General features: G+C 43.0%; 4 protein-coding genes across 8 annotated transcripts in view; all 4 read left to right on the top strand.

The window, feature by feature from the left end:
- Positions 1-2,387: 2,387 nt before the first annotated feature.
- Positions 2,388-11,992, top strand: acsl4b (acyl-CoA synthetase long chain family member 4b). Its single transcript, XM_012819575.3, has 15 exons — positions 2,388-2,661; positions 3,464-3,700; positions 5,456-5,633; positions 5,974-6,083; positions 6,334-6,472; positions 6,684-6,834; positions 6,961-7,084; positions 7,340-7,411; positions 7,825-7,964; positions 8,142-8,314; positions 8,967-9,041; positions 10,112-10,300; positions 10,477-10,591; positions 11,019-11,176; positions 11,318-11,992. The coding sequence occupies exons 2-15, from the start codon at positions 3,473-3,475 to the stop codon at positions 11,473-11,475; spliced, it is 2,010 nt and encodes a 669-aa protein (XP_012675029.1). The 5' UTR covers positions 2,388-2,661; positions 3,464-3,472; the 3' UTR covers positions 11,476-11,992.
- Positions 11,993-13,762: 1,770 nt separating this feature from the next.
- On the top strand, positions 13,763-34,707 carry LOC105893228 (cohesin subunit SA-2-like). 2 transcript variants are annotated; one of them, XM_012819609.3, is made up of 34 exons: positions 13,763-14,031; positions 15,220-15,343; positions 15,635-15,713; positions 15,873-16,028; positions 16,224-16,320; positions 16,403-16,479; positions 16,649-16,853; positions 17,019-17,170; positions 17,331-17,404; positions 17,608-17,731; positions 18,025-18,123; positions 18,988-19,067; positions 19,256-19,363; positions 19,655-19,763; positions 20,351-20,468; positions 21,430-21,533; positions 21,663-21,755; positions 21,870-21,959; positions 22,128-22,331; positions 23,493-23,563; positions 23,678-23,765; positions 24,047-24,127; positions 26,757-26,849; positions 26,982-27,153; positions 27,548-27,687; positions 27,845-27,946; positions 28,059-28,207; positions 28,446-28,574; positions 28,813-29,021; positions 29,273-29,522; positions 30,216-30,326; positions 30,606-30,732; positions 31,111-31,188; positions 31,455-34,707. In XM_012819609.3, the coding sequence occupies exons 2-34, from the start codon at positions 15,300-15,302 to the stop codon at positions 31,476-31,478; spliced, it is 3,837 nt and encodes a 1,278-aa protein (XP_012675063.2). In that variant the 5' UTR covers positions 13,763-14,031; positions 15,220-15,299; the 3' UTR covers positions 31,479-34,707. The 2 variants fall into 2 exon arrangements, with proteins under 2 accessions (XP_012675063.2, XP_012675064.2); XM_012819610.3 differs by having other exon boundaries at positions 29,276-29,522.
- A 123-nt stretch (positions 34,708-34,830) lies between these two features.
- cchcr1 (coiled-coil alpha-helical rod protein 1) lies at positions 34,831-43,743 on the top strand. Its single transcript, XM_012819541.3, has 19 exons — positions 34,831-35,842; positions 36,089-36,407; positions 36,513-36,668; positions 36,866-36,983; positions 37,158-37,352; positions 37,542-37,705; positions 38,014-38,128; positions 38,290-38,400; positions 38,842-38,985; positions 39,432-39,542; positions 40,199-40,305; positions 40,403-40,515; positions 40,682-40,754; positions 40,878-41,002; positions 41,270-41,458; positions 41,876-41,977; positions 42,195-42,346; positions 42,982-43,132; positions 43,454-43,743. Exons 1-19 carry the CDS (start codon positions 35,776-35,778, stop codon positions 43,591-43,593), a joined length of 2,652 nt encoding a protein of 883 aa, XP_012674995.2. The 5' UTR covers positions 34,831-35,775; the 3' UTR covers positions 43,594-43,743.
- Positions 43,744-51,221: 7,478 nt separating this feature from the next.
- Positions 51,222-71,039, top strand: part of gria3a (glutamate receptor, ionotropic, AMPA 3a) — a 56,600-nt gene continuing 36,782 nt past the window's right edge. For 2 of the 4 annotated variants that reach the window (XM_012819561.3, XM_031571397.2), the window contains exons 1-3: positions 51,222-51,534; positions 51,837-51,995; positions 62,772-63,011. In XM_012819561.3, coding sequence (XP_012675015.1) covers positions 51,447-51,534; positions 51,837-51,995; positions 62,772-63,011 — 487 coding nt within the window. In that variant the 5' untranslated portion in view covers positions 51,222-51,446. Of the gene's footprint in view, positions 51,535-51,836; positions 51,996-62,592; positions 62,671-62,771; positions 63,012-71,039 lie in introns of those variants that run through there. The other 2 variants (XM_031571395.2, XM_031571396.2) reach the window with 2 other exon arrangements.

Below are 71,039 nucleotides of genomic sequence, written 5' to 3' on the forward strand. Positions count from 1 at the left end.
CAATCTCTAATGTGAAATATACTTTCAATGGTTCATGTGTGTTTTTTGGTCATCATTCCACATACAAGAATCAACAAACCAGCCATTGTTATGAAATTCATATTGAGCAAAAACACATTTGCTTTGGTTATCCTTGAGATGTATCACCCCTCTGTGACGATAACACATTTATTTCACATAGCTTTGTTTGAGAACATAAAATACACAATATAATTGTCACTGAGGGTTTTTAAACAACTAAACTAAGACATTGTTCTATAAAAACCAACCCTCACCATTACTCATCTGTCTCTCAGTAAAGGTTTCTACATGGTGTGACTAGAAGGAGGTATACACTGTTCTTATATGGCTTTACCTTGTTGGACAGTCACATACATGGGCCATCTTAGAATTCGATTCCCTTCCTCTTTCCACTGACAGACTGGAGTTCTCCTCACAGACCTAGTGCTACAGCACTCCTGCAGGCAGTGAGGCCTTTGACAGTGATGGGCTTTGGTTGTTTTCTGCCTCAGAGTCATACAGAAGAAGAACATGCAGAACTGGCCACAGCTGAAACCAATTGAACAACTTTATTACTTCTACTGATTGGTGGCTTATCCCCCTAAGGGTGTAGTCTAGTATTGTCACTGTTACCGTTTATTTTTTATTTAAACCTATACTGTCACTTTAGAGGTTTTGGAAATAGTTGCATTTCCTGAATAACTGCACAAGAGGGAGACATTCTTAATTTCTTGTGCTGTTTTACGGGCAGAGAGGTTGTGTTTCACAGGTCTTTGTGTGTGTGTACATGCATGTCATTTTACTGGATGGTGTGGTTAGTGGATAGCTTGTGGATAGCTGAATGTTTGTGCTAATATGTACACGGGGTGGCATCTGGCTGTGTTAAACTTTTTTAAGGGTTGTTGATCTAGTGCTCTTCCAGCCAGCTGACCACAACACCCACACTCGTGTGGTTTTTATTACATTCACCCGATGTTTGTCATGTTGTTGGACCAGTTCAGCGTTCTTCTTTATGACTCTAGACCGGGGTGTGACAACCTGTATCACAGGTGCTCATCAGCCATGTCTTTGGACTCTAAACTTCACACTGTTTACATGAGATGTGAGTGGATACAAGATGAAGATGCTCTGTATATGGATATGTGGGGGAACCCATTGCAGGTCTGTAAGTCAAAACAAACACAGACACAAACATGTGTGATTCATTCAAACCCACAGACACACACTCAATCTCAGTCCCAAACGTTTCTGTCAGTCCTTTTGCATTAGTGTATTGCTATCATTTGTAAGTTATGTGTGTGTGAAACACTTTTCTCTGGAATGTAATGATGCATATAACATCCCAAAGAGTTTTAGACACGTTGTACTAACATATCTTAACTGTTAAGTCATGTGAGTAGTAACATTTGGAGAAGGCATGAAACAGCAAACGTTATCATGAGATATTTTTCTGCTCTGCGACAAAGGTCAACAACTTCATATACTCTTCAGTTAGACAGAGGAATTGATATGTCTGCTGAAATGCTTTGGTAAAGGACCAACAATATTGTCGATAAACCTCATTACCTTGGAAATATATTTAGTTTTTTTTACCTTTCGTCCAAAAAACATCCAACTGCAAGATAACAACATTAAATCTAAATCAGTCAAGGTGGAGTAATGGCCTTAGCCACAGCTTGTAACTTGTTTAACCGTATCCAGATTGTGACACAACCTCGAAGTGACACCATAAGTTGCCTCTTAACACTGATATGCATGACCTCACTATAAGGAGTGTTCCCACCTGTGCCCGCATTTCATCACAATCTAATTGCTATGTAGCCTCTAGTTTTTTTTATTTTCTTGCACAATTCAGTACTCTTCTCTTGGTCACTGTGAGGTCTATGTCTTTGTGAAATGTCAAATTAATGTTTTCTTTTAGTGAGATAATAAAATGTGTTTAGACAGTAAAGAAATGTTATCTAAATCAAATGAGAAATCACTTTGACAGTGTCATGCTTTGTTTATGAGTGTTTATAAACACCTTGCATCCTTCAGGTGTTGCTGCCCACCTTCCCCATGTACTTTGTGTACATGAGAGAGACAGACGGGGAGGCACGAGAGACAGACTGAGAGCAACTGAATAACATGAGTAAGAGAACGGGTGAGAGACGCAGAACAACCAAAGTAAAACCATAGGAATGTTGTGTATTTAATAGTCTGACTATGAGAGAGAATGCGCGTGAGGAAAATATGCAGTTGTGAATGTTGCAAGACATACGCGTAGATTCCAGTCACTCCCTCCGCATTGTACTGCCAGGTACGTGTGTCAGGGGGTGTGCATGTGCGCAGAGAGAGAGAGAGAGAGAGAGAGGTACATGTGTCAGGGGGTGTGCATGTGCGGGACGTTACTCGAGAACAGATGACTCAAAGGAACTGCATCACTTCCTCTTTCCTGAACTTCCTAACACGATAGGTTCAAATGAGTGGTGGGTGGTAACTAAAGCTCCCTTGGGGATGTGGTAGCTGAGCAAGATTACAGCTGTTTAAACTTAGGAGAGAGAGAGAGAGAGTGATCAGTTCAAAGAAAGGAGAAGACTCTCTCATTGACTTAAACATACTTCTGCCACAGGAGGAGACGAAAGGAGGAGACATTTTCATCTATACACCAACTAGAAAGAGGTAAACGGGCTCAATACTGTTCATTAGTTCATGTGTTCTCCACCCCTCTTTGTCATGCATGTCCTTTTTCTGAACCAGAATTTACAGTCTTTGCCAATGTTTAGATGTTTGCTTCGCCCCACTTAATGTCTGTGATGTCTGTACAGACTTCAGATGATCGGACTGTAAAGTGACATGGAAGGAGTTTCTAAGAAGTTTTACAGAGTTATGCTGCATAGCAACTTGATTTGAATGTATGTGTTGCCATTATGAAAGTTTATGTAGTTAATGTAAGGTCATTTCATTTTGGAAAATCTGAAAAGTGATCCTGAATGAGTCTTTTTCTGGGTCCCTCGCCACATGCTCAGTGATCTGAAAACTTTTTTTTTACTGGCACTGACTTCAGAATTAGATCTGGTTAACTACCGCTTGCGCTTTTTTGGCATCTGCACACCTTCCATAAACAAAAAAAAAGGCCGGTTCTGAAGAACTGTCAGACTGAGTCCACTGAAAGCTATGCAGGTCTGGAGCCCTGGAGCTCTGCCTTCTTCTTTGGAATGACTTATTGTACACCGCAGTGCTTTGGCAGACAGCCCTGCTTTTGGGCTCATCTTGAATGTATCGATAGACAGCCAGGCATAATATACCTTAAAAAAAGACTTTGTCATACAAATGACAACAAAAATAAAAGAATATAAGAATATAAACATTAAAAATGATGCATGATTACAAAACAAGACATGATTGCAAATCAGTCTGTTACCAGTAATGTTTGTTGGATCTGGTGTTCTCTTCACATTTCTGGTTTGTTGTTTTTTGTCAGCGTGAAGCTATGGCCAAAAGCATGAAAGCCAAGTCAATCAGTGGCCATCCAGAGGGGCCGTACCGGGCGGTGGAGGCCTTGGACAGTCTAGCGCATATAGCCTTTGAGGGGAAGGACACACTGGATAAGCTGTTTGACCATACAGTGCAAAGATTTGGCAAGGCTCCGTGTCTGGGCACCCGAGACATCCTGAGTGAGGAGACTGAGACACAAACCAACGGGAAGATCTTCAAGAAGGTAAACGTCATGGTCTGAGTGTCGTTTTGATCTAGTCAGGAAGATCTTCAAGAAGGTAAACGTCATGGTCTGAGTGCCGTTTTGATCTAGTCAGGAAGATCTTCAAGAAGGTAAACGTCATGGTCTGAGTGTCGTTTTGATCTAGTCAGGAAGATCTTCAAGAAGGTAAACGTCATAGTCTGAGTGTCGTTTTGATCTAGTCAGGAAGCCATTTATAACATTGGTCTGACGGCCCTCACACAGACAGTTAATAAAAATAACTTTGGTTCAGATAAAATAGATTATTAGCAATGTGCATCTGTATAATTGAGTTAGAATAGTTTAAAAAATTCACAAGTAAATGATGTATTTCCTGATTCAAATATACATGTCACGCAATTCACAAATGTAAAATTATTTCTAGACTAACGAAGGTGCATTTACAATCCGCTTGTCATTTGTGAACATCCCTGCATTTATTTGTGGATTTTTAACACTTTTCTGACGCGGCTTGATTCACAAAGGCATTTTTTTTCTCCAAAAGGACATTCTCTGCAGCCTATCTGCAATTGTAATTGTCTTTTCAGCTAATCACCCTGACATGGACATTATGCATACAACCAATTACACAAAGTATAGAATTGGGGTGAGGTCTGAAAGTCTGAGACCTTGCAGCTACTGGTTGACTTTGCTTTAACTCAATTATTTCATTATTGCTCAACTCTTAATGAACAGGGAACTAACGAGCAGCACTGATGAACTATGGCATATCAGTGCCTCTCTGCCATGAGTCCTGGGATCGTACTGGATTTGTTATCAGGTTACACAGCATCTTAATAGCCAATGTTGACTTTATACTGTTTCCTATCTTCTTTGACATACCATTTCTGGAGGCAGTGTAGTGAAAATAGTTCAGAAGAGCACAAAGCTGGCAGGTCGGATGATTGGCCATTCCTTCAAATATTTGTAGTTCAAGCATGTTCAATCGAGTATGACAAGGGGTTTAACAACATAAACATGTCATATTCCCACTTGGTGGGCAGCTACCAGACGGATTCCTCTGTGTAATCAGTTGTATGCAGATGTCTGTTATGGTGTAGTAGTCCGCATAACTGGACACTGCGCAGACGTAATGCAGTGTGGCCACATTCAATCATGCCCTCGAATTTATGTTCATGTGATTGGCCGAAATTGTAAGAGGCATCTTGAACTTATGTTAAAGTGATGGGCGAAATTGTAAGAGACATCATGTAAGGCTGCAGAGAATGTCCTTTTCAAAAAATGCATTTGTGAATCAAGCCGCATCAGGAAAGAGAAAAAATTCCACAAATAAATGCAGGGATGTTCACAAATGGGGAGCAGTTTTTAAATGCACGTTCATTAGACAGCAAATAAATGTAACAGCGTTTACATGTGTGAATTATGTGACATTTTTGTGAATTCATTGAATTTATTTGTGAACCTATTCTAGCTCCATACATTTGCTACTATATAGAAAAGATCTCTCTCTCTCTCAGCATTCATCTGATATGGGTGGTCCTGGCAAATACTGTATGCTGAATTTACTCAACCTGATTTTACTCTCACCTGGAGCATTTCTTATGTGTAGAAGGTTTTAATTGTCCGATGCTGTATTTTTTAATTTTTAATTTTAACACCTTTTTAAATCCAAACATACAGGCTATTGACCATGGCATTTATTATATGTACATACATGATGCTGTATACTATGTGAAAAACTCAAGTAAAGTTCTTTGTGTAATGTTTTGCTTGTAGTTGGTCCTGGGCGAGTACCACTGGATGTCTTATGAGGAAGTGAATCAAACCGCGCGCTTTTTTGGCAGCGGCCTTGCGGCGATAGGTCAGCAGCCAAAGAGAACCATCGCAATCTTCTGTGAAACACGGGCTGAGTGGATGATTGCAGCTCAGGCGTGCTTCAAACATAACTTCCCCTGTAAGACCTCTGACATCCTCCCTTTCCTCTGTCTTTTTTGAGAATTGTGTACATGAAATGAAATCGTCGGCGTTACACATACAGTTAGACACATATTTATGTATTTACAGACACATGCACATTTAAGTTTTGCATTCCATTGTGGTGACAACCGTCGAGCCAAATGTTATTTTTGCATTACTTCATCCCTAAGCCTCATTCCTTTAATGTGTGTTTGTGTGTGTGTGTGTGTGTGTGTGTGTGTGTGTGTGTGTGTGTGTGTGTGTTTGTGTGTGTGTGTGTGTGTGTGTGTGTGTGTGTGTGTGACTGTGTGTGTGTGTGTGTGTGTGTGTGTGTGCAGTGGTAACACTTTATGCAACGCTGGGGGAAGACGCAGTTGCCTATGGGCTGAATGAGTGTGGTGCCACACACCTTATCACAAGTGTGGAACTCATGGAGACCAAACTAAAGGTGACAAATCGGATATTTTAAGATATTAATATTTATATTCCACATTAGGGCATCAATATCTGCAGCATACTAGTCATTATATATACAAAATTATAACTAAACATGAAATATATGTTTATTGCAGCAGCTTGGTGTGAATTGATGGAATTGCCAGATTTATCCGCATGAAGCTTTAAAACAAATTGTCTGTCTACTTGGCTGCTTGTCCACTTGGCCTGCAACTTTCTTTTTCTCTTCCTGTCTATGTTAGAGCATCTTGTCCAGTGTCCCGGCTTTGACCCATGTCATCTATGTGGACAGTAAGGATGTGAGTACTGCTGGCTACCCTGAGTCTCTTGTGATCCAAAGCATGCAGTCAGTCACAGACCTGGGAGCCATACCTGAAAACTGTAAGTAATAATAATAAGAAGAAGAATTCATTTAATTTATAGCGCACTCTATATTCATCTGAATGTCAGAGTGCTAAGTAACGCATGTCCCACTGCAAACTCATAGGCAGACATCTAAGCAGATTTAGAGACACATTTGAAATGAAATTGAAAGCAGAACTGTCTTTGGCCTGTTCTTGACCGTCTCCTCTCTGGTTCCTGTGTCCATAAGTGAATATGGCGGTGGAGCCCCCTCTCCCCTCTGACCTGGCAATGGTGATGTACACCAGTGGCTCGACGGGCTCCCCCAAAGGAGTCATGATTGTCCATAGCAACCTCATTGCTGGTATGGCTGGCCAGTGCCAAAGAATTCCTGGTCTAGGGTAAGCAGTATGAGCGTATACAGTGCTAAGGCACATAACCAGTTCCTCTACCAGAATATACTGTTATCATTTTTGCCACATAAAGGCCAGTGTGGTTACTGTGTTTAAATGGCTCACTCTGTACAGTCCGCAGGACACATACATTGGTTATTTGCCACTGGCCCACGTCCTCGAATTGACAGCGGAAATATCCTGCATAACCTATGGCTGCCGGGTTGGGTACTCCTCCCCCCAAACCCTCTCAGACCAGGTACTTAGCAACATTACTGTGCATGGAATCTGCAGTGCCTTACAGACATATTCACACCCAATCCTATATTTTGGTTTGTTAGTAAGCAAAGCTACTGCTAGAAGAGGAAAGGGCCTAATGAGATATTTTGCACATTTGATCACTTTGGATATGTTTAGTCCTCCAGCACATTTCAGTTTAAAATGTCCATTTAAGTAGCATTTGCAAAGTGTCTTCGCAATTAACTGGCGTTAAATTCCTGTGGTTTCCTTATAGTCAACGAAGATCAAAAAAGGAACCAAGGGAGACTGCACAACACTTCAGCCCACACTGATGGCAGCTGTACCGGTATACACACTCCTCCATCTCTCTCTCACTCTCATACAACTTAACCTTCTATTTTCTATTTTCTGTCACGACTCCTGAATTACAACTGAACTAATATTAAAATCTATCACCATATCTTTAAGTCTGTTGGAAAATAATTATGAATGCTCATCTATCCTATTATTTGAAGTTATGCATGCTGTAGTGGTTCATAGCATTGCTGTATTTATCTGATTTCTGGTTGGCTTTCGTCACGAAAGTTTCGTGGTGAGGGGAGGATGTTGCTAAAGAGCTGAAAGTCTGAATTATTAGCACAGGAAGGTGTAGATAAACACGCTTTACGGCCTTCCTGTGTGTGTGTGTGTGTGTGTGTGTTTGTGTGTGTGTGTGTGTGTGTTTGTGTATGCTAAATATGCTTTGACTGTGTGTTGCAGGAGATAATGGACCGGATCTATAAGAATGTGATGAATAAAGTTCAAGACATGAATTACATGCAGCGGACTCTATTCAAAATGGGATACAACTACAAACTCGAGCAGCTCAAATTGGGCAACGATACTCCCATTTGCAACATGTAAGTAACACTGAAGACATAACAGTCCAGGGCTCTCCCCTCAACACAGCTGTGTTTACAAGAAGCCTGGGCTCAGTCTGTCCAACCTCAGACTAATGCATTCACTAAGCTATGCTGAAATGACTCCTCCTGTCCCAACTCAGAGACAGTTTGGAATAACATGTCTGTCCTTGACAGGCTTTTGTTTGCGAAAGTGAAGGCTTTACTGGGGGGGAACCTAAGGAGGATGCTGTCAGGCGGTGCACCCCTGTCCCCAACCACCCAGCACTTCATGAACGTGTGCTTCTCCATTTCTGTGAGCAAGGGCTATGGCCTCACGGAGACCTGTGGAGCTGGCACCATCACTCAAGGTAAGCCTCAGCCCAACCTAACTCCATGAACCCAACCCGGGCTCAATGCCCCACCCAACAAACAGGTCATTGACTAGACATTGTGGAATGTGAAAATATGTCAATTGTGGAACGCTAAATGTTCTGTGCATGCTGTTTGATGCTGTATGATGCTGCTTGGGGGCACGCATTCACATGTATATACATGCACCCGTCAAGCTCCTGTCGTGTCTATATTCATGCACAAACTTGGGATTACACAAAGTGAAATCATTCCGTTACTGTAATGCATTTTTACACCCAACTTTCTGTCATGGATGTACCAGCTTTTAAACCTGAGTAAAAGATATATTTGTTATATGTAAATTTGTATTGCAGCGGTGTAGTGGCAAAGCCCACTATGAAATATATTGTTTTTTAAACAGATTGAGCGTGAATGTTTTTGCACTGCAGTGAAACCACAGGAATGTGTGAAATATGGTAAGAGGTGTTTCCACGTGACAAAGCAGGTCAGGGCTAGACAGCTCGTGTTTTTGCACGCTACCATTCGCATTAGCAAAGGAAAAGACCTTTGAGGTTTTATCTGCTTTTCACTTTGTTTTGCCAGAATTTGGAATTAAATGATCTCCCTCTCTCTCTCTCTATCTCTCACTCTCCCTCTCTCACTCTGTAGCTTTTGACCACAGCACCAAAAGAGTTGGAGCTCCACTTATCTGCTCTGAGATCAAATTACGAGACTGGTTAGAGGGTAAGGCTCTCTCTCATACACACACACACACAAACACACATTTACACTAAAACAGACATGTAACTTTCATGGATATTGCAGAGCCAGAGCCCGGTCCGTTTTGTCAGTGCTGTGTACCAAGCAGTCCCTGCATCTTTCTGTCTGTGTATCTGTTGATGCATTTGAACTATAGCCCTAAACAGTAATGCCATTGTCTGATGAAAAAGTCAATGCTGAAAATTATTTCTTTTTTGTATCAGGGAAAAGCAGACCAAATTAGGTTTTATGTTGGTTATTTGGTATTCAAAGCACGAGATAAAGCTGCAGAGAATGCAGATGTCATTCTGCTTGCTTTGTCTTTAACAGAGGCCCACACGGACTTCATAAGAGATGATTCTTCACACATACTGATGTGACATTCCTAGCTTACCATTATTCATAAAAAAGGACAATACAATAGGTTATTAACACACGTATGACTTCATAGACCAATTATAACTGATATTTTGACAGATTCCTATTTATGAAACTTCAATGAAAGAACTAACATAAAACAATATGTTGGTGTATCTATTTGGTGAGTCCATTTTAACTATTTTAAATTTGCTAATTCACTAGTTCAATATTTTTAAGGTGTGCAGGATGTAAGGTTCTGGCACTTCTTCTCTGATACCTCTATCACAGTCTACAGTATTTTTGTACACCAACACCGTGACCTCATTCCTGGTCAGAAAGTTCTGACCGTTATCAAGCAGCACTATTGTGTTGAATAACCAGGGTGCTTTTTCAATTAGTTTGGGAGCAGTCCAATGTTCTCGTGCACACTCTCAATGAAACCTTTTTCTTTTCATGAAACCTAATTCCTGGTAGCCCTCTTACATGCTGTGTGCAGTCCACATGATTTCAAGGTTGATGCATCAGAGAACATATAAACAAATGTAATGTTTAGGGATAGTAGATGTTTTATGGAAAAATAAAAAGCCATTTTTATATTGAATAATATAAATAGTAAATAATAGGAAATGGTGTGGCATGCCCAAAAGTACCTGTGTGAGGCAGACAGTCATACATAACATGAATCTATTTGTCAGGTGGCTACACCAGTGAGGATAAGCCTAATCCCCGTGGCGAGATCATGATTGGTGGGCCTAATGTGGCTTTGGGCTACTATAAGAATGATAGTCTGAATGACGATTTCTTGGTGGATGCCAATGGCCAGCGGTGGTTCTGCACAGGAGATATTGGAGAGATTCACCCAGACGGTAGTTTACAGATTGTGGGTGAGTGAAAACAAATCTAGTTTGTACCCCAACAGCTGGGAGATATTTCAGGGTACTCCGACATTCACCTATACATTTTTGTAGTAACAGAATTTCTCTCCTCTCTCCTCTCTCTCTCTCTCTCTCTCTCTCTGTTTCTCTCCTTATCTCCCTTGGTAACGAATCTCGGCTGTCAGACCGTAAGAAGGACTTAGTGAAGCTGCCGGCAGGGGAGTATGTCTCTCTGGGAAAGGTGGAATCTGTACTGAAAAACTGCCCCCTTGTTGACAACATCTGTGCCTATGCCAACAGGTACCCCGCTCAATGTAAAACTAGGTCAAGACTCTCACAGAATACCCATGGTCCTACTGTTGTTAATAGCTTATACTTACTTCAGAATTGTGGTATATAACTTTTTAAAAGGTATGCATAACTCAGGTAAATGTACCGACTTGTTTTTTAGATAAAACTGTAGCGGTTCAGTGGTGCAGATTTGTTAATTTAGACACGATAAGGTGTGGTTCAATGAGTCTATGCAGCACACAGTGACTCGTTGCAGGCAAGCTGCTCAAATGTGTGCGGGGGAGGCTGTTTTACTTATTTTTGTGGTCTTTGTGGGTTGGCTTATTAGTCACACTTCCTCTGTTGGGTTGTACGGCGAGGTTTCAGGAGACATTTCACCCTAGAGGGTTTTGTAATCTGTGTAACCTGCGCTAAAGTCTTCCTCACCTCTACTCAGTGACCAGAGCTACGTGATCTGCTTTGTGGTACCAAACCAGAAGCAGCTGACAGCATTGGCAAACAAGAGTGGAGTAGAGGGAGAGTTGGGTGAGCTCTGCAGCCATCCTACGGTGGAGAAAGAGGTTCTGAAGGCCATCAAGGAAGTTGCAACGTCCAGTAAGCTCCACTTTACAAACTTAGTCATGTTATTTAGTTTTCACATTTTGAACACACAGTGACAAATATTTTGAGTTTGTTATTTGTTTGTTGAGTATTTTGTGATTGTGTATCTTTTTTTTTATTTGATATCTTAACAAGGTAAACTGCAGCGGTTTGAGATTCCAGCGAAAGTGTTTCTGAGCCCAGAGCCCTGGACACCAGAGACGGGGTTGGTCACGGATGCATTCAAACTGAAAAGGACGGAGCTGAGGAAGCACTACTTGTCAGACATTGAGAGAATGTATGGAGCAAAGTAGAAACAAATGGACAGACTAAAAAAAAATCTCTCGTGGTACTTTTCATCTCTTACAAATTTGGACATTTTGGGGCATTTCTTTTGCAATTTGTGACATAATACAAGCTCATTAGCTTTGCCGTGGTGTAAGTTAAAAATTACAACATTGTACAGTTAAAGAATAATATTATTCCCAGAGGAAAATATTTGATGTAAATACAGAAGGTCACTGTTAACAGTGTTCACACTGTTTGTACTATTATCAATGTCTTTTATATTTTGGGGCTCCTAGTCTAGTCTCTGTACGTAGAGTATCAGTGTTTGTCCAAAATGTATGTTGTCAGGAGTGGAGGATGATTATCAGATATCAGTGTGTAGGCATGAACAGCCACAGTGGAGGATATGATGTCTGTATTTTTAGAGCATACTGCTCTCTGGAGGGCATTTGTCCAACTATTTTGGTCACTATAATTCTATACTTTATCGTCTTATTGAGCTATTTATGCCATTTCACCTATGAATTACATACCATTTTCATACAACTAAGTACGTCTTCATTTTTTTCAACCACAACTATCATAATACCTTTATGAAATACAGCGTCTGTCATTATTATTAGTAAAGTCTATGTTACAGATGCGAAATGTTCTTTTATTCATTTAAGAAAGCGGTTTTAAACAAATAATTATCAGAAAGATACATTTTATTCTGAAATTTTATTTAAATATTCAGACATATTATTACGAAAAACAACCTTTTTTATCAAATTACTTTACCAAATCAGCTATGTTGACATATCAACCTTTTCCAAAACTTATATTAGATATTAGAATTATGCAAGTAGACAATAATGCAGTACTTTGTCATATCACATTCAAAACCATCCCATTTGACAATCAATGTCAAAGCCAAAGTCAAATTTATTTCTAAAGTACATTCTATACAATAACAATAGCAAAACCGTACAACAACCCAATAAAAACACAGGGACCAGTTTGAAAAGCAAAAAAGACAATAAATAAAAGCAATGAGCCATAGCAATACAACAAAAAAAGACAACTCTCACACTGAGTTAAAAGCCACGGAATAAAGATGATGTTTTCAAACATGATTTAAAAACAGGCAGTGTAGGGGCCAGCCTAATATGCTCCTAATCTCGATTTCTGGGACAACCAGAAGGAACTGGTCAGTGGACATGAGTGACCTTGATGGGACTTGTGGTTGTAATAGGTCAGAAAGATAGCCTGGAGTTCGCCCATTTAATGATTTATCTGCAAACAATAAAATCTTAAAATGAATCCTAGAACATACAGGGAGCCAGTGAAGGGAAGCCAGTATGGGGTAAATGTGCTCTCACTTGCGTGTTCCTGTTAACAATGCCTATACTGCCACTGATAAAATTAAAGACATTAAAACACTGCAACAGTGTTGTCACACTTGCATAAATTAAACACAACAGTGATATTTAGGTGTGAACCTACTCAGTAGTGTACTTACTGATTCACACTCAGTGTGGGACAACACAATGAGATTTTGTTATTTGTTACATATCTCTATTATTTTAGTTCAGGTGACAAGCGATAAAGTAGCGTGTGTACAAATATTTTAGCGGATGTATTCCTCATCTAAATCAATCTCAAAGATGGAGATGAAAGGATATCATCTGTACAAGTATGAAACTAATAATATGTTTAAAGTATCTGAAACTTGAGCACATAAGACTTTTGGGATATAATATAAATGTAATGTATAAAAGTGTTTTTTCATGCCTTTTATTTATTTTCTTTTTTGTGAATACAATTTTCCACATCCAGTCTAAATCTGACCTTAACCTTTTAAAGACCAAATCATATTCTGCAGTGGCAACTGGAATATTGCACTTTCATTTTTACTTTTTGCTTTAAGATTAAATCTGTACATAGAAAGTAATATTATTTTATATAAACAGGGGCAACTATTTGTATACTTTGTAGACCAGCATTGAAACATTGTGAATAATTTGGAAATATTTGAAAAACTTGACAATTGTCTTATATATAACGTATAGTTAACGTATAGAACTTTTTGTTGACTACCACTTGCCAATATTAAACGAATTAGCTTCTCATTTGGTCAGGATGTTTACTCTTAGGAACGATACACAACACATTTACATTTATGCATGCACCCGTTTATCCAATACAGACCATTTGTAAACTCAGAAAACCATTCTTCTGGACAGCTAAGCGGGACAGATCAGATTGCAAACAAATACATGTTCGTGTTTCATAATGTTACATTCTATATACACTATGGACTCTGGCCCAGACGTTCCATGTGTTATACTCAATATGACCTGCTGGTGGTGCGTCTGTGTAACAGGAGTCTGCTATCCGTCGAAAATACAATTTGTACCATGCCAGCACAGGAGGACAAAGTAGTCCAATAATTTAACCAGTTCTGCTTTGACGGATGTATCTCGCACTTGCGCGTGACAATCAATGCCTCGTTTTCAGAATAATTGTATTCTGCGGATAAGTGTCATTTCTGGATTTTTTTTGATTGATTGGTGTAGCTAACGTTGTTTGATTGTAACGAGGTAAGTTGTAAAATGGCGGATACAGTGGTTTGAGTTTGTTGCTTTAATTGCTGGCGCCGAAGTGTTAAGATTGATCTCTTGTTTCAGAATGATAAATATTGGAAGGCAGTAATTTTGTTGACGCAAGGAACAGCAAATGCTGTAGCAATAGCTACCAACTAAGCTAACTGGTGGCGCTATGCTATCAACTTAGCTAGCTCGCTAGCGAAGTTGGTGACAGCTGCAAGATGACGTTAGCTATCACTAACTAGCTAACGTTCGCGTAGTTCATATGTAACGTTACATGCAAACGTTTGTTTTGACTAGACGTGCATTTCCGCATGTGATTTTTTAGCACTGTCTCATCGTTTGCAAACTTAAACTGTGTCTCTTCAATTGCATTTGGCATTTAGCTTGCTAGCTAACACAGAGAACACAAAATTGCGAGCTACATAATGTTAGCTATTATGGTTAGCCTCAATGTTTACGGAAGAGACTCGATGTAGCTACCAAGCTGGGCACTTAGCTCATTCGGAAAGCCAGTTGTCTTAGCTAACGTTACTACTAGCTAATAAGACTCAAAAATAAACAAACATCCACAAACCGAGCAAGCAAACTGATAACTTAGGGTGCTAGCTTTTTGAGAATCCAGTGCTCGGTCTTTGAAGTTTTGAGTCGGTGTATCACAGCTTGCTTTGACAGTTTTAAAATGTAGTTTGTAGCGTTCGCTAATATTACAACCAAGTAATGCTTAACTTAGCAGGATTTGGTAGATTGATAGTTGAGGTTTGCCAACTATCCTAGTTACCCTGGCTTATGCTAAACAGCTTATATATCCAATTGGGCAGCTGCTGATGAGACAGCTAACCAGATGTTCTATCATTTGGCGATTCAGCAATTGTAAATGTGACTGGGTAAAATCAGGTGTTGACCTGAGAGGCAAATTAAAAAAGGCATGACACTATCTACAATCCAATAACAGCAAGTTATAATTATCTTCCTAAGGGTTTGCTACGTTTTAGTGTAGCCAATAGCTACTTAACTTTATAGTAAGAGTAATTTAAACACTGACCCAATACATATCATTTCAAATTATGATGCACAGTATGTTGCATTTATAATTTCAACGTGTTTAATAATGTAACACGATTTCCACCGTTCATTTCTAGGCACCTGGTGACATTTGTTGGCATGTTTTTTCCCTCTTAGTTTTTTGGAACCTCCAGAGCTGCTAACTGAAGAGAGGACATCTTCAAGTGCTAAACTGGGAAACAGAAAATGTTAAAGAAATGATAGAGGCACAGGAGCTCCAATCAGATTATCACTTCCCTCAGTAAGTAGAACTTTTCTTATATGTGTGAAATTGAAGGAATTGTAGGTAACCTGGACTGTGAGGGAAAAGCAGAAGTTGGGGCCTCTGCAGTCATTTGTAAAATTGTAAACTGAAAGTTTGTTCACAGCTTTGTTTGTAACATCCCTACTTTGATCTTTTTACTTAAGTCAGTAGCCAATGCAGCAGGACTATTTGCTCAAGTGTGGAAGTTAGAAGTGCATGTTCTGAGTGGTTTAACAGCTGACTACTCCTTCATAGATCCTTAAATGACCGTGCAAACTTTTTTCACAGGGAGGCCGATACTCAGTTATCTTCAGACACAGATTTTGAGGATCCAGAGGGCTACAATGCAAAACTCGGAAAAGCAAAGGTACTAACTAGCCTGTTAGCTTTTGAGTCGTCCATGTTTGTCATCAGCAGTTTTGTATGACCTGAAATTTGCTGAAGCAATATTCCCAAGAATCATGTCAATGTGAAAAGTCCTCCCCCACAGCATTCTCATTGCCTTGTGTCTTTTGTTCCTCCTCAGGGTGTTAAACAGGGGAGGAAGGGAGCTGGTGAGAAGGGCAAAGGTTCAGGAGGCAAAAGTGGTGGGCAGAACCGCGTCAATGGCCACCACCATGAGAATGGCATGGAAAACCTGAGCCTGTTTGAGATGGTTAAAATGGGCAAGAGTGCCATGCAGGTTAGCATGCCGTACATTCATATATGCGACACAAATATGCTAGCGCTCACTTGGTAGATGCTTATATATGCGACACAATTATGCTCAGCACTCACTTGGTAGATGCCTATGTATGCGACACAATTATGCCCAGCACTCACTTGGTAGATGCTAATAGATGTGAACTAATGGAGCTTTGTGTTTTGATTTGTGCAGTCTGTGGTAGATGACTGGATTGAGTCATACAAGAATGAAAGAGACACTGCATTACTGGAGCTTATCAACTTCTTCATCCAGTGCTCAGGCTGCAAAGGTAAGTCAAAGACATAGCTGTTAATTTGTCTGTAGGTGTTTGGGCCACTGACATTTTACACCAAAGTCTTTTGTTGTTGTAGGTGCTGTGAGCTCGGAAATGTTCAGACATATGCAGAACTCAGAGATCATCCGAAAGATGACGGAGGAGTTTGATGAGGTGGGTATACTGAAGCTGTCACTCTCTATTTGTTTGCATCCGTTTGTTTACTCTGTTTGTTTACATACGTTTGCATGCATTGTGTCTCAAAATGTCAAAGATGTTGGCAGAGAGTTTTATTTTACAGACATTTATTTTTTCCTCAATTTATTTTGTCTGGCCACTGTAGGACAGCGGAGATTATCCGTTGACTATGTCAGGGCCACTGTGGAAGAAGTTTAAGTCAAATTTCTGTGAGTTCATCGGGGTGCTGGTGCGACAGTGTCAGTACAGCACCATCTATGATGAGTACATGATGGACACGGTCATCTCGTTGCTCACCGGCCTGTCTGACTCCCAGGTCCGAGCCTTCAGGCACACCAGCACGCTCGCAGGTGAGAACTCCTCGCTCACTTCATGTGTGTGGAAGTCTTCTCACTCAGCACATTGAGCCCGAACAAGGGGCCACTCCTTATACCCCCCCCCCCCCCAATATTTTATCCATCCTGCATGATGGGATTTCTCTTTTTTAATCATGTGGTAACTTTGTGTGCTTGCAGCAATGAAGCTGATGACCGCTTTAGTTAATGTAGCTCTGAACCTCAGCATCAACATGGACAACACTCAGAGACAGTACGAGGCGGAGCGGAACAAAGCCATCGCAAAGCGATCTGGGGAACGAGTGGAGTTATTGTTCCAAAAACGCAAAGAGGTCAGTCTTAATTGTAATACTCATTTATACACACATGAACTGGTGAAATATGCCACGGTAATCCTTTAACAGGTCTTATATCTTTAAATTTAACTTTAAAAAAGTTTTTTCTTTCCATATTTGGTACTGACACATTTTGTATACTGTTATTTTTTTTCAGCTTCAGGAAAATCAAGATGAAATTGAAAATATGATGAATGCTATCTTCAAAGGTGTCTTCATACACCGTTATCGGTAGGTTTCCCACCTTAATTACAGTATTATACACTTTTGTTGAATAGCATCTAGCATTACGTCTCACATTAGCATATGCATTAGTGTGTTCAGGTTAGTATTTGTTCTGATATCACTTTCATACCACCCCCATGTGTGTGTGGGGTTGGTTTAAACAGGATGGTATTGCGTATTAGTGGTCTCATTCCTGTGTGTTCTTCCAGTGATGCAATAGCAGAGATTAGAGCCATTTGTATCGAGGAGATTGGTGTTTGGATGAAGATGTACAGTGATGCGTTTCTGAATGACAGCTACCTGAAATACGTTGGTTGGACGTTACATGATAAGGTAAACAGTATGGATGGATGGATGATAGATAAATATTTACTCCTCTTTGCACCATAGAGTTATTTTCCTTTGCTTCACCTGCTATGCATGCATCAGTGTATGTTCAAGTTATTGTCCCAGCTAAAAGCTAAGTTTACAGCAGTGCTCTGGCTGAACGTAATCAGTGTCCACACCTGTCACTTTGATTTGAGGGCAGCGTGACTAAGTGAAAATCTCTCTCTCTCTCTTTCTCTCTCTCCCTCTCTGTCTCTCTCTTTCACGCTCTGTGTCCTTCCACTGTCCTCCTCTCACAGCAAGGCGAGGTGCGTCTGAAGTGTCTGGCGGCCCTGCAGGGTTTGTATTATAACCGGGAACTCAACAGTCGCCTGGAGCTCTTCACTAGTCGCTTCAAGGTGAGAAGCCGACATTCATATCTACACTCACACCACACACACACACACACACACACACACACATATTTACATGTGCCTGTGTTAATGTATACACATGCTATTGATCTGAGTAGATAGTATGTCCCTTGGCTGAGTCAGCACAGGCAGCGGTGGAAGGCTGACTGCTTAGTTGGTGTGCCTTCATAAACATGTAAGGCACATAGAGCCAAGTGAACTTTGACTATGTCTCAAAACATCGGAACGTGGTCCATTTAATAAAACACGCAAGAACAGTTACAGTAGGTGTGTGGACGTTCGGTAATACATTGACTTAAAGGCTTTTGCCAGTCATTAATGCAGAGAGGGTAATTGACTTATGTTGTCATGTAGTTGCTTCATACTTCAAAAAGCCCATTCAAATCAAGTCCATATTTTTGTTGAAGAACAAGAACATATGAACATGTGCAGAGAGGAATGCAGCTATTTCACTATTATACCCACCATGAAAATCAGTTTGCATCAGACACAGAACTGGCCAGGATGTAAAGGTATGCTTGAGCAACTCAGATTGGGATGACCCTTGGTTTTTTTTTACTTGTTCCATGCAAGGGGATCCTGAGTAGGTGGGAGGTAACCTTTAGTTCAATGCCACTTCAGTTCTGTGGTACGGTCTTACAAATTGAAATGGGAATGCTGGTCCCCACGTTTAGTCACGTTTAGTCACGTTAAGTCTATTTCAAATATGTATATTGATTGCCGTTTGTAAACAGGGTCAACTGTCCAACATAAACAGCGAGTGTATTGTTGTCTATTGTCACCTAACACTTACACTTACACACACACACACACAGAAGATTTGGTCCAATTTTGAATTTGCCTTTTCAGGATCGCATTGTGTCCATGACCTTGGATAAGGAGTATGATGTGGCTGTACAAGCTGTCAAACTCTTGACCCTAGTCTTACAGTAAGTCACTTTTTATAAAAAACCTTACTGTCTACCATAAACATGCCTTGAAGTAAAAATCATAATTTTCCGGTTTCGTTCCTGTGCTCATTTTTGAAAATGAAGAAAGTATTTCCTTTTTTGGATTTTCAAGAGTGTGTCTTAAAGCTGGTGTTGGCACTCAGGGCTTGTGTTGTGTTGCGTTGCAGGAGTAGTGATGAGATCCTGACCTCTGAAGACTGGGAGAGCGTCTATCACCTGGTGTACTCTGCCCATCGACCGCTGGCCGTGGCAGCAGGGGAGTTCCTCTACAAGAAGTGGGTCCTAGTGAAAAACATATCCCAGAAAACATTATAGGAACTGTTTGTTTGTTTGAGTGAATGTTCAATTACTTGGCAGGTAATTCATTCATTTGACTGGGGGTGTGCTGCTTATGGTTGGTGAAAAATGCTCTTTTCCCTATCCCTATCTAGTCCCTTACTGCTATAATTATCCAACTTCTAAATGAGGCGTGTATGTAGGTCTTAAGGGTGAACTCTTGGTTAATATCTAGTGACTAAGGCCTTATTTCAATGTTCGTGTTTAATTCGGTAAGTGATGTGTTGTAGGTTGTTCAGCAATCGCAGTACCGAGGAGGAGGGCATGCTCCGAAGGGGAAGACAGAGTCGCAATGCAAATCTAATCAAGACTACAGTTTTCTTCTTCCTGGAGAGTGAGGTACACAGAACATCTGTCATCCATGTGTCAGAATGTCATTTAAAGCTCAGCTTGGTGACATGAAAACCGCTAGCCGACATGTTTCAGAAGCAGCCTTATATGGGTATATGTCTGTATCTGTGTCACTGGCTGTGTTTACGTCTTGAGACTTTCATCAGTCAAAATAGAATTTGTCCCAATTAAAGATATGGAGTGAACTGTTTGTAGTCTACTGATGTCTGTGGCAAACGTCTGAACGTATCCGTCTGCATGTGCGTGTACTCCAGACAAAAGGACTGGATGTGTAAGGAGTAGGATCATCATCAAAAAGTACAGATTAGACAATTACCTGGATTTAAGGGTTTGGATTGTTATTAAATTATTAATGGATATTAAAAGGAATACTAAAAGATTACACTATCTCGCCCAGTTGGAGATTACATTAGGGTTTTGCTCAAATGTGGCGTGTTTATTGCTATTAAGGTGCTTATAAGAATGTTTATTCTAGACAACCCATCAGACAGATTATCAGCAATGTCTTTTGTATTGTTTCATTGTCCGCTGGTACTGGGAGAGGAGCAGGCTAAGGCCTGTGTGTTTGTGTGCAGCTCCATGAGCACGGGGCTTACCTGGTGGATAGTCTGTGGGACTGTGCGTCAGACCTGCTGAAGGACTGGGAGAGCATGATCAGCCTGCTGCTGGACGAGCCTTTCCCAGGAGAGGAAGGTAAGAGTTAGAGATACTCCTGTGTGTTCTTTTTCTGTGGGGTTGAGACAAACTTTTTACAATGGGTAAAACACAGAAAAGTACATGATTCATATAAGGTAATTAATAATACAAGGCACTTGATTATTATATTCTTAAGTCATTAACAGTATTTGGAAATGATCTCCATCACAAGACCTCATGGCTAATGGCTTAATACTCCACATTGTATTTAACCTGAGATGAGCGCTCAACCAGTGGCCCCAATAACAACTTTTTGACCCCTTGACCCTGTTGGTGTTACGGGTATAGGTCATTGACAGATACACAACAGCTATCCAACCAGTCATTGGCCTGTCGTCCTCTAGGGTGTCCTCATAGCACCCTTCTAGAGAAAAGTCAAAAACACTTGCATTCTATTTCAATGTAGCTGATCATCTGATATATGGTTAATGTCCAAATACTTGTAATGGTTAAAATGACTAATAGATAATACGTGCTTAACTTGCCAGTCTGTAGTGATGGTGTATGAAGCGATATGAAATGGATCATCTGAAGTAATATGAAATCGACACACCCATGGGCTTTCTGTATATACATAGTTTTTAAATCTTTTGATCATTCATATGTTTTTGTTTTAAAGATGTTTTAAAGTTTGCTCAGCTGTCTAGACTTTGACCAGGGATGAGTGTTAAAGCACCCACTGAGTAAGGAGAGTAAGGAAGGCAGGAGAACCATTTTGTAGAGCTTGGATATATAGGGGAATAACATTTGATATTTTGTCATTCCATCAAGATACCCCCATGATACCTCAACAAAGAAGAAATGTAACCATATATATATATATATGTGTGTGTGTATGTATATATATGTCTTGTATGTTCTGGTTTGGACTACTAGTGGAGTTTGCATGGCCTGATGGATGTTGTCACTGAGATGGTTGTATGTTTGTAAACTCTGTGGTGTTGTAATTTGTGTTAAGAGCTGACCGACCGACAGGAGACGGCTCTAGTTGAGATCATGCTGTGTGCCGTTCGCCAGTCCTGTGAGTGCCACCCTCCTGTGGGCAGAGGAACTGGCAAGAGGGTGAGTGTGAGCACACGGTATACATAAGCACAGTTTGTGTACATAGCCCTGCATCAGTTAGTGTAAAGAATTCAAGTAGATGTGTAATGTAATGCTACGAGATTGTTATGTTTTTCAAATCTCATGCAGGTTCTCACAGCCAAAGAAAAAAAATCTCAGCTGGACGATCGGACGAGAATCACAGAGATGTTTGCTGTCGCGCTCCCATTGTTACTAGCAAAGGTAAGTTCAAATGGTTGGCGTAGTAATGTAGAGTTGAAATTGTGTTATTAAATTAATAGATAATGTCTGCCACACACAGACAAAAACCTCTCCATGCTCTCTTTTGGCTTTCAGTACGCGGTCGATGCAGCAAAGTTAACTAACCTGCTGCAGCTGCCCCAGTACTTTGACCTGGAGATCTTCACCACTGGCAGGCTGGAGAAGGTAAGATAAGAGACGCTGTCCCCTAAATTAACACACAAAGTAAACTCAGGCTCATTTTAATAGTAAAGTAAAGGGGGACACCGACATGGACACAAATACGTGATAATGTCGTTCGTAAATGGGACATGATGAAGCTGTCTGAGTGCCTGTGTTGTGTCCTTCTTGTAGCACTTGGAGTCGCTGCTCCGTCAGATCCGTGAGGTGGTGGAGAAACACACGGAGACGGATGTGCTGGAGGCCTGTTCCAGAACCTTCCATGCCCTCTCTAATGAAGAGTACACCATCTTCAACCGTGTGGACATCGCACGGAGTCAGCTCCTGGACGAGCAGGTCGACAAGCTCAACAGTTTGCTGGAGGATTATTTACAGGAGGTGTGTCTTCATGCAATGTCTATGAAGTTCAAAAGGTTTGACAGACAGACAGACAGACAGACAGACAGACAGACAGACAGACAGACAGACAGACAGACAGACAGACAGACAGACAGACAGACAGACAGACAGACAGACAGACAGACAGACAGACAGACAGACAGACAGACAGATTTGGCAATCTTAACCATGTGGGGTTGGGGCGACTCCAGGTTTGTGGTTTGTATAGAGACTGTTACGGCCAGCCTCGCTGACTGCAACATTAAAGACCAAAAGTCAAAGGGGCTCGTGTCTAGGGGGTTATTTATTAACAAAAGACTAATTTGAACAATCAACCAAAGTAGATAGTCGTCTTGACGTTCGGAACCGGACGTAAGGCCACTCGGTACTGGCAAGATCACGCGCCCTCATCCACGGCAGGACACGGTTTATAAAGGGAACGGCTCCACCACTGAACATAGGTCGCACCTGAAACCTATTAATCAAACAGAAAAGAGCAGGCACAAACTAAACAGAACTACGCCACCTGGAGGCTAAAGAGGACCGTAACAGAAACATGTAGGGGTGGGAATCTCTTGGCACCTCACGATTCGATTCGATTCCGATTCAGTGGTCAACGATTCGATTCTAAACCGATTATCGATTCTACACCGATTATCGATTCTAAACCGATTATCGATTATCAATTCTAAACCGATAAAACGATTATCGATGCATGTCGATTTTTAAAACATCTGAGTTTGCTACTCAGAGTCTCAAATCACTTCCTACTTTGTGTTTGATAATTAAAGAAAATCAACAGATGAATTACCTTCTCTATTTTTTATTAGAGAAAAAGCTTTCCCTTGTCACAATTATGACTTTCAATGAACAATGCAATAATCGATGCAGCTTGCATTTCAACACAAAATGAATGTGTAAAAAAAAAAAAAAAAAAATTAAATTAAAAAATCGATTATGAACTTTTCTGAATCGAGACAGAATCGTTCTAGAGAGAATTGAGAGAAATCGAAAAATCGATTTTTTTCCCCACCCCTAGAAACATGTTGGGATCAGGGGATGTACTGAATGATGGCAGATTTGCTGCTGGGTTTGGGGCTGTTTAGTTGGAATGTTAGCTACCCTCCGAATAAACCAGGCCTGTTTGTTTCTCTTAAATAGGGAGAGGAGAACGATGAGGATGATGCATATCAGGTCTTGTCTACACTGAAAAGAATCACAGCCTTCCATAAGTAAGACATGCATCCAGCCACATCTTTGATCATGCTCTCAAACACTGTCGTGTTTTAGCTCTTCCTGGTAAGTAAAAAGGTAGTCTGACAGCTACTCTCATTCTCGCGTTGCAGCGCTCATGACCTCTCCAGGTGGGACCTCTTCACCAACCTCTACAGACTCCTCAACACAGGCCTGCAAAACGGGGACATGCCACAACAGGTGCAGTAATTGACAAAGCCTTTAACCTTTAACCTTTCTCGTATGCCTCTGCTGTTGGGGGCTGTGGTCGGCATGCCCTGCCATAGCAGCTCATGTTTTTGACCTCTGGACCAAAGTGCTAAATATCAGTTCCTAAATGTTTCTCCAGGGGTGCTGTAGTGTTCGGCAGTGATACTGGGTAACTGGGTATGTTGATGACGAAACGGAGTACTGTGTATTCCCTAACGAGATATGCTTTAATACACATATTTTTGTATCTTCTTCTTTTTTATTTTCTTCAGATTGTGATCAATGCCTTGCAGTGCACACACTTTTCCATTCTGTGGCAACTAGCCAAGGTTTCCAAAGGCACTGCAAAACAGGTAAACAAAATAGGGATGCACATTTTGAGAATTGTTCTTTCATGTTCCTCTGACTACTCGGCCGTTAGTCATTCATTTTCTGAAGTCTCTGACTCACTCTGAAACTGAAACTGGAAAAAGGAAATTGCAAAATCCAAAATATCAACTAACAGCCAACAGCTTTCTGTGCCTGAGTGTCCAGATTATATGCAGTCTATATTTCCATTTATTATACGGCTCTTCAGAATGTTCTGTTGATTAGAATGGGCCACCCCAACGTTCGCAGGTCTGTCATTTCTTTGTATTCACCGCTGCAAAAAATGTATGACCGCTGTCATTGGCAACGGGTTTTGTGCTTCTAATTCACATCATTCCGCAAGTAGCCCGGTCATTTAACATAACGGAAAGTCATTGTAACTTGAATTCAGCAAGTAATGGGTTGCTACGCAACACCTGCAATTATAAAGTTCTATTTGTGTGAAGAACATTTTTTTGTTAGCAGAAATCACGAAACGGCAACAAAATCATTAAAAAGGGGTATTTTGGAGTAATGTCTTTATATATTGGCATCTATATATTGAAATAGCAATCATTATTACTTACTATAAGTAACACAATCAAACATGTCTTTTTGTCTGAGAATAGTTCATTGATCTGGTAACACTACGGTACTATACTGGTGCTGTATCTTTTATTCATTATTTCAGGATTGCCTTATATCAGTGGTTCTCAAAGTGGGGGGCGCGCCCCCCTGGGGGGGCGCGAACACTCTCCAGGGGGGGCGCAATGTCACAGACGGAGAAAAAAAATAACTACCGCCGACCTGTCACTGGTTAGTGAAAGCTCCCTCAGTGGCGAAATGGAAGGGGCTGGACTGACCCAAACAAATCAAATACGGTTTTGCTCCTGATCCACCAATCAAAACGGAGTTTTTTCATTTGAACGCGAGTTGCACCTAAGTTTCCGAGTATAAAAAAAAAACGCAGGCATTGGTAAGCTCTCACCCTGAGATGACTCTGCAGAGTTTGTTCAATTTCTCTTGTTTCCTGTATCATTCAGATATTCATTGCTTTATAAACAGTCTTTTTAAAGACTCACTCCTTCCTTAGTAATACCTTACTGCGCTTGCAGTAGGTCTATTCGTAGCCTATTCTAAGGAGTAATTTGCTCCAGTCTTTTGAAAAAGCTCGTAGCCCCGAGAGCTAGCCTAGCTAGCTACCTTTTTCCAACTGCAGCTAGCCCTTTTCTCCTTAACACCTACCTTTACATTTTTGTATCATCCACCGTGTTGCAACAAATAAAACACCAGCACTTGAATACTATTTTGTGCTGTCCCTGTCTACATTGTGTACAGTTAGTTTTGTTAGGAATCATTGCCTAGCACAGCCTTATCCTTATCCATGTCGTTCACAACCACACATACAAGAACACAACGTTGAAATTAGAACCTTATTAACTTCACACACACTGTATCAGCAAACAAACACAACTATGGACACGTTTCTGATTCGTAAAAGTCAGAAAGAGAAGCCTGTGGACTTCTTTAAACATGAACGCGATGGCCTCCAGCAACAACGAACCACCATCCAAGCAGTGTCTGGAGGCATCTTATGTAGTTGCTCATAGAATTGCTAAGCTTGGCCAACCCCATACAATTGCCGAAACACTGATTTTGCCGGCCGCGCAAGACGTGTAGAATAGGAGCTAAACTCAGCGCAATACTTATGTCAAATGACATTGTATCACGCCGAATATCAGAAATCAGTTTGGGTCCTATTTCAAAGAGGACTACCGTTCATTCGCCTAAGTTCGGGATCCATTTCTCTGCTCAGCAGACGAGCTGTCAATAGACATGAAAGAGCAATTGAAGAGTGACAGTAGACTTAAGCATCTCCCCTATTTCGTCATTCTGGATAGCAATGATCACCTTTGCGACATAGCCTTAAAAATGCTCATCCTTTTCGCGTCGACATATTTGTGCCAGGCAGGCTTTTCAAGACTGACTGCGCTCAAAACTAAATACCGCAACCGCGCACAGATCGAGGATGACCTGAGGATATGTTTTCAAACATTGCCCCAAGATTTGAGAACCTTTGCAGTGCAAAGCAGGCTCATGTCTCACATTGACAGACCTGTAGGATTTTTTTTGTAAAGATCACAAGAGGCCCATAATAATAACAGTATCCAAATTATAGCAATAATAACACTAATTATTATTATGATAATAATACAATAATAATAATTGGTCGATAATCATTAATTATAATAATAATAACATAATGATGGTGATAATAATGAATAGCCTACTAATAGGCCTACTATTACTGATAATAATAATAACAATAATAATAAAAATAATAAATAGTTATAATAATTGTCTGTATGGGCCTAACAATAGCCTAACCTTGACATGTCAGGCCTATCAATAACAATATGCTATCTATCTATCTATCTATCTATCTATCTATCTATCTATCTATATATGGTGGTGTAGTTGAGGGTGGTGGCGGCGGGCCGCGCGCTGGGGGGGCCCCAACTACCCCTAACCAGCTTTGGGGGGGGCCCAGCTTGCAAAAGTTTGAGAACCCCTGCCTTATATCAATCAGCCTCTTTTTTTTTTTGTCTTTCTCTGTCTTCCTCCTCTGCTCAGAGTGACATGGTGAACCTGAGAAAGCAGATGAGAGCGTTCTGTCTAATGTGCCAGAGGTACCTCACCAGTGTCAACACTTCTGTCAAAGAGCAGGTCAGTCAAACCTCTGTCCTCCCTGCAACCTGCGACCTAATCGACTGAATTGACGAGAACTCTCCTGCCCCATTGCGCCTCTTCTTTTTCTCATTGTCTAACCCAAAGCTGTGTGCTGTGTGCCGTCCGCAGGCCTTCACCATCCTGTGCGACGTGCTGATGGTGTTCAGCCACCAGATCGTGTCGTCCGGCCGCGAGGCCCTGGAGCCGCTCATCTACAGCCCAGACTCCTCCCTGCAGGCCGAGGTGCTCAGCTTCATCCAGGACCACGTCTTCGTTTACCAGGATGAAGAGATCAACACAGGTTCAGCATCAGTTCCACAGCAGTAGTGGTTATACATATATGTCTGTTGTGATAATTGGTTGTGCCTTTATAAACCTCAAGGATTTCACTGCTGTTCTTTTTTTAGATTTAAGGGTCAGAGGTGACATGGCGTGTCATTGTAAAAGCATGTCAAAGATACACTGCTCTGTGTTATATAAGTAAGCCTTTGAAAGCCAAAGATCAGTTATTGAACTGAAGAACAAAGATTCTACTGTGCGTATTTTTTTTAAACTTTAGAAGCTTGTCATTTTTACATGTTTCGCATTTACAGTACAATTTTAAAAGGTGTGGGGGTATATCATTCTGTCACCAGGACATTGACATTGGACGATGAACTGTGTGTTTGTGCTCATGTGTCTTTGTGTCTATGCAGATGATCAGCGATATGATGAGGTATGGAAAATTGAAGCTCTTCACAAAAGAAGGAACCTTCTGGCTGCATACTGCAAACTCATCATTTATAACGTGGTGGAGATGAGCATGGGAGCCGACATCTTCAAACAGTACATGAGGGTGAGGAGCAAACAAGTGGATGGCTCGCTTTAACTAAATTAAATCATTTATCAGAGATTTCAGTCTTTTTTTTCAATGAACCTTAAAACACAAGTGAGTCTGCTGTTTGTGGGGTCTCTGTAAGTCCTACGTTGCTTACGTGTGTTTTGCTGTCTAGTACTACAACGACTACGGTGATATCATCAAAGAGACCATGAGCAGAACCAGACAGATCGACAAGATCCAGTGTGCCAAAACTCTAATCCTCAGTCTCCAGCAGGTAGCATCATGTCCCTGCAAAAGATGCCAGTGCCATTCTCTTTACTTTGGAATCACGTGATTTCAAATGCAGAATTTTCTGAAATCTTTTTTTTGGTCCTTCTTTGCTGTAGCTCTTTAACGAGATGCTGACGGAGTTTGGCTGTATCGTCGACCGCTCCTCTGCTGCGTTCTGCGGCATTAAGGAGCTCGCCCGGCGCTTCTCGCTCACCTTTGGACTCGATCAGGTCAAGACCAGGGACGCCATCGCCATGCTCCACAAGTAAATATATATATATATCTATATATGCATCTGCTGTCATCATCTACATCTGCAGTATTGTCATGTCAGCGCAGCAAGGCGAGATCTGTAAGTTTAAGTCATAGCTGTAGTGTGGTTTTATCACTGAAACCAGTGAAACCACACTCACACACTGTGTGTGTGTGCACGTGGTTGTTCATATATATGTATGTGTGTGTGTGTGTGTGTGTGCGTGTGTGTGTGTACCTGTGTGTTCCAGGGATGGTATTGAGTTTGCCTTCAAAGAGCCCAGTCCACAGGGAGAGGGGAACCCTCCCCTACACCTGACTTTCCTCGACATCCTCAGTGAATTCTCCTCCAAACTGTTGCGCCAAGACAAGAAGACTGTGTAAGCTGTCTCCCGCTCTTTCTGTCTACACTTTAGCATGCAGTGTATGTTCCTCCCTCCCTCTTTCTTAGTGTGTGTGTGTGTGGTGTGGTGTGGTGTGGTGTGTGTGTGTGTGTGTGTGGTGTGTCTGTGTCTGTGTCTGTGTCTGTGTGTGTGTGTGTGTGTGTGTGTGTGTGTGTGTGTGTGTGTGTGTGTGTGTTTGTACTTGTTGTTAATGGCCTGTGCTCGGTGCTGCTAGGCACCTGTACCTGGAGCGCTTCATGACGTTCCAGATGGCGCTGCAGAGGGAGGACTGCTGGATGCCACTCATCTCCTACAGGAACTCGCTGCAGGCGGGCGCGGACGACGACACCATGTCGGTCATCAGCGGCATCAGCAGCCGCAGCTCCACCCGCAGCAGGAAGAGCAAAGCCCCCTCAGTCAGCAGCAAGAGGAAACTACCAGAAGGTGTGTATGCGTGGGTGCATGCGCGCGCCTGTGTGTGTGTGTAACACTTATGGACCGATAAATTGTATATACATGAGGTCACAGGATTCTCTATTGCACTGATTGAGTTTTCTATACGGTTTGAGAACTTACAGGTGTACTTGTGTGTGTTTGTGTGTTTGTGTGTTTGTGTGTGTGTGTGTGTGTGTGTGTGTGTGTGTGTGTGCTTGCACTTGCATGCGCGCGCCTTGTTTCTCTCTCCTCTCCTAAAGCAGATGAGGGCAGCTGCAGCAGCACCGACGCCGCCATGTGGTTGAACCGCGAGCAGGGCGCCCAGACCCCGGTCATGATGCCGTTGCCGCACCTCACCTCCACGGTGCTGCGCGAGCCCAAGAAGCTGCGGCAGGAGGAGGCCTACGTGTACGCCATGGCCAACGAGCACCAGCACCAGCACCAGCAGCAGCACCAGCAGCAAGCCCCCCTGACCCCACAGAGCCAGCCCCAGCCCACCATGGACTACAAGTAAGAGCCCCCCCCGCCCCCCACAGAGAGGCCAGTGCAACATGACGGCACACCCCCCCCCCCGCCCACAGAGAGGCCAGTGCAACATGACGGCACACACCCCCCCCCCCCGCCCCCCACAGAGAGAGACCAGTGCAACATGACGGCACACACCCCCCCCCCGCCCCCCACAGAGAGAGACCAGTGCAACATGACGGCACACACCCCCCCCCCGCCCCCCACAGAGAGAGAGACCAGTGCAACATGACGGCACACACCCCCCCCGCCCCCCACAGAGAGAGACCAGTGCAACATGACGGCACACACCCCCCCCCGCCCCCCACAGAGAGAGACCAGTGCAACATGACGGCACACCCGGGCCTTCCAGTGGCTTTTTATGTTGTTTGTTTTTTTTGTACAGTAAATAAAATTCTGACTTCCTGTACAAAGCGCCGGCATAGCTGGAATCTACCGTTCCTGGGTATAGTCAGAGCTAGAGCTACAGTTGTTGCTAATCCTTTACACAGAACCACACAGATACACAACTAGTTTAAGAGACAAAACGGTCATCTGAAAATGCTAGGCGGAGTCACTTCCTCTTTGTGCTCCAGCAGAATTTGTTTATGCACTGTATTGACATGGCACAGTTGTACCTATCTTTAAATGTGTACATATCCTGCCGCGTATGTGACTGTGTGTTTTGTGTCCCCGCAGCACCCAGGTCACATGGATGATGGCCCAGAGGCAGCAGGCTGAGGCCAGACAACAGCACGAGAGAGCCAGCATGCACTATGCCAAGATGAGGAGTCACATGCAACAGGCCATGTAAGAGACCCCGCTGCATAAATACTGCCCTTTTGTTTAGTTAAAAATGAAGAATAACATTTGAGATTAGAATCGTATTAAAAGTGAGACTTTCTCTGTTAATTGAACATAATCGATTTGAATTTATGCCAGAGATGCTGTGAAACATTTGGTCGATAATTGTGTGTGTGTGTGTGTGTGTGTGTGTGTGTGTGTGTGTGTGTGTGTGTGTGTGTGTGTGTGTGTGTGTGTGTGTGTGTGTGTGTGTGTGTGTGTGTGTGTGTGTGTGTGTGTGTATAGTCGACGTGGAACTGGCTTAATGGAAGATGACGAGGAGCCCATAGTGGAAGATGTGATGATGTCCTCAGAGGATCGACTAGAAGACTTAAATGAGGGGATGGATTTTGACACTATGGATATTGACCTGGTATGAATCAAAATGAGTATTTTCTGTGTTGAGTTCAATTCAGTGCAATTTTATTGATATAGCTCCAAAACAATAAAATTGTGTCAAGGCGCTTTACAGAGCCCAGGTAGAGAGGTAGAGATAGGAAAGAAGGGTGAGGGGGGCTTGTGGTTTGTGGCCGAAGGGGAGGGGAGACGATCAGAAAGATGGCAGATGAATTCGTACACGTATCAGGCGTTGCATCAAAGCAATGCTTGTTACGTTAGATGGAATAGCATTGCAGGGAAGAAACATTTAGCTGAAACATACATGCCTATTGAAAGGCTTTGGCAATACTGATCAGAAGGAGCGTGAGCAAGTGTACAGCTAAGCTTATTCTCTCTCTCATCTCGTCCTCAGCCTGCTTCCAAAAATCGTAGAGAGAGGACAGAACTCAAACCCGACTACTTTGATCCAGCCTCCATCATGGATGACTCAGTAAGTACTCAGCTGTCAGTCAGTTACCTCTGCAGTCTACGGTTCTTTTTTTTCTATTTTACAGATTTCTTTCTTTATTTTCCATTTAGTAGCACTTGTGTGATATGATCAGTTGTTTCAAATAAACGTAACACAGAACTTCTTAGTATCCGACATCTAGACTAACAGGAATGCCACCTGATTCCCCATCCCCATAGCACAGACTGTGCTTGGAGAGGAGTGTCCTGTCAGAGTGCTTGTTTCTAACTCGCATCTCTTTTGGACAGGTCCTCAACGTCTCCATGTTTTAAGCTGAAGTCCACGGGAGAGGGGAGCGAGGCGATGCTGTTTGCGTTGTTACAGAGAAAAAGCTTTTTGAGCCCGAGACTCAGAGAATCATTGGGCATTTCAGTGATGCTGGACTTAAATACACAAGAGAGACAGCTTGAGCTGCCTTTCGGGTGACACCTTACACTCGATAACTTTTTGCCAATCTGTGAGTAAGCTTCTGTCCTACTCTTGTAAACCAGTAGTTGGTATTTTAATTTCTTACACAAGGCATGGCATGTAGCCATAGATATCGAATCTATTAACAGCAAGAAAAATGTGAAATGTCTTGGTCAGAAAAATCCTTTCCACAAATGTAATATATGGAGTTCTCTCTCAATCATGGTATTTTTTAAAGGAAATTTAATTGGTCTGCTTTTTTAACAGATAGAGGACTTTGATTTATAGATATTTTGTAATGACAATCAGATGTAAATCAGTACTTTATAAATGTGTTATTACTCAAGATGAGGACTTTAACCCTATCCCTTAGATTTTCCTCCCCGTGTGGGATACTGGGTCTGAGGTCCAGAGTATCTCAACATTTCATGAACATTTATCATTGAACATTTATTACCTCTTTCTTTAGCTGATAAAAGGTTGACGCTTCCGATCATTTCCTTTTAAGTCTAACACAGTTTTCTTAAGGTTGCCCTTCTGCCTTCTGTAACACATAATAATGTTTGTTTGTATGTTAGCATCCCGGTACCCAGGGCTTGGTGGTAGGGTGAGAGGGGCTTAGAGGAGAATCACCTACTAGAAGAGGGACTAAGTCAGTGGGGCATTTTGTACAGTACTCCACATACTGATCTGATGTCTGAGATGACGTTGACCAAGGACGACCATTGGGTGTAGTGACGGGGCGGGTTGGGTTGAGGTGGTGAAGCACTGATGTCTTTAATATTTAATTGCATTTATTTAACACAGTTGGCATTTTAGAGTACAAGCCCATATGCTTTGGTGGATGGGTGGGGGTTCAAAGGGGGTCGCAGAGGACTATTCACTTAAAGTGATATTCCAGCACTAGACGTCAAGAAACCTATTTTGTTCAGCATTCATACTTTGAAATGGTTCTGTGGTGTTTTTGTCAACTGCTTAGTTTGAGTCAATCAATCGAAGACCACAAATTACTTGTTGAAACGTCTTCAATTTAGAAATGTCTCGAAGACGTCTAAAGCAACAACAAAATGTTCCTCAATTGTTGGACTATCGTAACCATTTTAAAATGGAGACCTGGGAAGGGACAGAATGTATTTTGAATTTGCCTGAGATTATTTGACTGCTCTGCACTGTTTGAATGTTGTGTGCAGTGATGAGAATGTGAACTTGAATGTGTTGGTAGGTAAACAGGTGTAGCAACAGCACTTGTCTCACAGACCAGATCGAACTTTAGCACATAGTGACATGAGTGCAGTCTGCACTCTACCACACGAAATTAAGACCTTGAAGTGTGTCGATAATAAACGCACACAAGTCGAGGTCTACAAGCTTTTAATCTTCAATTCAGCCCCAACTTTCACATTTCTGTGTACTTTTTAGCCCTGCCTTCAAGGGTCGCTAGATTGGTCTAGAAATGTAAATGTTATTAATGCTGTTATCATTTTCCCACATATTTAGAACACATTTCTCTATGGCTGTCTCCAAACGTACATGTTAAAGTCCTTATGCTCCTTTGACTGTACAAGACCTGTTCAGGAACACACATTTATGTCCCACGGAAGCCTAGGTGTGGTCAGTTAAAGGTGCAGTCCTCAATTAGATTCCAATACACTTTTTGCCAAATTCAGTGAATATCTCCTCACGGTGCTCTAGCTGTACGTTTTGTTTCTGCGCTCAGAAAAACTCCTAGCTCTGTAAATGGGAAACAAAGTGGCTCGGACCAAGCACCAAGTTCGAGGACTGCGCCTTTAATATTTTGAAGTGTTTGACCAAAAACACCCCAAAACCATATTACTCAACTCTGAAAAGTGGTGCAGAGTACGTTTTCTTGAGGCTTTACATTGAAATATCACTTTAACTTACCTCCAAAATGTAAAGTTTGAACTATTCAGAGATGTTTTAGTTATTATATTATCGCCATCTCTTGTTTAATGCCCTGTTTTATGAGTAAGAAAAGGCGCTTGGTATAGAATGTTTCTAAAATAAAACATTTTGATTTTGAAATCCTGGTATTATAATATATTATTATATATCCTTAAATGTATAATTTTATATTATATTGCTTAAGTGTGTGATATAATGTGAATTGGTGCTGATTTCATGTTTGTTCACCTTTCTTTTTTCTTTTTTTTTAATCTAAACTTTTTAAAGAAAGGTGAACCTTTTGGAGTTCTTCAGCTGGTCTCTATCGTAAAGCCAACAGTTTTACACCAAGAGTTTCTACTTTGACTTGTGATGGAGGGATTTTTGCTTTGTAGAATGCTCTAGAGGCACAAAGTACCTTTTTTCCCAGCAGGAAGTTCTTCATGGAGGGGAGGTTCTATGAAAGACCTCTGACTTCACACGTAACTCTTGAGGAACCCTTTTTCTAAGAGTGTAGATCCAGGTTCACTAGAAGCTAGAATGTAAGCGTACAGCTGAACTGCCTGGCATTGAAATCATATTGAACATGTTCTTTTATTTTTGTTGCTGTTGTATTTTGTCAGTAGTATATGTTTCATGTTTGACAAACCTTTTTTTTTTTTCTTCCTTTTTCCACTATGTATATTTTTGGCTTGCCTATTCCTAATGTGCTTGTGGTTCAAGTTTTTGTTTTCCTTTCTTTGCCTGTGGCTGAGGTGTGGGGCGGGAGTAGACTTGTGAATATTGAGTTAGTGTGTTTCAAATGTCTGACTTGGCTGAAATAGATCTATTTTCTAAAGCAGGCGTCTGACCTCAAAGAGGCAGACCTAAAACCCTGCATTGTTGAGTGTGTGTGTTTTTAGTTTGAACAGAATCTTTTTATGTATGTGGTTTCACCTAGAGTGGAATATCGGTATGTTCTATTTTTTATCCCTTTCCTTCATTTTCATTGAACTGCTGAACATCAGTGTATGTGTATACAGATACAGACAAATGTCTGTATAAACATACACATATAATATATTAAACTGTACATAAACTCAGTTGTTTTGTATTCTATTTACAAAGCGTCCACTATATTATCTCTGGTTTGTATTTATGTTTGCCACGGTGACTTTTTGAGCAGAATAAAATCCCTACAGTTATAATGATTTTAATGTGTGGATTTTTGTATCTTAAGTGGCTGTCTTGCATTTTATGTTCTGCATTACATATTACAACTATTATGTAACCATGTTGTAATACAATGATAGACGTTTAAAGGGTACAGAGTTATAGTACAGTGAAAATGAATTTTTGAAAACTGCTTGTCACACAGATTATCATCCGATAAAACAGAGATTTTTTTTTTCTTTTTAAACTCCAGGCCTACGTAAGATATGAATTTGTATTGTCTGGCCTGTTTGTTTGGTCATCTGTGGGATCTAAATATCCCCCAGCTATTTCAGTACAGTCTGTGATGAATATAAATATGTGCACTCACCCCGGAAAGCGTCAAGCCTTATGTCTTTCCTGCTATAGCTTCCTTTATAGTCCTACATAGCTGAGGTTTAGATCAATTCTTGAGCAGCTGAATGTCACACCTAAAGTATCCCATGTTCACAGAACTTGCTCTTTTCTGTTGGTACCATCTCTGTTCAAAAGGTGCCTAGGGTTTTCTTCAGTTAAGAGAAGCTATCACCGTGTACACTGGTAAGATCATGTTAACCCCAGGTCATCCTACATCTAGATTATAGCCTTTAAAGTATATTAAGCATGTTGTTTTAGTGACCGACTCCAAAACTGTGCGTTAACACATTAGAACAAGTGAAACCCAATGATGACACTGGTAATCCTTCCAGATGTTTTCAGCCAACGTTTAGTTCTCTTGGTTTGACGCCTGCTGAATACCAATTTCAGTAGAAAAGGTTTGGATCCTAAGACTGATATGGAATTAATTAATGCCGTTGACACGTAACAAATTCCCCTTAACCGTTCAATCAACCATGGGATCGACGCACTTCTGTGATCTATTGGTAGGCGGGACTTAGCGACGTATTGCTTCTGCGCAGAAGAGAAAACGGAAGTAACGTTGTCCGACTGTCGTTGCAAGGAACGTTTCAAAGCTGATGGCGCGTTTACCATAACATTGTGTTTTAGTTTTATAAATGCTCGGATAGATGTGTTCTCTGTAAATATTGTCATTTAGTAACGAGGTAGTGCCTAGCAAAAGGAGACGAAATGAACCTACGTGGTACCGGTGAAGAACTGACTTCTCCAGCTGATTTTATATCAACAAATGTTGGAAGTAAGTAAAGTAACTATCTACTTGCATTGTCCTTTTCAATCAAAAAGCCTTATTAATTCAGTAATTTTATGCTGGCGTTAATCGGTTGTTTAGCGTAGCAAAGTTTGTTTGCAGACCAGTTGTTATGCTGCTCTATGTTGAGTAGTGTTGCCATAGGAGACAGCATGACTAGAATAGCAATATTGATCTTACATGGGTACTGCTTTTTCTTAGACATTTCTGAGCACCGTACTGTTCTTTTTTCAGGGAATATCCAGAGGAATCTGATGCCCCCTTCTCATTTCATTTCGAGCCACCACTCCACACCTGCTTCCCTACCAGGACATCAGCTCTCTGCTGGATCAGTAACAGGTTCCCGCATCGGTCATTCGGCATTGTCAGGACCCCAGAGATTTAGTGAGACAACAGTGCCTTGGACCCCTCTATCTACATCTATGCCAGGGGATCCATGGCTGGCCATCGCCCAGACCAATAAGGAGATACTGGAACTTCGTGAAGAAAATCAGAGACTCAAGGAAAAAAGGGACCGATCACCTTCAGCTCAGCACAACACTCACTCGGCAAGGTAACCACACGCGTTAGGGATACGGATGTCTTTACTATCAGATATAGCCCACCTTGTAGATTGAACAAGGCTTACATGCAGACTGTTGCGATATTGTCTTCCCAGGTGTGGAGAGCGAGGCGGGCTGGAGTCAGAGTGGCGTTTGGATCTTGAAAGACTGCGTGCAGAGAGCGAGAGGCTACGAGGGCAGGTGGAGACCTTGAGAGACAATGCTGTCAGACAGAGGGAGGAGATGAGGGAGAAAGAAAGCACTATTCACAGGTACCCCCTCAAAAAAAAAAAAATGGTAATGTTGGTTATTAGTTAACAGACACGTAGTATAATACGTGTTTTAAATACAAATATAAACGTTTATTGGTACACCCATGCTATTTGTTTTTAAGTTTGGTTTGGTCAAATGGTTGCACATACAACTTGTTAATGTTGTCTTTGCACCTGACTCTTTCCCTAAATGACAGGCAGAATCATGAGCTGGAGGAGTTGCGTGCTGAGATGTGCCGCTGTAAAGCTGAGCTGGCCCAGAACGTGTTGGAGCTGACCCAGAGGAGAGAGGAAAGAGAGAAACTCACCACTCAGGTCAGGGGATAGAAACTAGTCACGTCTCTGTGGCAAATACATGTTCTATAAATCTGCCTCACATTTTTCAATGCATGTTATCTAGAAGAACACTGTCTTGCTTAGTGGTGCCATGACATTGTTTGGCAAATGAAATGTTGCTACATGGTATTGTGTTTTTCTTTCTGATTGTAGTTAGACAAACTCCAGAGGGACTTTTCTGAAGAACGGAATAGGTATCTGAGGGAGCAGGAAGCCTCCAGTAAGGATGTCCAGAGACTGACATGTGAATCCCAGAAACAGAGTCTCCAAGCCAAGCAGGAGACCATCTTAGAAGCATCGAGGCTTCGAGAGGAGCTAGAGAGAGCCATTCGGACACATCAGAGTCAGGTCAGCTGTAGACTGTTTGGCATTAGACAGTCAAAACATCGAGCATTTTGGATGTTGAACTGCCAGGGTTATGTTGACGATGTCCTCTTGGATGTTGCCTCAATGTTCAGCAATGATCTCAAAACACCACAGGATAATGAGATGCCATAGGGCATACTTTAATTGAAAAATATCTATCTGACTTTTTAGATGGAGCAGATGTCATCGGGCCATAGAGAAGAACTGGACATTTTGAAACGGGTCAATAGTGACCAGCAGCTCAGAATGAGTGATGTCACCCAGGAAGTAACTTCACTTAAAGGCCGTTTGCAGGATATCAGCACAGAGAGAGATGTCCTGCGAGAACAGCTACGGTATGTGCACATTTCTCAGGCTGTGTAAACCTATGGATACCTTGGGTATGGTAGTTTTTGTATGAATTGATGTACATTATTTTATTTGAGTTAGAAGTTTTGAAATCTATTTAAATCTGTGTGCTTGAGGGTTCCTTTTGGGTCCCTTTTTAAAGCGCTTCCATGCAGGATCGGTTGCACACTACCAACTCTCACTTGGCAGAATAGGTTCCTGGGGGCGCAATGTTATGAACGTTTAATTAAATGGGCAACTTGTTGTTATTGTGAGTACATTTTCATGGGCTCTTTTGCTTTGGTGTTGTGCTCAGGCAATTGCATCAAGACTTTGAGGCTCAGGGAGAGACGATTCAGAGTCTTCGGACGTACATTGGCCAACTTACTCCAGAAAGAGGAGAACAGGAGAGGTTGACAGAGAAAATACAGGTAGAGGAAGAACATATGTAAGAAGATATATTGGACACGATCATTGTCTCATCGTTTAGATCCAATTGCTAGCAAGCCACATTTTTTTTGTTTCACCCTTTGTCATTTGGATGTAGTCTTGGATTTTTCGGTTTTAGGTATTTGCTGTGATTGTATTATAGACACTGGAGAAAGAGAAAGAGGCCCTACAGACATCCCTGGAACTCGTGGACATCAGGCTGAAGTCTGTGAATGACATTTTAGCCATCCAGGAGAAGGAGCTCAATGATGAGGTGAGCAGAGCACTGCTGATCTCGCACAACCCTCCATCCAAGTGACCACTCTATACTTACCCATTGTCTGCTGTGGGCTCAATGAGGCCAACCCAGAGGGGATGTTTATGGATGGAATTTCCCCCACAGTTCAGTGGACAAACAGCATATTCAATTACAGGCAACATGTGATTACAGACACTAAATGTGGTCATACTCTTCCATGCTACATAATATATAACATATGAACTTCAGCTAATAGACTACATGATGATATTGTGGTTAGCACTGCAGCATGAACATATGGACAAGGAGGTTTATAGAAGGGTGGATGCTTGTTGTTAGAGGTTGTTGAGGACATTTTAAATGCCAGTACCCCATTTAATCTTTATTATCACTTGAGCTTAACTGAAGGCATGTCGGGCGGCCACGCACGTGAACTTCGTGTTTGGTTCTGTGCAGATGAACTGCGGCTCTATACTGAAAGGCAGCGGTAAGGGCAGCAGAGTGCTGGCCCAGTGGAGACACAAGGTGTTCATACTCCTGGTGCAGCTGCGGTCCAAAGACCTGAACTTCAGCGGAGAGAAGAACACTCTGCACACCACTGTAAGTCCACTGAGTGTGTGTGTGTGTGTGTGTGTGTGTGTGTGTGTGTGTGTGTGTGTGTGTGTGTGTGTCCAAGCACAAGGGCCACTTCACTTAATTGTGGGCATGCCATGTGCATACAGATTAATGCACTGAAGCAAAACAGTATTCCACAAATGACTTAATGTACTGCCTTAATTGTTAATGTGGACTCTTACTGGTTCTCATTACTGGGCACATATAATGAGCCCATATAATTTCATTACAATATGCATTCTCAGTTGAAATGGAAAATAATGATGTGGTTACATACTATGTCATTAGTTTCGCACAGATTATAGTTCTATACTTGATTGCTAAACAGAACAGAACTAATTGTGTGTGGGTGTGTGTTTGTTTGTTTGTTTGTGTGTGTGTGCGAGTGTGTGTGTGTGTGTGTGTGTGTGTGTGTGTCATTTTGTGTTCAGATCTGTTCTCTGGAGGAGGAGTTGGAAAGAGAGAGGAACCAGCACAGTCTGGTTCAGCACACGCTACAGGACCGGCAGGCTCAGCTGGACCTCCAGTGTCTCCACACACAGGTCAGTGTGCCGCTGCGGCTGTCTCTGCCTTGCGTTTCCTTGTGCTTGTGTCCTTCAACAAGACCATGACTTGGCAGACCTGTCCATGAAGGGCCGCTGTCGCTGTAGGTTTTCATTTAACTCAAGAAGTGGCGCACCTGATTCATTTGACCCTATGAACTCAACACAAGCTGTGTTTCCATCCAACTCATTCACATATTTGAAGTGCATTCCTGAAAATGTGTGCTCGTTTCCATCAGCTGTGTTATGCATATTAAAACTGGACACTCTTAATCAAAGGAGGAGTTGCGGGTTCAAATCTTAAAATTGTCAGGGTAACATTAATGGAAACGCATCATGAAATCGCAACAAATACACTATAATACGAATAAACCATCACCTTTAGTTTTCCATCAACCCCTCATACAAATTAATTTCTTATCGATATTATCGAATATTGTATGCAAATTCCAAGTGTGTCCACGCAGTATTTCCTATTTGAATATTCAAATTGTGCATGAAGACGTTGGATGGAAACCGGGCTGCAGTCTCCGGTCCAGACAGCTGACTAGTTGTAACAGGTGTGTTCCTCCTGGGTTGGAATGGAGACATGAGAACCCTGTCCCCATCTCTGACCTAGACTGCCATGTGTTTGTACATGTTTGTATGTTTAACAGACGCTGAAACAGGATTTGGCCAGGGTCAAGGAGGAAAACGATAGACTGAGACAGGAAAACCAGAGCTGTGCAAAAGCTCTAAAGGATATCACAGAGAATGTGCAAAGGTGCATAGACGAACACACATTTTTGTTTAAAAAAAAAATTATAATGACTAATAAGTAAAAAAAAAAAAAACTATTTCACATCATATTTCTGTCTTAGCTGTGGTGTTCTCTTTGAGAGGAACGTGGCTGACTTGGAGTCTGCTCAGAGCCATCTCAGTGGCTTAGGACAGAGAGTTACTTTTGCCACAAGAAGAATTGATACTATTCAAGGTATGTTTGTGTGTGTGTCTTTTTTTTTTTTTTTTTTTGCCTTAAGAGCCACATATTTAAGTTTAAATGACATATGATACAGATAATGGTATTGCCTGAGTGGGCAGTTCTGTCCCTCCTATATATTTGAATTAATATATCTGACCCTGTTTTTCTATATGTACAGGTCTGCTAATGAGAAGAGAGGCTTTGAGAAAAGTTCAACAGACCGCAAAACCTACAGAGACCCTTTCAGACAGGTACTAAAGATTTATAACGCGGACGCATATAGTCAAGCATTGAACTGAAGCAGTCAGAGTATGAATACAGTCTTGTGAGACTCTTTGGTTTGAGGTGTGTAACATCCTAAATGTTGTGTGCAGAAGGTGCATTGCAGACCTCCAGACAGAGGTGGCGATGTTGAGTGAGGAGAGGGATAAACTGGCACAGGAGCTCAAACGCACCCCAAACCTGATCCAGAGTGCCCTCACGGACCTGCAGGATAAGAGTGAGCTCATCCACATTCCCTTTCAGCACGGGCTACATTTTTACCTTACGTCTATTTACAGTATGCAACACTATAGTAAATCATCTTGGCACCCCTATCAGAAGAACCCTACTCTTCTAAGAAGGCCAACTAACCCTAACCATAGATTCTACTGTGTGGGTACTGTCCTCTCTGAGCGCTGAATGCATCACTTGAGAGTCCAGCTGGAGTTGCAGGCTCTCTTTGGGAGGTCTGGGGTCTAACCTGTGCGTGATGTGGCTTCCCCAGTGGACTCTGAGGTGGGCCGGCTGAGTCAGGCCCTGGTGCAGAGCCAGCAGGAGGCTGGGGACGCTGAGGCCAGTCGCCGGGAGAGTGAGATGGAGCGACAGCAGGGACACGAGCGTAGGCGGGAGCTGGAGGGCCTCCTTGCGGAGCTGCGTGAGGAGGCTCAACTCAAGCAAGAGCAGACTGAGCAGGGTGAGCCAATGGGAAAGCGTATTTGAATTAATTACAGTTCTGACAGGGAACCAAAAACGAACCATATGTTAGATTTGGTGCAATTTAGATTCTGGAGAAAAAACAAGAATCTGTGTCGGAAAGGAAAATGATGCACATGGTGTGAACTGTAACTAGCTTGCTCATACAGCTTTTTGTGGAGTCTGAGCAAAGGATTATTGCATGGGTCATTAAATTCATTAACTTTGTGAACTTAATGGCTGATTGACAATATGGTGTAATCATTATAATTGTAAAGAAATCCCACATCATTTCTCTGAATTAATGAATACGTTTTTCTATAACCTAAGTTTGAAGCTCACTGCTGTCCTCTAGTGGACAATGTCTGAACTGAGCCCTTTTTGTGTCCTGTGTGTGTTGTGTATGTCCTGCTCATAGAATCAAAGCAGAAACTTTCAGAAGTGGAGAGTCGGTGCAGAACCCAGCTAAGGGCCCTGGAGGCTCAAGTGAACACAGCCCGAAGAGAACACACTAAAGCAGGTAAACACACTCCCACCCTTTTACCTGCCCCCACACAGCTAGCAGTCAAACATCCATCCATTTAATGTTTCTCTCTGTATGTGTATGCGTGGTGTGTGTGTCTGTGTATGCGTGATGTGTGGGTGTCTTTGTATGCGTGATGTGTATGCGTGATGTCTGTGTGTGGGTGTATGCGTGGTGGGCGTATGCGTTGTGTGTTTGTGTGCGTTGCGCGCAGTGGTATCCCTGCGGCAGTGTGAGCGGCAGGCAGAGAGGGCTCGAGAGCAGGAGCGAGCGGCACAAGCGCTCCAAAGTGAGCACGCCCTCAAAGAGATCACTCTGCTTAACAAGCAGCTCAAGGACAAAGACAGAGACAGGAACCTGCTGTTGGTGAGTACACATGTAATCATGCGCCGCCACCCCTTCCCATCCATATCCGTCTGTCAGCCGACCTCCTTATGTACCTCGGTTCAAGCAGCAGGCTGGATCTACCTGCTGAGCAGCGCTAAAGGGATCATTACACTAAAGCAGAAGTCCTGCTATGTTTTTACCACATACTTTTACTTGCACCAGTTTATTTTAACCAGTCAATTTGCTCCTTGGTGGACTTTTATCTTCTCAACCAGTTCTTCCTGTACCACAAGAACAGCAAATGGTATCTCACTTTTCATCTCCATTTCCTTTGTAAACCGATATTGGTGTTTGTTTCTGACTGGCATACGTTCAACAACAGTAGCTTAGTCCGATCCTATATACATTGTGGCAATGAGTGTTTTCTCTAGGCGGTTTTCAGAAAGCACGTTTTAAGCTCACCATGAGCAAGCCTATGATGATCATGTCAAGGGAGACCAAAAAAAAGTTCCTTTTTTAAGAAGAGGTAACCTGGAACAGAGCCCTCTTCAGACTGAGGGGCCCCGAGGCAGCTCCAGGAGGCTGGCAGCGCCGGGCCGCGCCGGGCCGCGCCGGGCCGCGCCGGGCCGCTCCGGGCCGCTCCATCCTTTGATTCCTTGTGACTGATGTTGCAGGCGGTGGTGCACGAGCAGGGGCTGATGAGTGAGTACAGGAGACTCAGGGGCGCGGGGCGCCGCCCTCCACAGGCCCCAGATCAGCAGCCGCAGCAGCAGCCGCAGCGGGAGAGGGGGGAGGAGGGTCAGGTGGTGCAGCCCCAGGCTCACGGTAAACACCTCTATGCTATCATGTTTTTTTTCCTAACGACGCCCTTGACAACACTGTGGGTAGTTTTCTTTTCTAAAAGTCTGCATTGTTGTCAGAAGCCAATAAAGTGAAATGAAGGGCAAACTGTTAGTGGTGAATTTCGGGGGCAATGGCAAACAACCTTTTATTTTGTACTGTGTCCAATCCAGGCAGTGTTTCTCAGCAGTGTTGCCCTCTGTTGGCATGTCAACATATGCTAAGAGGACGCTGTGTCTTTGATCATTGTGTCCTTGTCTCTGTCTCTACCTCTGTGTCCACCCCTTGTGTCCTTTCGGCTCTCAGATGCGTTGATGTCAGTGCTGGGTGACCTGCAGGTTCTGAGCGCGGCTGTCATGCACAGCTCAGAGGAGGGAAGTGAGGAAGAGGATGAACGGGAGGAAGGCCAGGGAGACGGAGCCACTCGAGCAAGTCTCCTCAGATAACTGTTGTTTTTGGGATGGTTTCATTTTCTTTGTTTTTAATGTTTTGTTGTTTTTAACATCAACATCATTTAACATCATCTGGTCCTTAACATATTTGTACAGGTCATGGAGCTTTTAAAGGGATTTATAGTTCACAATAAATTATTTATCCACAACATATTTTCATGTTGTCAAATGTATTTTGTTGTCAAATCTCTGTGAAATATTTTTTTATTAAATAAAAATGTGTTTGTCAGAGTAATAAACAAAAGTTCCTCCCTTACCGATATTGCCAAGCCCAACTCAGATTTTAAACTGTAATAATAATAATTTCGTTTTTTTTAGGCTTAATTGAACAATTCTGTAATGTGCGTGCAGCAATTTCAATTGCAAACATTTAATTTCAAACTGGATATATTTTAAGTTTGTGCTGCTGACATGTAGAAAATACACGTCTTTGTACGTGTCACTTTCCCTCTCTTCTCAGCAGTAACATCTATAACAATGTGGATTCAGATGCTAATGATGGTAAGTGACTGTGATACAAAATTGTTGTCTAAGCCAGACAAGCTTCGGGCATCAGCTCCTCATGCATCCTGAAAAATATGCTGACTTTGTGTACAAGGCTACAGCACGGCAGGAAGGGCGGTTTGTTTCCCCTGGGCCCATTTTAGAGGACGGACACACTCTCTGATGAATTGCCCCTTTGGTCCTGACTTGCCCCCCAGCTGATCTGGCTTGCTGTGTAATAGAGGGGTCTGTGTTTAGAACAAACCTCTGCCGATGTGTTTATCATACTCTAACACAGTGGTCACCAAACTTTTTTGGCCAAAGATCACAACCTCTGCCTTGGTGACAGGCAAGATCTACCTATTGAGGCGTTGAGAAAAAAAGACTGTCCAGAGTCCAGAGTCCAGACTGTACTTACAACTTAACTTTTTATTTAGCCTAATTGTAATTGAATGAAATTAAACACTTTGGTCCAGCTTTCAAATTGATGTGGCCAAGAACACACTAAATCACTTAATTTCAGTGCAACATAAAAAGGAAAATATTTGTTAACCGCACACAATATGAACAAGAAAAAACACATTTGCAATGAGCAGGCTGGATATGAACTGCTTTATTTATCAACTGAAGTTACAACACAACACTGACGATCTTTGTTTTCAGATCATTTGACAGTTTTTTTGAGGCCCCCATGTTGCCACTCTTCAGAGGAGAATCAAGGAGAAGCACATCTTGCAATTGGCTACCTTAGATAGTTTTTCTAATGATTGAATGCACCTTTCTATGGAATTGAAGGCTTAACAAGCTAATCAGACTAATTATGTGTTGCAATTATTCAGTATTGAGTAGTTACAGGTATTCAAATCATGAAAATGATTAGGGTGCCTAAATATTTGCACAGCCTATTTTACGACGACAGTACGACAGTATGCGTGCATATTAATATTTCGAAAACCAACGCGGTAATTGGAATGAAGTGGGAGTGGCCGATAACTAACATAAGCGCAAACGTACTCATGTAACGTGTCACCTTTAACATTAATATTTAGAAACACGTTGCAGTGTTAAACGAGTCGTAGAAGTAAAAATAGACAAATATCTGTCTGGAAAACCGTTCGTTTGGGTAAGCTAATACATAACGTTAATCTATAAATAGACTTAGGATATCGTTTTTTTTTAACAAACTGGCCGATAACCAACATAACAATGACATCCAAGAGAGCTCGAGGATGTCATGCACGCGAGTTGAGCCTAGTTGCGAGCTGTCAGAATGTTGGAAATCTCTCTACATTGGGCAGACATTCTGAAACTTTACCCAATCCGACAGTACCCGACAGTGACCAACAAACACCAACTGCTGCCGCATGCAACTGTTGGTGTTTGTTGGCGTTTGTTGGGGAATGTTGGCGTTTGTCGGGGCAGTGTGCAAGCTGCTTTAGAAGGGGCATTTAGTGGGAAGGGCTATTTGTGAGAAATCGTTGGTGATTACGTTCACATCAACTCTACGGACATCCTCGGATTTAAATAGCTGGCGTTCATGAATCAGGCGGAGATCTTTTCTGACTTTGCTCTTCCGAAGTCCGTAAGAAAACATTTCAGAAGACACTTCAGAAAATGTTCAATTTTTTTTTTTTTTTTTCTGTATTTAAAAAAATAATAATTTTGGAGATCGACAGGGAAGGTCTTCGAGATCGACACGTCGATCGCGATCGACGGGTTGGCGACCTCTGCTCTAACAGCTAAGGTGTCCTCGACAGGGCTCACCGTGATGCATTGGGGCCTCCTGAAATGATGTTCTGGACTAAAGCTGTTATTTCAGTTGTCAGAGACACATCTGTTTGACAGAAACTGTCTGCCATGATCTGCATCAGATGGCTAGAACTTCAGTGTTTGACGTCACCATGAAGTAGTCTTGACATGACCCCCGTAGGCTAAACTTGTTTGGGTTTTTTTTTCTTTCTTTTACATGCAGTAATCAGCACAAATACAGTCACATCCAGCCAAGTCCTTATTTTGGGAAGTATGCTGAATACATTAAGAAGTTAGTCGTTGAATTTGGTACATTGGTGCTTAAGGTGCATTCATTGGGTACTAACAGCACATCCATAAGGACCTTTAAACAGACCCTAGGATTTATTGCTGAAGTCTGACATTCTCTGGGATTCTCAAGCCCCAAATTTTCCACTCAGATGGAATCTATGACTGGACAAGCTTATGGAGTTTAGCCAACAGGATGGAAACACATCACTACACTGGACTGACAAAGCCCAATGTCTTTTTTTAATATTCAGTGACATAAGAGGCATAAGACATAAGATGTTTCAATCTAAAATAAGTAGGCTCCTGCATTCATTTGGACAGGCATGAGATGCTAAATGGTTCCCATGACGATGCCCTTTTACTGAAGGAAAAGTGGCAAGTGCTCAACAAGAGCCGCTAGACAATTAGCGCTTGTGAATACATTTAGAACTGCCTGCTCAAAACTCTCACAATGGACAGATCAGAAAAAAAATCTGTCATAAAACACATTTGTCAAAAACATCACAGACATATACGCCCACAAAATCACACCACACTTTGTCATCCATGTTTTCAACGCTGAATTTTTCCACCATTATTTGCTTATCTTCCATTTGCTTATTGCTTGCTTATTAACTTCCAGTATGGCGACTATGCTATCGTTCTGAGGTGTATTCTGCTGCTGTGAGTGGTGCAGTTTAATCTCTACACTGATTCAGCCGAGCTGTGGGGATGTGGTGGAGTGCAGCGCCGGCTCCTACCTGTGGGAGACTGTTGTGTCTCCATTGTGCCGCTTAACTGGAGTGGAGGCGGGAGCAGAGTGGATCCTTATGCATTATGCATGAGGTGAGCGGTAGCCAGACGTGAAATCTGTGCTGCTCTGCGAGCGAGCGCTCATCTCGTTCCGCGTTTTATATGGGCCTATCGCGGTTAACAACATGTAAAATCAGCGGCTCACGGCGAAGGAACGATTTAACCTCACCCACTCCTCTGCTTTCTGTCGCTTTATATTTCCAGTTTTGCCATTCTGTCTTTGCCGTGAGTGAAGTGGATACCTATGGGTGGCCAGTCGTTTGTCGATAACATCTACATGTTTAATTAAAGTTAATGTCTTTGAGGTTAAAAACAGGCAAGAGGTCGTGCTTAGGAGACCGTACACTACTATAGTAAATAAGAATGTAAAACAATTTAGAATCAGTCAGGAGAGGTTGACCTCTGATAGTTACAAAAAACGGTAGCACCACTGCCGATATCCACACATCCGCATTTGATAATAGTGTCTGCACGCGTACTGACCCTATAATTGCATTGTCACATTTAATAAGGTTACCATTCCGCACAGATTCACAAATGCGCCCAGACAGACTGGGAATTATCGACGTGAACCGTTGAATTATGTGTTCTCCCAGTTCATCTTGAAAATGTCAAGAAATACCCAGAGCATTGCAGAAAAGACTCCGAGAAATTTAGGCACCTGTCACAGAACAGGACAGGGAAGCTGATTTGGCAACACAAGCAGCACAGCATCTGCCAACACAGTGTGCTGAGCAGAGGTGTTTTCTTGTCCGTTTCTGAACCATCACTAAACCATCAGGGGGGGGAATATTTCACTCCAAAAACTCAGCCAGGGTTGCAGACAGATGGGCAGAGGAAAATTTAGTGTGAAATCACTATGTAATCCAAGTTATGGTTTCTAATTTTAAACAGCGCTATTGTTAGATTTGTGGGCATTTAGGAGAAATCATATTATGACTCCATAGGAAAATGTAATTCTTTAATGGAGTGTTTCATTTCAATCCTGTTTATTTGTATTTGTTTTATTATAATGATTCTGTATGACATGGCCCTATGCTTGCTTGTATGCAATCTTGCTTTGATAGTTGTGATAGTGAGTGATTCCAGAGTGCTTACAGTAATGAGTGAATCTCCAGCCCTTTTATGGGGTGCTATGTGATTTGAGCAGATTTGAGTTTAATGGAAAAAGTCAGGCTCTGCTGGCTCAACAGTGGCCCACCACACAAGCCCCGCGGGCTGCATCACCCTCCTCCATCGCCGCGCTTCTGAGCAGCCGTCACCACGTGGCAGTGATGTGGAATGACAGCGGATGACAAAAGCCCTGCTGCTGTGTACAGAGAGCCACCGTATTTACAAACCGATTTTTCATTTTTAATTAGGTGACGCCAGATATGCTCGTCCAGGGTGCGCTTGACCAAACATGCATGCGGGCGCACACACACACAATCCCACACATACAGTATTCATACTGAAACCCACACATACACACATGCCTCCAGTGGGCCTGAACCACTGGAGCATCAGATCCTACCTGTGCCTGTGTATGCCAGTGTCAGTACTACTCATCAGGTCTAAGCAACGCCCTCAGCCTAACAGACAGACGGCATCTGCACACATGCATGCTCACACATGTAAACCTCCATCTGAAGAGCATGCACCCACAGACCTCAGGCTGTCAAACATATGCCACCCATTTCACACACTCAAATAGCCTACGATCGGAGCCAGCCACATTACCGCCAGATAATACCATGCAGGAAAAAGGAGTGATGACAGCATATTTGATAACAAACTAAGCGTGAACCTGAAACACATTGGGCCAGTCAGCCAAGGACCTTCCAAATACTGCCCCTAAGTAGGGCAAATAATGACTTGAGAAATCTTGGTTGCTATTTATAATGTAATTAAATATCACCAGCCAGTAGTGCCCACACTCATACTCTCTGCATCCCTACATGAAGGATGAAAGTAGAGGGGTAAGAGAGAAAGAGAGAGACGGTGATTCCTCCACAGTCTTAATTAGTGAGAGTGGGAGGGGTTTGTTTCACTGCTCACTGTGCAAGTGGAACTCGGCTGAATATAGGCCAGCTCGGTCCCTCAGGCCTATGCTGAGAGAGAGAGAGAGAGAGAGAGAGAGAGAGAGAGGGAGATATTTTGCCTGCTTACATGTGAGTGGTTATATGATGTTTTTTTCAAATGGCCAATTATCTTGTACCAGTGTTTGGTAGTTTGGCTTAAAATGCTTACATATTTCATTATCATTAAAACACAAAATGGCCACCACACACTATACTTTCTCAAATAGAATAATATTTATTCCTCATCCGTAGGTCATAAGCGAGTCATTATTAGTCAAGAAAAATTCATGTGTGTCTTGAGGGCAATGGGCAAGTGTTTGATCACACAGACTAGTCCTATGGCTTAGACGTTGCTGTAAATGGCTTCATACAAATAAAAGAGTATTTTAATATTTGCACAAGGACTTGAGATACACTGGCACTTGCAGAGGGCAAGTTGCCACAAGGTCTCCCATATAAGTGTGCAGACAAAACTAACAGAATTTCATTATTTCACAGAATAGTCCAAGGTGTAATGAAAGTCACCAAAGTGAAGGAACTGGCAGATGTGTTCACTTTGTCATGAAATGTAAGCTTTGTTACGCTCTCTTAAAATTTAAAATGTGCTAACAGAAAAGTCGCCAGAAAAAGAGTGGAGTTCTTTTAAACTGGATAGATGCTGGTTATGTGTCCTGAACAGCCAACACTGACCAGGACTAATACAAACAACTGAAGTACTGAGTTTGCTACTATTAATATCATTATATGCATTTGATGCAGACAAATATTTAATTTGTCATAGCGTCTTTCTGTGCTTTAGGTGTAAAATAACATGAGGTACATGTTTACTTGATCAGTGCCAAGCATGCACTCATAGGTGAACAGGGCAGGGGACATGTCAGAGGCGTGCCTCTGTCTGAGAATGTAAGCATGGCTAAAATACAATTCAGCCAAGCACAATTTAGGAGCAGAAGTGTCAGCCTTAATAACAATATGCATCGAATGCATTCCAAATGAGCTGTTTCAGGGGGTGATTGTCCGGGAGGAACCGAGTGAGGAGGACATGTTAAGGTGTGGCAGGGTAATTAAAGGGTCATTCTGTTGATAGCATCTATCTGGTAGCATTGGTTTTGTGTCTTCTTTATGTGTATAAAGAAAAGAAAAAAAGAAAAAGAGAGAAGCAAAGAAAAACATAAAATGTTTTGTTTCACCTCCCCCATGCACTGAGTGAAGTTCCACGAGGCATACATGCTCTATCCTCTACTTTTCACAATTCTGTGCATGAAGTCCTGTACACATGCTCTGCACTTGAGACCTATCAGAATCCATGTATAATAAATGTATTCTGTTCCAATTGCACACAGGAGCACATTGCCCCCTCTAGTCTGCATGATAATGAGTGTCTTTTCTAGTACGACCTAAAGCAGAGGCATCTACTCTAATGTGGTAGATCTGCTGAATCAATATGCATTGATCCACTCAGACCCCAAGCGAGAGGCCTTGTCAGAGAAGCCCTGTCTGTGTGCTGACGAGTTGCAATTGCCCTTGAAACTTGCATGGAGAAAAAAAGCCATCATCCTCCTGATAAATATTGCACATTGTGATCCATTTACCCATACACTCCCCCACCGAACTGCAGCGGAAGTGATACTGAGGAATACAGTTAGGAAGGGAAGTAATTCATTTACAAATTAGTGTGAAAGAACGTGTTAAGCATGAAACCAGTTGTGACAAAGCATTTAAGGTTGAGAACTGATTTTACTGACACAGTTCAATCTGGACATAGATTATTCTTAAATATAGCCTACAGTTATACAGGGACTGATTTGTAAAATTACATTTTACGTCTTCTAATCCATCTTCTATGCCACATTTTTTATATCAATTTATATTTGAAGGTGTATCAAATGGCAATGGGACACGCCACCTCTGTTATAGAATTTTCAAAGAGGACGACTACTTAAAATTCTAGTCACCCACGGGCATTATTGAACAGATAATAACTGACTAAAAAGGTTGGAGTTTTTTTCAAAGAGCTATTGGTAACATTTTTAACGTGAGCTGTTCTCTCTCTTGCTCTCTCTCGTTCTCTCACACACGCGCACACACACACATTTACACCCTCATACACACACACACACACACACGCACGAGCCGGGCTGCAGCAGCGCTGCGTGCGGATGGGATGTTAGTGTTATCCAACGTCAAAGCGAGTTATCATCCTCTGTGATGTTGCTAGTCGATTCGTAGGCTACTTACAGTGCGAACTGTAGTCTTCTTGAGTCCACCGTCCTCTGGACAGACGTCTTGGCTGGGCGACTGGGTGCTTCGCGACTGGGCGAGTACTTCGTCTTATTTCTCGCTGCGTATCCTTGGCGCAGTGGACAGAGAAGTCCATTCACATCGTTCAGATTTTTCTTTGCTCTTTCTCCCATCCGCGTTCATGATTTTCCCGTCTCACTTTCGCTCGCGGAGTTGAAGCCAAAGGAGAAAATGGGGCACCGTTTGATAGCGACCGTCCTGTTTCTCCCGTGTCTCGTCGGTAAATCTTTTGCGGGATTTCCAAATCAAATTAACATAGGTAGGCAATGTCATTACTTTTTTCCATGTTATTTGTGTGTGATAGGACCTTGAACCTTTTGCATGGAACGAAATTGCTCTTAAAGTTAAGTGACAACTTTAAATCAGATAGTAGCCTTACATAGCCTTAGTATGTGTAACATCTGCCTTGTTTAATTTTTTTTGTAGGCCTAATACTTTTAAACTATGTGGCAGTCCCCCACATCTCCCTACGAATCGTGACGGACATAGAACATTTTGAAAAAGTTGAAATATTATCTAAGTAGGCTATGTTAACTCTAATTGAAAATGTTCCTGTTTCAGGTGGACTGTTCATGCGCTCTACTGTTCAGGAGCATAGCGCGTTTCGCTTCGCTGTCCAGCTCTACAACACCAATCAAAATGTAACGGAAAAGCCGTTCCACTTAAACTACAACGTGGATAATCTTGAATCCTCCAACAGTTTCTCGGTCACTCATGCATGTGAGTATCACGTAGTTAATGGGCTACTAATACAAAACTGACAACAAGTGGGAGGTATGTTCCGACGTTGTACTGCAAAACTAACGTCACATGTTTTAGTATGTAAAGGTGAACTTTGGCAGTCTACCAATCTCTGATTTGTAACTGGCTGCTATAAACATCCACCCAAAAGCCTAATTCCTAAATCAAGTAATGATGAACTGCAATTTTTTAGTGTGACAGATATAACACTAAAGGACTGAGTCCTTTCAGCATTCCAAGATTTTACTTCATCGTGTCTGAGTTGCAGTTCAGTCTCATCTCCTTTAAAGAAAGGATTGGTTTGACAACATTTGCTTAGAGACTAAGGGAGGACCAGAGATAAGGGGAGAGAAAGGAGGACATGGTGGTCGGCAGTCTTCTTCTCTTGCTAAAGGAGCCTTGGGTGTTACTGAAGGAATGTTCACTTAGACCGGGGATGCTTCATTTGATGTTTCTTAGAAGTGACATCTGTACACATGCTCATGCACTGGAAAGGCCTTTCCACCCTGTGTGTGTTTTTATTGTAATAATAAAATGGCTATTTACGGCACTTGTCATTAGAGGTTAATGTCCTCTCTTCTCTTGCTGGCTATCTTGCTGCGCTGAAAACCAGGGCCCCGTAATGGATTTTCTTGCCTATTTGTTTGTAGAGGTTGTAGAGGGAGTCACGAGCCCGGGGCTATTGAGCTGGCCTGGTAGAGAGGGTGCCCGCAAATAAGCCTGGAGTTAAATGAGCTGTACCAGGCAGCGTCTGTACAGGAAGTGGGCCATTGAGAATCTCAGCAATTATCTATCTGCCTCTATGTAGGCCAGCTCTAGGGGTTAATAGACAAAATGTAAAAGTGAATCCACATGTAGCAAGCAGCAAACTGGACAGCACATATGGTATTTTAAGGTTGGTAGTTGAGGTTGTGTTTAGTCATATTTTCCCCATGTGTGCACACATCAGAAAATCTCAAGTCTTTCCTTGCTGTCATTTTACTGAATGAAACTTTGGTGGGAGAGAAGAGTATTGTATAAATTGGCGGACCAGAGAACTGTTGTGCAGCGAGTGTGAATGATGACCATGAAACTTGTATGTCTCTCCTCTTTGTACAATAGCCTTAGAAAAACAGGTCACATAGACAGACCCATGAACAATTCACAGCACACATACAAGTTACACATAGTACAGTACATACAACAAGGGCTCTAAGTCCATGATATATATTATCATATATATATATATATATGATAATGACTTCTAATGGAGTATGATAGCCTGTCTGCATGTGATGTTAGGTCCTTTTGAACAATGATGCTGAGACAGACTAACACTTCAAACTAGGATGGCCTATATGCTACCTGTATATTTATAGCAATGAGGCAGTCCAGCTTGATCTCATAAAAGTGTGGCATAAATGAGGTGCACTGAGAGAGATGGAAGCACTTTCTCAAGAAACATATTACAAAAAGCATCTGAGAGATCAGTTCACTGTGCTTGGTATCAAGGCCCGATGTGGATCAGAACCAAATATTTTGTAGATTTTCTAGAAATCTTCTATAATCTTCTTTCCCCGTTGTCTGGGATAGCGTCATTCTTAAACTCGTATGTTATTTTCCACTGCAGAGATTTCTGCCTGTCTCTTCTCTTGATGTAGCACCTTTCCCTCAAGAGACATGAGTTAATCTCCCATGTATTGCATACAGTTGAAGTGAACTCCAGAAGATGTTCAGACATACAGTACATGCACTTACACCAGACCATGTGGTCAGTACACATGCACATGCACACCTTCTCAAATAGCTCATATGCACACAGAAGCACAAGAGGAGAGAGAGGGAGAGAGAGAGAAAGCATGAGATCTGTAATATGAGGTTTGGCTCATGGCTGCCCTTTGAATGGCATTGATGGTCTTCACCGGCCTCCCCTGTGGTCACTGGATTGAGCTCTTAGAAGCACCTGTCTGCCTCGTCTTAGTACCCCGCGTCCCCCCCCGGCCCCCCCCCCCCCCCTCCCAGCGGCCTGCGTGTCACTAGACTGTTACATCACATAACTGCCTTGAACTGGAAACATGAAAGCAGAATGAACTTTTCGCAAAGTACAAAATGGGTAAACAAGTGGCAGATTGGTCTTCAAAAATAGTTTTGAGTTGCCGACATCTAAACAACCGTAGACATTATCGTTTAATTGGCTAATCGTGTTCTGGTTTTTTTGCATGGGTCGACGGGCAAATGATGAAAGATGAGGTTAAATAACCACTTACATCTTCAGTTCATTAGCACCTAAAATCCTTTTTTCAAAGTTAAAAGGCGTATTGAGTTTGAGAATAATAAAGCCTAGTATAGATCATTACCTTACCAGCACACAGTAAGACAGTAACATATGCTGTAGAGCATAAAAATGAATATTGGAGTGAAAACAACAACAGCACGATTAGAGAGAGAGAGAGAGAGACAGAGAGAGAGAGAGAGAGAGAGAAAGACAGATGAGGGTGCAAAGCTAGAAAAAATGGCATATCTTAGTAAAGAAAGAGGACCTCGTTGTCTTTGCCACACTGTGACAGGTTGTGCAGTGCATTATTTCTTCACCACCACATCTTAATTGGCATGACAAACGCGCAAGTAAAAATAGCCTGAGGACCAGTGTTTCTGGGAAAGCTGTCACATGTTTTTTTGTTTGCATGGGTCATGTTGGGTACCTGCCATTGCAGTGGCAAGTAGTCTAACATTCTTTGGTAGGTGGTGGTATTGGGGCAAGTGTCCTGGATCATCTGTGAAGAGTTGTTTTCTATGAGTATGACTTGGGTGAAGCACAAATGCCTTCATTTGTGAGCTGGAAAAGTGTGTTCACAGTTCAAAATGTCATCTTTGTGTGAGATCATATCATGACTCTAATGACCTAAATAAAAGAGGAAGGAGGATGAAGTGCTGATGAGACTCTCTCTCTCTCTCATCATCTCATGCCATTCCCCTCGCCACCGAGCTCCACATACACACATCCCACTCTTCATCGGACTGAATTATGGATTGCACTTACTGTCATTGACTTCAAAGAGCCAGCTATGGGGAATCAGTACATAATCAGTATATACAGTACACATACTTTGTTTTTGCGCGGCGGCTGTGTTTGTGCGTTTAAGATTGGCTCTGTATTGTCTGTGGGAGTACTTGGCATGTGACTTAGCCTGCTCGGGCATACTTAGGGCTTCTTATATATCTTTTAAAATAGAAGAACACCAGATGTTTTGTGTTTGAAAGAAGGAGGCTAGCGGATGCAGAGTGCCTTTTTTAAATGAGAGAGGAGAGGATCAGAGGAGGAAGAGAAATCACACTACAAGGCCCTTTGTTTCCTTGCAGCAGATACATTTGCTTGATCAGCGCGCTGGCATCAGAAGGAGAGAACTCTCTGGAGAATGCTTTCTCTTAGTCGGGGGTCGAGCGAATTGCACCCTCTTTGCCCAGAATGTAATCTATGTTATCCTTTGACATCCTTTGACCAGAGGGGAAGGGGGGAATCAATACGAGAGTTACTGGGCTACACACACACACACACACACCCACACACACACACACACACACACACACACACACACACACACACACACGAATCGGTTAACACTCAGGTTTTGTATATTTTGCAATTTAATATATTTGATCTGCAAATAAAAATCTATTCTGTTGTATTCTATTTCCCCCATCTATTCCATCCAGTTATGTCAGGGCCTTTCAATGCATTGTCAGACATACTGTAGAATATGACACAAGATTGGGCCATTTTGGAACATTTTCAATGAACTTGTTATTTAATCCAGCTTGGCAAGCTTTCAGAAGCAATATTTTAAACTGGACAACTGTTGCTTGATAGCCTCTGTTAATTTATCATTTGATACTGAATCATGTATTGGTTGCTTTTGGGTGGGGGGGGGGGGGGTCATGAATAAAAGGCAGGATTTGAATGCTTGTGGCTCTTCTGTTCACAGCACCATAGGTGAATATTTAGCCCAGTGTGGTTCTAGTGAGAAACCACAGTGGAGAGTTGTGGCATCATCATGCTTTTTTCACAGCCTCTGGCAGAGTGAAATGTCTATATGGAGTCGAACAGGATGACTGTTCTAGAATTGTACAATGTTCCAGTGTTTTGATTATTGATGTGCAAAGCTTGTTGTTTGCCGGTCTGCAGTAGTAGCAATTTAACATGGCCCTGACGGCTTGGTGAGTCAGTGAGTTAATCTGAGTCTGCTGGGGACCATAAAGAGAGAGGGGCAAAGAGTGAAAAATCATCCACTCACTGTGATGTCTCCAAGTAAGATCACAGTGCAGCCTTGTGATGCCTCCTGTTCCTCAGTCCAACCTGGTCCTCTTGCATGTGTGAAGGGTTGTGAAATGACAACATCAGTAGAATAGCAGTTTAAAATCCTGGTCATATTTCACTGATGACTACCTGCCAGCAACATATGAAAGTGCGCCCACTCTCCTGCACAAGAACTGTTCCTCTCCACCTACTCAAAACACACAGCGTAAAAGTGCTCTGCCTACGCAGCCGATTTATAACATCCCCATACCCACTTAGTACATATGTTAAACCACGCTGTTGGAGCGTGCAAATACACACACACATATATTTTCTCTCTCTCTCTCTCTCTCTCTCTCTCTCTCTCTCTCTCTCTCTCTCTCTCTCACAGACACACACACACACACACACACAGAAACACTCACACAGAAACCCGTTGCATCCAACAAATTAGCATCTTTGTTTCACTGTGTATTCACTCCAAGTGAGGCAGTTACGACTGGACTTAACCAGCCATCGCAAACCGCATTGTTATTATCAGAGCAACTTTTCATCGCAATGGAACTGTTCTCATTTATTTAATCAGGCCATAGCATCCCTAGCTCCAGCAACAGCAAATACCGCAAAAAGAAAAGAGAACAAGCTGCAGCTCAGCCTTCCTGTACTGGCCTGAAAATTCCACACATTGAATTTTTAATGTGCTATATCAGAAGACAAACTCTCAGTGAACCTTAATGAAGTGCTGCTGAAAGATATGTTTGTCTTGTAGAATGTGGTTTTGCTTAAAAGCGGGATCGCTGTGGTGCATGCTTGCCTTTTTTGCTTTCTCACCCAAAGCAGAGAGACAAGTCTTTCAGGCTGAGTGTGTGTGTGTGTATGTGTATGTTTCATAATGTGTGTGTGTGTTCGGATGTTTAAATATCTTTGTGTTGGCATGTTTAAATGTCTCTGTGTGTATGTTGATGTGTATTTGTGTGTGTGTGTGTGTGTGTGTGTGTGTGTGTGTGTCTGCATGTTTAAATGTTTGTGTGCGTGCGCATGTTTAAATGTCTGTGTTAGTGTGTGGCTCATATTTCTCTAACTCTGACTCACAGCTCCCGTCGGAGTGCAGCTCTTCAGGGCTTGTGGAGAGTGTGTGTGTGTGTGTGTGTGTGTGTGGGTGTGTGTGTGTGTGGGTGTGTGTGTGTGCCCAGTTTAAACGTGCATCTCTGCCTGTTTCTCTCTCAATGGGAATTCAATGTGGAGGTGGTTTGCAGGAGGAGAGTGGCTCAGATTCGTCTCACATCCGCATGTCACTCATTCAGGTGGACACAACCAGCACTTATTAGAGTCCAAAATAGAATGAGCGCAATTAAGACTATAAATACTGCAAAGATGTATATGATACTACGGAATATGGTATCCTCAGCTTAATGCCTTATAACATCAAACATATACCATGAAAAAGTGTCAGTCATAAGTTTTGGCTTGACGTTTGCTTTTAATGCCATAATGCATTTTGTTATTTAGTATTCAGGTATTCAAGTATCAGGATCTTTTTGGAATTTGTATCTTGCCTTAAAGTGTGTTCTATGGTTTTATATGAGTGTGTGTGGGGTGATATGTGGTCCTACTCAGTAAGACCCACACACACACACACACAGGCATGCATATTCATATCCTCCCACTGTCCCTTGTCGGTTGGCCTGTCTGAGCGCTCATCCCTGAACTGTGACATTTTCCCTCAGCAGCGCCCTTCCGATGGGACCTGTTGGCGTGTGGAACATGCTGTATATAATTCAGCAGTAAGCTTTTGCTCTCTGCTCACCCCTCGGATTTCTGCGAAGAGCACAGGGCTCTGGTAGAAGCACTCCTTCTGAGGCTATTTTTAAGCGCAGCACTTTTTGGTTTTTGGTTATTAGTGAGGTCCAGAGGAAGAGCATGAAATGAGTCAAATCAGCTTTATTGCTTTGCCTGCCTGCCCATTTCTCCATTTCTTGCAGTGGGCACATACACTGATTTTATTACAGTTGTGAGTGTAATATATTTAATAAAAAAATGCTCATGCAGAGACATTTTGGCAGGGTTGTCCTGTGCACAATTAGAAAACGAATGGCTTATAAAGCAGCACCTCTGTAGCAATCAGAGAATCTGCACATCAGCTCACATCAGAGAAGGGGAGATTATAAAAAGGTCCTCCCACACTTATGTGTGTGCGCGCTTGTTGCTCCTCCAGGACTTGTGTGACTGTGTGAAAGACTCTCTAGTGTGTGTGTGTGTGTGTGTGTGTGTATGTGTGTGTATGTGTGTGTGTGTGTGTGTGTGTGTGTGTGTGTTTGCTTGAGGGTTTTTGAATGTGGGCATGCTACGAAGCGACAAAGCAGCCGGAGCAGAATGGAGCGCTCTGGGTCATGTGCTCCCAAAATGGCCACCGCACTCGCTGAGCTCTGTCAGCCCCGTCACTCTCAAAGTCAGGACAGGCAATGATGTTGGCGCGGCGATGGTTGATGGTGACGAGAACTGGCAGGTCGCCATGGCAAGGCTGCTTGCGTGGCGCTAGCCTTACACAACTCAGTCATACTCACACCCACGCATGCACGCATGCACACACGCACACACACACACACACACACACACACACACACTCACACACACACATACATATACACACACGCGCACACATTTTAAAATAATTTTTCTTTCTTCCTATCATCCTTTACCCTTTCTCTCTGTGTCACGCATGCACACACTCACTCACACATACGTGCACAAACACACACACACACACACGCACACGCACACAAACACATAAAACTTCCATAAAGATCCTGGAGGTGTTTGTGTGATTCAGGGGCTGGGATGTTAAAGTGGAATAATGCAGAGTGGCACACAGTCTAGTCCATGCTACAATGATCAGTTACAAGCCCTCACCACTTCAGGGCTGCAATTAATGATTCAAGACATGCGCCTGTTCCTCTATAAATCAAAGACCTGGGTCCATCCGCTGCCGCTCACAGTGCACACAGTGATAGGCCTCCCAGCAACAAAAACTACAAATCCCACACCGCGTTTGACTCCGGCCCGGATCCGGCCCTGATGTGTAGTGGATTCCTACAGATCTGCACCAGCCCAGTGTCAGCTGCTATGTGGGATTTGTAGTTTTTTGTTGTTGTTGCTGCAACCCGGGCAGAGCTGTCAGAGTCGCTGTGTGGCCCTGACGAGCTCAGTGCAAACTTTTGCCCTGCGCCGCCTGAGGAGAGAGTGCTGTGGTGTGGTGTGTGCTGTGTGTGTGTGTGTGTGTGTGTGTGTGTGTGTGTGTGTGTGTGTGTGTGTGTGTGTGTGGTGTGTGCTGTGCTGTTCTCTGTGGGGGACAAAAAAAGGCAGCCACTACGTCAGGCAGATGACTGTGACCTCAGTCAGCACATGCACACATGCTCGCACACACACGTAACACACACGTAACACACACACATATTTATACATGCGCATACATTTGTACAGGCACTCACACACACACACACACACACACACTCACACACACACACACACCTCAAAGGCCATCTTCTGTGGCTTTGGGAAGAGATGTGATTTGTGCTGTCTGGATTCCCAGGAGCTGGGAGGATTGTAATACATTCGAATAAGCACAACAGCCACACTCTCTGACTCTCCTTTTGTGGCTGATTAAATGTACTGCTGTAGTAGCCATATTCAGACGATGGAGGGACTAATTAAGAGTAGAGATGAAGAGTAAGCTGTTGAAAATCTGTCAATGTGATAAGTGATGTGTTGTGCAGTTGATATTATAATGTTATCATTTTTTTTTACACACCGGTATCCAAAAATAACCTGACTGAGCTGACGTGAAAGCACTCCAAATGACACTCATAGTTATTTATGTGTTATGTGCATATGTAAGAGAGTGTGTTTGTGTGTTTTAGTGAGAAAGAGAGAGTGAGAGAGAGAGCGAGAGAGAGAGAGAGAGAGAGAGAGACCCTGGGGAGAGGCTAGACAGGCGAGGATAGAGCTGTGAAGCTGAAGAAACTAGATCACAGAAACCAGCTCAGCATTCCCCACAGGAAACAGCCAGCTCTCAGGAAGCCACGTTCCTCACATCACACCACACTTGCTGTGGAGGACTGCAGCGTGCCAGGACCTACTTTTGACCTTGGGCTGTTCACCGCACCCTGCTCTTTTCCACGATGAACACTGATCAATGTTTCCATGGTGAACGCCCACTGTGGCGTGTAGGACTATTGAGGCCATGGTGGGTGACTTTTCTGCGTTTGGTGCTGCTGGCTGTTTTTGAGGCATATCCTTCATTGCCTGTGGCAGGAGCCAGAGATGGATGTGAAGAGATAGATGTGATGTTGATGTAGATGTGCAATCCCGTCACAGAGTTGGCGGTCTTTTTTCACCGAGAGGCACTGCGTTCCTGGCACTCTAATGGGGAAGCACAATGCCTGTGCAACACAGTGGGGAATTCAAATTCCCCAGCAGCACGAAGAATGCTTGAGTGTTCGTTTTGCTCTGAGCAACTTCGGATAAAAGTGTTTTTGGGTAAATGTGACGTAAGTGATCAACACTGTCAGCAGTAAAACATTTTTACATCAGTCCCACACAGGACTGTTTGTAAGTGTCCCTAGTGAAACAGGGAAAAGCGCTCCTGCAGCCTAACAATGCAGACATTCTGTTTTAACGTTGACGCATAAGGTTAGTCATGCGGAGTCTCACGCATAGCACATCTTCTATTTATCCGCCCGAAGTGCTGGTTTTTCATTTAAGGAAACTGGTTAGGACTTAAAGACTGAGGGCTGTCCTGAATTCCTGTTTCACTTTTTTCAGGGCCAGCAAATGAAAAAGGTCAAGCAAAGAGGGGGTGAGAGAGGGGGTGAGAGAGGGGGTGAGTGGGGGTGAGAGAGGGGTCGGTTTTAGGAGGAAATAAAAGGTCATGAGTGGGAGTGTTGGAATGGAAGATCTTTGGAAGGAGCAGGGGGCGCTGAACATAGGGTTCTTCTCTAAAGCGTTGCGTGTTTCCTCTCTCTCTCTCTCTCTCTCTCTCTCTCTCTCTGTCTCTCTCTCTCTCTGTGATCATACCTCTTGCATCGCCCTGTTTGCCCTGTCTCTGCTCCCCTCACCCTGTTGCCTTCTCTTTCTGCTCTGTCGCTTTCTCTCTCTCTCTCCCTGTCTCTGGCAGACAGGGATTGATTTTCTGACTGCCTTACTGATGTCCTCCTCTTTATCTCTCTAAGCAAGGACAAAGAGAGAAAGACATTTAAATCTGCTCTCTCTCTCCATCTGTCTCTCTTTCCCTCGTTTTCTCTCTTCATTTTCTGCACTTTGCACTGCATTATCCACATATTGGGAATTAGTGCCCACAAATACGGAGAGGTTAGATGAGGTGGTCTTGGTAAAAAAAACTAAGGGTCACACATCCGATGGGAAGGAAAAGGGAAAGATCTCTCTCTCTCTCTCTCTCTAACAAACACATATGTATGCGCACACACAGACATACAGACACACACACACACATACACACATACACACACTCCCCAAGACCCGCATAATGATGCCAAAGCAAAGATGGGGCAGATGCAGCATGACGGAGGTTGCTTTCATCCTCTTTATTAGTTTTCCTTTGTACACACAACAGCACTGTCAGTGCCACACTCTCCTCTCACGTGCTCCACACCTCAAAGTCAAACAGAGCACCGTTATCCGGCATGAGCTGTTACTCTACTTGGTAAATGTATGATACATATAACCTCACCCTGGGCATTGATAAACTTTAAAAAAGGACAAATAAAAAACTATTTAATCCTTTAAATAAAAAAATAAAACATTCAAATTTAATTTCAAGCATGAGATACTAGTTCATGATGTAAAATCTGTGCAAGCATCAGCCTTCTCTTTAGTTTCTCTTCAGAGTGGCATTAATGCAGGGCTGAGAGAGAGATAGAGAGAGAGAGAGAGATAGAGAGACAGAGAGAGAGAGAGAGAGAGAGACATGGCGATAGCACAGTGCCACAGGAAGTGCTGTGTATTTAGGGCAGTGAGCAGTGCACTGATTCCCCCTGTTAGTGATGGATGGATGCTCCAACAGAAGCCCTTAGTCTGAAGGGGATCTAAAGGGCAAAGGGAAGAGCTGTGCATCAGGCCGTCACGGCCACTCTCTCCATTAGCACGGGGCGCTGCCATTACCAGCTCTCCCATTTGCCCGCTGCTCAGTCAGAAGTCATTATTTATTATTAACACCACCACTGCACAGCAGGACTGCCCACAGATTGTTCTTGACATGTGCAAACAAGTTGTTGGCACTCCGAGTGAGACTTTCATTTCAATTTGCCAGCTACCCTGGGTACCACTTGAAAATGAAGGACTTTAGTTTATACTTATCTGGCACAGGTCTGATCCGGGATATATTTTAGTATCACAAAATGTGTGTGATTTGTTGTATGAGTAATTCTGAATATTTGTTTTTTTACTGCGTGTGTCTCTCTCCGCAGTCTGCTCGCAGTTCTCGCGGGGCGTTTACGCCATCTTCGGCTTCTACGACAGGAAGTCTATGAACACGCTGACGTCGTTCTGCGGGGCCCTGCACACCTCCTTCATCACGCCCAGCTTCCCCACCGACGCCGACGTCCAGTTCGTCATCCAGATGAGGCCGGCGCTCCGAGGGGTGGTCCTCAGCCTGCTGGCGCACTACAAGTGGGAGAAGTTCGTCTACCTGTACGACACAGACAGAGGTATGCTGAAAGGCTGTGCTGTGGCTTCTACTGTTAAATCAGCTCTGCCCTCACTGCTAACGCTTTACAAAAATGGCAACTGAAGACTTACTCAGCTCATCCTTGATAAATAATTGTTTGTTCTTGTGAGTCAGTGTGTGTGTGTGTGTGTGTGTGTGTGTATAAATATGTGGATGTTTGTCTGTCTCTTTTTCTTTTCTTCTCCCTCTCTCTTTCTGTCCTCTGTGTGTGTGCATGTTTGAAAGAGAGAGAGGATCACAGAAAAGATGAAGAGGAGAAAGAGAGATAGAGAGAGAGAGAGAGAGAGAGAGATAGAGAGATGTCTGTGTGGGTGGGTTAAATTATTTGGATATGACTGGTCTGTAATTGGATTATGTGAAGGCAAGGCTTGATAGACTGACATTAAAACGTCCTTCATGCTCTCCTCCTCATCACGACCAACCTTCAGGCATTTCCACCCCCCTCCCTCTCTGACATGCCACTCAAAACCCTCCTGTCAGATATGTACATGAAGAGGCACAGCAGCCCACACCATGGAAGAAAAATATGCAGAACATACAGTATCTACTGTCTACCCCCAAATTATATACCAGACTGCCAGGGCGGAATTAAGTCTGGGGTCACGGCGTTAAACAAAGAAAAAAAAACTGAAAACTGAGTCAGATAGTCCATCACGATGGTAAATGTGTACACTTCTAGACGTTAGAAGATTAAATATAGCCTGGTAATGATGATAGTTACGAAGTTTCATAAGAGGAGTGAGCTGAAGGGGCAGTTCATGTATAATGTGTTTGTGTGTGTGTGTGTGTGTCTGTGTGTGTGTGTGTGTGTGTGTGTGTGTGTGTGTGTGTGTGTGTGTGTGTGTGTGTGTGTGTGTCTGTGTGTGTGTGTGTGTGTGTGTGGTGTGTGTGTGTGTGTGTGTGTGTGTGTGTGTGTGTGTGTGTGTGTGTCTGTGTGTGTGTGTGTGTGTGTGTGGTGTGTGAAAGAGAGAGGGAGAGTCAGAGAAGATGCTTACACAATGCAGTTTATGGAGGGATGGACTGTGACCTACTTCAGAGGATGGCCTCTATAGATCCCCTTGGCTCATTATGCCTCTGTTCAGAGGTTCAGAGGTTGCAAGTGACATTGCTTCAAATAACTCAGTATCAAAACAAATTTAATTTCTCTAATCTTGAGTGCAGTTTGTGCTGGTTGAATTTGGCACATCATTGTTTTGTGTGTGTGTGTGTGTGTGTGTCTGACTGTAAGTGTGTGTGTCTGTGTGTGAGAGAGAGTTTTCTGTTGTTCTGTCGTTCTCTTGTGTTATCTGGTGCTCTGGTTTAAGTGCAGAGTTGTCTCAGGAGTACTAGGCCAGCACTCTCCTCCATACCTCTATATTTAGTCTGCTTGGACAGTGCAGAGGAGCATTTTAGAAGGGCATAAATGGGGGCAGAATTTGCTTTTTTCCTCAAAAAGCCCTTTCATGTATATTTTACACCAAATCCTCTGCTCTGTGTGTTTTCTTCCTGCTTGCTCTCGAGAAAAAAGCTCTGTAATATCTCAGGCACGCTCCACACAGCTGCACTGGTGCGACATTTAATCCATTTGCAGAGTGGCTTTCGCAGAGTCCCTTTTGCGCACAATGTTCTCTTAGCCTCAAATGAGCTCTGTCTGCCCTACCCCACCTTTCATGTTAACATCATGGCCTCCATGAGAAAGCCTGTTGATGCTGGCCGGATGCTTTCACTAAGACATATTAGTTTGATTTATGAATCATGGTTCACCTGCTAAATATGTCTTCATACTGTATTTAACATTGTCACTCTTAATGTTAACAAGCGTTATTCATCCACCCGCGCCCCCCACACACACATACAAAATATAGCCAGTAACATTATGACAGAAAGACCTCTTGTGATTTGTAAGAATATAAGAATACCAACATGGGACAGCTCTTGCTCTCAGAGGTAGTTAGCACGACAACATGACCACAGCTAATCGGCCAGCTACCCGTCCTCCACCACCCAACCAACCAGAGGGTGACTAAGAGCCCCTCTCGGCTCTCGAAGGATGGAGAACGCAGAACAGAGATGAGAGAGAGAGGAATGGGACTGTGCCCTCCAGCCATTACAATCATTTGTCCTTTTCCCCCAAAATACCTTGCTCCATAGCCTGCCACCGCCCCTCTCCGCTGTGCCGTGGTGATGGGAGAGAGGTAGCAGATTCAGGTCAAGGTTTTAACACAGCCATTTCCAGACCATGCCTGCGTGCAGATGGCCTTGGGGGGGGGGTTAGTCTGCCGTGTCACTGGATAGAGCGCCATTATCCAGTGAGCAGCCCTGCAAAAGCGCATACAGGAAAGATAACATGTCCAGATATGTGGGCTCTCTCCATGCGGTAGAGACGGTGCCGCAACCCCTGGGGTCATCCCCGGGGTCTAAATAATATCAGGGTTATATGGATCACCACACTCACTGGTAAAAAACACCCTGTTGACGTCACCTCTCAGCAGTGATAGCACATCATTCTCCTGAAAAGGAGGATGAACAAAGCCAAGCTAAGGACCCTTCTGTGGTTAGAAACGGTGTGCATAGGTGGGTAATGTTACACTGCTGACATGCTACATCTCTATGATGATACTACCTTAAGCCTCTCTTGACTAGCCAGAGCATTTAGCTCACTGCGCTAGATAGCCTCAATATAGGTCAAGGCAGCTAGTGATTCATGTGTCGCCAAGCAATCACATGCCCTCTCTGGCCAGAGTCCAGAGGAAGACCTTGTATGCCGAACACGTCACCCTTACCTTTACATGACCCTCACGTGACAGACTTTGCAGTGACAAATACATAGTGTCCCTTAAAGGTAGAGTGTGCGACTCAAGGGGTTGTTAGCTTGAACTAAATACAAACGGCCCACCCCCTTCATTCAGGCCCCCATTCACCCAGCTTATTCAGGTATTACAGCAAAACCAGAATGACTGACAAGCATGTTGATACATCTTTGTGAAGAAGTCTCCTATTTGGCTAATGAGTGGATCCAGTTTTCTGTTTCTGATGACAGAGCAAATGACAGTCCGAGGAACCATGTTTCTTCTCAGATCTATCTGATATCTGTTGGATAGAAAGAAGGTTTTTTTAGTGTTCTAAAAAATCTGTTCACCTCTGCCCTATGCAGTGTGCATCCCTGCACAAAACAGGCTATTTCATTCTTAGCATCATAAAGTACAGGAGAGGTGTGAAGTTGTATGTAATCTCCTAGTCTCTAACCAAATACTCATTTTTGGAGTCACCTTGTCATTGAATAGTCTGGAGAGGTATGGCACTTCTGCTGTGTGTGAGCAAGCACCTCTTGTGAGCCTTTTATGTGTCTGAGGTGTTTTGAGGTGGGGAGGGGGGGGGGGGGGATGAGCAGCTCCAGCCCCAGACAGACCCTCTTCCCTGAACCCTGTCATATCAGATATCTGATACTGTATCTGACTCTGTGCTCCAGCCTATTTAAAGCAGAGAGCGATGCTAAGCCCAGTGCAGGGAAAGAAGCGCCCGGGAGCAGCTTAATGGAAGACTGTGCATGAGCTTTGGTGGGCTGACTGAAAGATGTACCACTCTGAGCCCCTTGCCTGCCGTGAGTTTTAAAAAAACAACACGTGTTTCAAATAAAAGATGATCTCATAGAAAGCAAACTTCACTCTAGTTATCCCATCTCTAGAGACAAGCCCAGAATAGAAGCATGTATGTGTGTGTGTGTGTGTGTGTGTGTTGGTGTGCATTTATGTTTACAGGCGCCTGTGTGTACTTTCATGCCTATCTTTGTGTACTCTGCGTTGAAATGAAGTTCCCCCCGGAGCCAAGCCAGGGCTGATTAATCACCTACTGCTAAATGGCACAGTTGGGCTGCTTTCAGGAGCGCTGAGCACATGCTAATTAACAATGGAGAGACCGGTGGGCAGAACGAGGGATGAGTGCGACAAACAGGAGAGAGAGAGCGAGAGAGAGAGAGAAGGAACAAGTGAAGGAGAGAAAGAGAGGGATAGAGAGAGAGAACAAGTGAAGGAGAGGAGACTTTGATGCAACTTCAGATCATGGGGCATCATGTACCTAATCCATCTCATCTTTCAAAGCTTTTATGTACTGGTTTGTGTGTGTTTGTGTGTGTGTGTGTGTGTGTGTGTGTGTGTGTGTGTGTGTGTGTGTGTGTGTGTGTGTGTATGTGTGTGTGTGTGTGTGTGTGTGTGTGTGTGTGTGTGTGTGTGTGTGTGTGTGTGAGAGAGTGTGAGAGAGAGACAGAGGCAGAAGTGGGGGAGAGGGAGAATGTATGTGTGTGTGCTGTAAAATGCTGAGTCACTCGGCCGCTGTGCAGTGCGAGCAGCTGGGGACTGCACAGCTGGCCTGGACCAGAGATCTCTCCTGGGTTACAGAAGGTCCTTCTACGCCAGGGGCGCACGTGTGTGTGTGCTCAGTGGAGAGGAGAGAGGGTGGGGGGGTTGTCTCATGGGGGAGACGGGAGGTGCTCAGATGCTGCCCCACGCCGCTTGTGCCCGTACACATTTCACATCCTTACGCCTCTGAGAAAACACCAACTCACTGCTGTCATTCCCTGATGAGGACCCGCCAGACGAAGCTGTGGCCACCCTGTCTGAAAGCCTTTAACTGTGCGACTGTATAAGAGAGGATGACGGTGTGACCTCACACAGCTCTCTACCATACACTAAACTCGGGGGCAGCTACATGGGCTCCATGGCAACTCACAGCCCCCCCCTCAGTGCACACACACACACACACACACAGTCTAATTCACCCTCGTTTACTCTGTTTGCCTGTTTTTTTTGGCCTGACAACATTTTTCAGCACCACGGACAGCGCCCAGTGTCCTAGTTCCACTCTGTTCTATTCAGCCTCAGCTACTCCTCCGTTTCCCCCCCTTTCTCTTCTCGCTCTCCACCTTCCTCCCCTTCGGATGGGATCCAGCACCGTGGGCATGAAGCGGAGCAGAGGCCCAGCACACTCAGGAAGGAACCTAGAGGCGGACCTATGAGAGGCGCAGAAGAGAACTAACAAACAAACACGGCGCTGAGCGGCACTCCGACCCAAATCAGATTAGAGTACCGGTAGCCAGGCGTAAGTCAGTCATGATGGCCCTACAGGCCTCTGTAGCCCTGAAGTCTGTGTGTTAGAGTTATGTATTATTGTCACCACCGCATAACTTGATTCAGTAATAAAAATAAAGGTCATTTCACACTCTGAATAGCACAAGGGATGCTTTCCATATTACTTTTGAATACATTGTGTGTAAAGACAAAGACAGACTCACTGTGAAGTGCTTACAATGCCCGAGTAAAAGAGACGTTTCCATTGTTTCCTAGCCTAACGTCTCTAGAGAAAGCGTCGCAGCTTTGCATGCTGAGTTGTGTTTTTTGAGAGGGATCAATAGCTGGCGTGAGTTACGGAGACTGAAGGCATATGAGGTGTGACGTGACAAACTATGAGAGGCTTTGACTGACTGAAAGGGTTGGATGTGTTTTGCTACTGCAGTGGGTTTGGTGTGTTCAAATAGAGAGATCAGGAATAAAGTGTATAAAGTAGCATTGGAATGCGTCAGAGGAGCTGTATGGGATTAGTGACCCAACAAATGGATGCTGCTTCTGTAGAGCTGCTTGTGTATGTCTATGGACATTTTTAGTCATTGTGGTTGTAAGGAAAAACCTCAGCTTCACCTCAAAATATTAAATGCATGGGTTGAGTGTAGCCTGAGGATGGGGACATAATGCTCTCTCTCTCTCTCTCTCTCTTTCTCTCTCTTTTTCCCTTTTTATCTCCCTCTTTCTCATTCCGCTGCACAGACGCACACACACACATACACACACACACACACACACACACACACACACACACAGAGAGAGACACACACACAGTCACACTCATGCACAAAATGAAGGACCTTACATGTGCTAAATTATGCTGTTGCGTGCCGCTTCTAATGTGTTTGTGTGTGGCTGTTTGTTTGCACTGATTCTGAATGTTTATGGGACAGATCATCACATTGACTAAACTAGTCTGGACAGAACTCCTCTCATAAGAGCTTTGCTGCCGACCCCACTGGCACTACTACTGACAGTAGGAAGTTTTAAAGAGGTCACTCTCTCCCCAAGGGAGCAGAGGATGGAAGGGACACGAGGAAGGGAAGGAGACCTGGAGGAGAGAGGAGAAAGGAACAGGGGAGTAGAGGAGAGGACGAGAGGAGAGGAGAGTAGACTCAAGTGGAGAGAAGAGGAAAGTCTAGATAAGAGGAGGAGAGAAAAAACAGTGGTGTGGAATTGAGTTGAGCGGAAAAGAGAAGAGGAAAGATGGGGGGAGTTGGGAGGGGAGGAGAAGAGGAGAGAAGGGAAGGATGCAGGGGAAGGAGGAGAGGGCTGACTCATGGGGGAAACGTCATGACTAATGACCTTGAGCAAACACTACTGGAGTCGGCTTAGTCACACTCAGACCTCTGTCTCTCTCTCACACACACACACACACACACACACACACACACACACACACATACACACACATACACGCACACACGCACACATACACACACACACACACACACACGCACACATACACACACATACACGCACACACGCACACATACACAGCCGACATCCTCATTTGAGAATTTCACTGGTCTGAGTATCTGAGCCCCAAACATCAACACAATGAAAAGCAAAACTAAACAAACAATGGAGCAGATGAATGTGTTGATGGGGGAACCACTTGATTGCAGCAGTGCTGGGGACAGGACAGCACCTGATTCTGTCTTGAGTTTTGAGGGGGGTGTGTGTGTGTGTGTGTGTGTGTGTGTGTGAGAGACAGAGAGAGAAAAATAGACTAAGAGTATGTGAATGTGTGTGTGTGTGTGTGTGTGTTTGTGTGTATGTGTGTTTGGAGTTTGCATGTAGGTGATTGTGTAATATAGAGGGAAGGGACGGAGGACAAGAAGGAGAGGGAGACTCACACACATAAGTGAAATGGTCCCAAGACTGCAGATAATAAAGTGACTCATCTCGCTGCACTCGCTGGTCATGTTCTAGTCTTTTCTCCTCACTTACAGTGAATTAGAGGCACAATACAGTGTGAAGGGATTTGTGAAGGTCCTTTAAAAACTTCCATTTGTTTGTAAACTTTGTGACATGATTAGAGAGGGCGTTATAAGACACATAAATGTTTCAACACAGTTTAATTACAGCAACCTCTGAAAACAAATGGACAGATGCTCTCTTTGAAAACTGTTTCGTCGCAGAATGAGAGAGGGAGGGGGGGGGGGGGGAGGGAACATGTCCCTTGGATAAATCTTCACTGACCTGACTGGTAATTATTTCCTTGCCCATGACAGCATGAAAAGTTAATCAGGATATGTAAAGCTGTTTTACGCTGTAGGGTTGTATAATCGACTCTTTAAAGATGCCTTCAGCGACCATGCTGCCACAGTCCTCATTTAACATCAGCCATCTGTTAACAGAGCCAGAGGATAAACCATATATTTACTTTTACTTAGACACTGTGCATCTGTTATTGTGTGTTTGGGGGTTTTGAATGTGTTTTGTGTGTGTATTTTCTATAGATGGCATACCCCCTTGTATGTTCACGAGGTCACTGACATTTTGTCTGCTTTTATAGAAAAGCCACCGTTAGGCTGGCCGTCTGGTTTAGCCATCGTCAGTCAGAAACTTCTCTCAGTAATGAAAGCCTCTGAGCTAGTGAATCAGCAACGCTAACGCATATTCAGATCTGTCATAATGGGTTGTCTAATCCCTTCTAATTTCATTTCACTGTGCCATGCTCTGTTCTGTATCCCCTGACATGGCTGTGAATATTTAGACTCTGCAGTGAAAGTCAAATAGAAGATGCACAAGTTTCAGCGCTAAATAGCAGCTAATAATGTCACAATCCCAAACGTCCAAATCAGCTTACATTGCTTTGGATGGATGCTCAAGAGAAGTGAACTGAAGGCATAATGGCTAAATCTGCCTAAATCCTTTTTTTCTCAGCAGTGCCTGCCAACGCGTTTAAA

Source organism: Clupea harengus, chromosome 8 (genome assembly GCF_900700415.2).
Source record: "Clupea harengus chromosome 8, Ch_v2.0.2, whole genome shotgun sequence".
Taxonomy (NCBI): Eukaryota; Metazoa; Chordata; class Actinopteri; order Clupeiformes; family Clupeidae; genus Clupea; species Clupea harengus.

Coding starts and splice junctions, on each gene's coding strand:
- acsl4b (XM_012819575.3), top strand. CDS start 3,473: ATGGCCAAAAGCATGAAAGCCAAGTCAATCAGTGGCCATCCAGAGGGG. Junction 3,701..5,455: donor ACGGGAAGATCTTCAAGAAG/GTAAACGTCATG, acceptor TTTTGCTTGTAG/TTGGTCCTGGGCGAGTACCA. Junction 11,177..11,317: donor CAAGGAAGTTGCAACGTCCA/GTAAGCTCCACT, acceptor TATCTTAACAAG/GTAAACTGCAGCGGTTTGAG.
- LOC105893228 (XM_012819609.3), top strand. CDS start 15,300: ATGATAGAGGCACAGGAGCTCCAATCAGATTATCACTTCCCTCA. Junction 15,714..15,872: donor CAAAACTCGGAAAAGCAAAG/GTACTAACTAGC, acceptor GTTCCTCCTCAG/GGTGTTAAACAGGGGAGGAA. Junction 19,364..19,654: donor GGGGAGTTCCTCTACAAGAA/GTGGGTCCTAGT, acceptor GATGTGTTGTAG/GTTGTTCAGCAATCGCAGTA.
- cchcr1 (XM_012819541.3), top strand. CDS start 35,776: ATGAACCTACGTGGTACCGGTGAAGAACTGACTTCTCCAGCTGATTTT. Junction 40,306..40,402: donor ATCACAGAGAATGTGCAAAG/GTGCATAGACGA, acceptor TTTCTGTCTTAG/CTGTGGTGTTCTCTTTGAGA. Junction 41,459..41,875: donor GCAAGAGCAGACTGAGCAGG/GTGAGCCAATGG, acceptor TCCTGCTCATAG/AATCAAAGCAGAAACTTTCA.